The sequence below is a fragment of the Littorina saxatilis genome, linkage group LG5, assembly GCF_037325665.1.
Source record: "Littorina saxatilis isolate snail1 linkage group LG5, US_GU_Lsax_2.0, whole genome shotgun sequence".
Taxonomy (NCBI): Eukaryota; Metazoa; Mollusca; class Gastropoda; order Littorinimorpha; family Littorinidae; genus Littorina; species Littorina saxatilis.
This window is the reverse complement of record NC_090249.1, coordinates 41,961,910-42,033,815: the sequence shown is the minus strand read 5'-3', so window position 1 is coordinate 42,033,815 and position 71,906 is coordinate 41,961,910. Positions and strand designations below refer to the sequence as shown.

The 71,906-nt window shown below is 42.8% G+C and overlaps 3 protein-coding genes and 1 long non-coding RNA gene across 9 annotated transcripts in view; all 4 read left to right on the top strand.

The window, feature by feature from the left end:
* Positions 1-1,360, top strand: part of LOC138967174 (uncharacterized) — a 3,044-nt gene extending 1,684 nt beyond the window's left edge. The window contains exon 4 of the long non-coding RNA XR_011455862.1: positions 972-1,360. This is a non-coding gene — a long non-coding RNA (uncharacterized lncRNA). The remainder of the gene's footprint in view (positions 1-971) is intronic.
* Positions 1,361-14,335: 12,975 nt separating this feature from the next.
* On the top strand, positions 14,336-30,714 carry LOC138967173 (excitatory amino acid transporter 3-like). Of its 4 annotated transcripts, none has more exons than XM_070339686.1 (9): positions 14,336-14,419; positions 15,464-16,006; positions 23,850-23,892; positions 24,757-24,901; positions 26,228-26,405; positions 27,563-27,796; positions 28,758-28,952; positions 29,662-29,796; positions 30,406-30,714. In XM_070339686.1, exons 2-9 carry the CDS (start codon positions 15,510-15,512, stop codon positions 30,629-30,631), a joined length of 1,653 nt encoding a protein of 550 aa, XP_070195787.1. In that variant the 5' UTR covers positions 14,336-14,419; positions 15,464-15,509; the 3' UTR covers positions 30,632-30,714. The 4 variants fall into 4 exon arrangements, with proteins under 4 accessions (XP_070195787.1, XP_070195785.1, XP_070195789.1 ...); XM_070339684.1 differs by having other exon boundaries at positions 15,460-16,006; XM_070339688.1 differs by lacking the exon at positions 14,336-14,419 and adding an exon at positions 14,448-14,625.
* Positions 30,715-35,172: 4,458 nt separating this feature from the next.
* On the top strand, positions 35,173-59,663 carry LOC138967172 (excitatory amino acid transporter 3-like). 3 transcript variants are annotated; one of them, XM_070339683.1, is made up of 10 exons: positions 35,173-35,305; positions 42,821-43,047; positions 45,015-45,262; positions 49,482-49,524; positions 49,656-49,725; positions 51,871-52,054; positions 52,292-52,525; positions 55,685-55,879; positions 57,058-57,192; positions 57,729-59,663. In XM_070339683.1, exons 2-10 carry the CDS (start codon positions 42,838-42,840, stop codon positions 57,970-57,972), a joined length of 1,563 nt encoding a protein of 520 aa, XP_070195784.1. In that variant the 5' UTR covers positions 35,173-35,305; positions 42,821-42,837; the 3' UTR covers positions 57,973-59,663. The 3 variants fall into 3 exon arrangements, with proteins under 3 accessions (XP_070195784.1, XP_070195783.1, XP_070195782.1); XM_070339682.1 differs by lacking the exon at positions 35,173-35,305 and adding an exon at positions 38,459-38,603; XM_070339681.1 differs by lacking the exon at positions 35,173-35,305 and adding an exon at positions 40,797-40,941.
* Positions 59,664-66,825: 7,162 nt separating this feature from the next.
* LOC138967169 (uncharacterized) overlaps positions 66,826-71,906 on the top strand; it is a 48,941-nt gene continuing 43,860 nt past the window's right edge. Inside the window, exon 1 of the mRNA XM_070339680.1 lies at positions 66,826-67,032. The gene's annotated coding sequence lies outside the window, so the exon portion shown is untranslated. The remainder of the gene's footprint in view (positions 67,033-71,906) is intronic.

Sequence of the window (71,906 nt, the reverse complement as noted above, 5' to 3'; positions counted from 1 at the left end):
CATCAAAAAATGTTTAAACTCATCCATTACATAGTTGATAATCGCTGTATAGGGTGACGGGCGCTGTGGCGGGGTGGTAAGACGTCGGTCTATTAACTCGGAAGGTCGAGGGTTCGAATCCCGGTCGCGGCCGCCTGGTGGGTTAAGTGTGGAGATGTTTCCGATCTCCCAGGTCAACTTATGTGCAGACCTGTTAGTGACTTATCCCCCTTCATGTGTACACGCAAGCACAAGACCAAATACGCACGAAAAAGGTCCTGTAATCCATGTCAGAGTTCGGTGGGTTTTAGAAACACAAAAATACCCCGCATGCTTCCTCCGAAAGCGGCGTATGGCTGCCTAAATGGCGGGGTAAAAACGGTCATACACATAAAATTCCACTTGTGCAAATAAATGAGTGCACGTGGGAGTTTCAGGCCACGAACGCAGAAGAAGAAGAAGCTGTATAGGGCGGATGCATGGATGGATGAAATTGTACCTGTAGTTCCCACACGTAATGATGGGAAACATATCCTGTTAGAGGCATGGTGTAACAAGAAACAATTAAGTGGCTCTATTCCCATCTCCCCCCCCCCCCCCCCCCCCCTTTCCCCGTCGCGATATAAGCTTCGTGGTTGAAAACGACGTTAAACACCAAATAAAGAAAGAAAGAGGCATGGTGTGTGAGGAGTTTACCTGGTACTGTTGTCCTAATCAATCAATCAATCAATCAATATAAAGCTTATATAGCGCGTATTCCGTGGGTACAGTTCTAATGGCCTCACCCATTCAGTACCAAACAAGGTCAATTCCATCATTGTTCCACATCGTATCCATAGTTGCTAATACACTTCATTTCTGGCCTGCCTTCCTACGCTATTGTTTATTTTCATTTTGTGATTGAATTACACATGTTTTAATTTCTTCCAGGTTGTAACTTGTTATGGTTATGTTATTTTATGTGTGTTTTGTGTGTGTGTTTTCTTTTTTAGATGACATTCAGGCGATCCTGGAGGACATAGGATGTAAAGCATCAAAGTCGTCATCCTCCCCATCCCCTCGTGAAGCGGAACTTCGGCAGAAGGTCAACAAACTGAGGAGCAAGGTTTTCCGATTAGAAAAGACAACGATGGAACCCCGTGTAAAACGAGCGAGTAAATTAGCCAAGCCTCCCAAGAAAGACTTTGTAATAGAACAGTTGTCTCATATATTATCAGGCGAGGCGAGCTATTTTGCCATTTATGCCTGTTACATATTTACCGGTTATCTGCTGCTGTATCCAATCCTGGCAGAGACGGAACGCATGTTACCAAGGAGCCGAAGGAGAGTCGATGAGATGAGAGAATGTGATTAACAATTGCCAACTCTCTCCGTACAAAGAGGGTCCAAAATTGTATCAAAATACAGATCGTAGGGAATTCAAAATAAAAAAAAGACAATAGACAAAACATGTACTTCGGCTCATAGAGCCTTCTTTAATTTTTGACTCAAAAGTCCATGCTCCGAGAGTCCTTTTTTTAATTTTGAATTGCCTACCATCTATATTTGTATACATTTTCAAAAAGATTCAACAGTCACCTTCCGTTATTCTTGAACTTGGCTATCCCAGCCTTACCTCAACATTCGATATTCCTGTGATATTTTTGACGTAAAATCAATTGTTACTGTAAAACACTTCGGCAAGAGGATTGGTCCAAGCAAACAAATAATAAACTTGTAAGATTTTTCCTGATATTTCCGATCAATTGCCTATGGTTTTATTTAGCTAAAAGATTCAAACGTCACACCTATGACTCATGGCTATTTTTAAGGGGAGAGTAGCATCCCTGGTGTGTTGTTTTTGATGTACCTTTTGGTCTGTTTACAGTAACATAGGCACACAAAAAGAGGGTCGGTAGGTCGGCTTTTCTTACTTTTTTTTTTATAACCATCTTTTTAAATTATTTTGCAAAAAAACAGGAACAAAATTGATTTTTTTTCTTTTTCTTTTTCTCCAAATCTAGGGTTGGCGGGGAAAAATAGGGTTGGTCGGGATACCGTAAACAGACTATTTTGCTTTGTTTTGCCTAAGCAATGACTAACAAACTTTCTTTAGGGTCTGACATTGTATATACTATACAATTTTTGGGGTATTAACTAAATACATGTATACAGTTTTTGATTCCTTTTATACTTTTTCACAAATTAGCCCCCCCCCCTTTTTTTTTGTAGTCTGCCCTGGGGGCGGGAGGTCTCCTAATTTCGGTTTCTAGGGTCATCTTATGCTTCCCCATGAGCTGAGAACTTAATTTAAAATGGGCCACGATTTTTTTATTTGTATTTTGTAATTGTGCCTTTGTCCAGTCACATGATTTCACTTTGTACTTAAAAACTTGGCACTGTCATCATTTATTGCTATTTATTGTTCAGTTGTTCAGTATTTATTGCTATTGGGCATCAGTTGTTCAGTTGCCCTCTTTCGAATGAGCCATGCATGCATTATGGATGTGTTTAGCGAATTGGGATACCTCAAGCAATGTAAAAGAAGAAACAATGTGAAGCAAACATATAGCACCAAATAAAATAACCGAATCAAAATGGAAACTTCTTCAGTGTATGTGTGTGTGTGTGTGTGTGTGTGTGTGTGTGTTTGCTGTTTTAAATACCGAAAATGTGAAAATAAAGCAAGTCACAACATGAGAAAGATCGACTGTACTAGTCATAACAAAGCAGGAAACAGCCTGATCAGCATGCAGCAAAGGGGAATAACTCATATTTAGCCATTCTCATTTCTAAGCATGCCCAATGAGGAAGTTATCCTTCTTCCCATTGTAGTTTCTTTGAACATATGTAAATAGTGTGAAGCAAAGGGAAGCTACCCCCGGGAGTTTTCACTTTCGGTATTAGTGAAGAACCGTTTGCCACTTCATTCAAAATGAGCAAAACGTTTCAGTCGACCAATGAAAATAATCATCGAATATCCTGTTATTAACCAATGAGCGCTGGTATGCATATTCGGTGCGGATGCATAATTAGCCGCCAAGTGGATATTAGCGGCTCGCAAACGAAGATTCGTCCAAATGATGGTTAAAAACAACCTGCAGCGAACGGAAGCTGAAAACTAAAGGTGCATATAGTTCAAACAATCATTCAACTGTATTTATTTGACCTTACACAGACTGTAGGAAGAGGCAAACCGTCTTGAACAATATTTTCCCCCAGGAAGCGACTCCAAGAACACAGAAGACTCGAAGGTGAGTGACGTACCTTGTAGTCTTTCTGTGATAGTAGTAGTCCAGTGGACGATACCTTCCGCCTGTGCTCTGACGCGAGACCGGTCGAACATCGCCTGGGACCAAATCAGCGGCAAAATGTACATATGCAAACATCATAGCATCAAATGAAACATAAGAATAAAGCATAAGGAATGAATAAAGCATTTAATTACTTACAGATTCTCCTCAGTGAGCACACTTGAAACGTAAACACAAAATCTGCTGCTGACGCCTAAGTCGCGAAACACAAAGAGCACAGGTCTCGGAATTTAAAACCACAAGTCGACCGCTTACAAACTTCGCGCCAAACTACACAGCTAGACCGGTTCACGACAAATTTGGTCAGAGCTTCGACACGTTCACGGCAACAACACAATAGGAGCACCACACAGCTCGCCCAGTGTCACTAATCGCGTTTGCTGATCTAGCCTAATGTTCATCCTTTTAAAGACAGTGGTCACTCCGACTCCCTGTGGTGACTGTGATAAGCCAATAGGGAGGCTACCCGGTCTAAGCCAACGGGGGGTGTTGTACTTAAAATTCCTGCCCAATGATAGGGATCGTTAAAGATGCAGAGATTACACACAGAATAAGGCTTATTACAAGCAGTTACAAAGCAGATACATAATACTCAAATACAAGCTAAACAGGGAAAGTTATGGGATCCTACCACCTAAATCTGGGATAAGATAGATTAGAAATGAATCCGATTAAGAGTCTACCCTACGATAGGCCTTGTAAAGCAATTCCGTGCACAACCCACACCTGGGTACACGTATGGCGGTACTGCTGTCAGAAAAAGCTCGACGCGAGTGAAGTACTTGAATAAGTATGATCAAGTAGGTGGAGAAAATATGACCCATTGAATAGACTACAAGAAGTCTCTGCGCTTGCTTGGTCGTGAGAAAAGTACATTCCCTTAAACTGAAGCTGTTTGGACAGTTGATGCAAAAAGGTTGACAGCAGTTCATTAAACGGTAAAACCAATACCAACGGGCAAGAACACATTTTGAAGAAAATAAACTACCGTCCGCAGTCTACTTGGGTATGTAATAGCAACAGAGAGAATATAAATGCCAATTGTGTATTTTTTTAAACGGAATTTTTTCCTCCACATTTTTATTTGTACAGATATGGAAGGAATCGACATTTTAGACCTACGATGCACAGCTTTGAAAGTAAATATTTGAAAAAATAAGTTGACTTGACTGCGTTTTTTGCATTCCCCGTTCGATTAGAGAGTGAGAGAGAGAGAGAGAGAGAGAGAGAGAGAGAGAGAGAGAGAGAGAGAGAGAGAGAGAGAGAGAGAGAGAGAGAGAGACAAATGACAATGACAATGACAAATCTTTATTTTTCGAGGGTGACAAGAATAAGCATAGGTATGCTTTTTTGCATCTGGCCCTCGCCCTAAAGAGGGACTAAACTATTTTACTATAACTATGACTAGGGAAAAAAAGGTTACATAAAAACATTAATGGTAGAACATATAAGTTTATGTACATGAAGCGCATTATGTAGAAGCATTGTAGATCATAAGGTAGTGTTCAAAATTGGGTGTAAAGCAATGAAGATAAACGGAAAGTAACCCAACAATACATTAGCTCAGAAAAACAATGTATTACAGAGCCAAATCTTCGTGATTTTGTCACAATAAACCATAATTCCGATAATGAACAACTGTATACAAAGAAAACATACCAATCAAGTTTATTTGTTCATAGAGTTCATTAAATGGAAAGAATATTTGGTTCTAAAAGAATCTGTGTTGGTGGATTGCCGCAGGGCGTCCGGAAGAGCGTTCCAGAGGCTGCTTCCTGAATAAACAAGACTTGATTTAAATAGGTCTATCCTAGGAAGAGGAGTGTTTAGTTTTATAAAGTGGTGCGAATTCTTCAAAGAGAACTTTGAGCAAATGGTTTCGGGTGCATTTTCTGTCATAATTTTATGCATCATTATTCCTTTGTTGTAATTCATTCTTGACTTCAGAGGTAGGACCCCTATGTTGATGTAGTCTGAGTCGGTGAGAGTAGTCTGTTTGAGTAATACTATTTTTAGCGCTCTTTTGTGTAATCTGCTGAGTAGCTTTAGGGAATTATCACTTGCAGAGTCCCATAGAGTGGATGCGTAATCAATAAGAGACTGAATATGAGCAGTGAAAAATAACTTCCTGGCTTGACAATTAAGGAAGTGTTTAATTCTAGATAAGAGGTACACTTTCTTTGACACTAATTTACTAAGTTGTTCAATGTGAGTTGACCAAGACAGGTTGTTATCGATGTGGACACCTAGAACTTTGTGATGGTCGACTTTTTCCACTATATTGCCGTCAATCATTAAATCGGGACCAGTTGAGGTAAAATTCTGTCGTTTTTGTCTAGTTGTAATTATCATATATTTGGTTTTCTTTGGGTTAAGAGACATGTGATTTAGGTCAGTCCATTCTGTCAGCTGGTTTAGACTTCCTTGGAGGGATTCTGATAAGCGAGTTAAATTTTTGTTACTGGAGTGAATTGTGGTATCATCTGCAAAAAGTTCACATAAATGTTGAATATAAAGGGGGAGGTCATTAACATATATTGAGAAGAGCAGAGGTCCTAATACCGATCCTTGTGGTACACCGTAATATACAGCTTGCATGTTCGATGCTCTAGCGTTTGTAAGAACTGTCTGTTGTCTGTCAGAGAGGAATGAACTAACAAGATTGATAGTATCATATCCGACGCCATACAAACCGAATTTTCTAAGCAATAATGTGTGATCAATTACGTCAAAGGCTTTTGCAAAGTCTACGAAAATGGCACCACAGAATTCATTATCGTTTATTTTGTCCAACCACTGATCAACAAGAGAGATTAAGGCAGTGTGGCAGGAATGCTTAGCTCTAAATCCTGATTGTTTAGGATGGAATAAGTTGTTTTGGTTGAAATGTGTTAGGATGTGTTTGTTGATATGCTTTTCCAGTGGTTTTGATAACACAGACAAAATGGAAATTGGCCTATAATTTGAGGGGTCTCTTTTGTCACCTGATTTAAACAGAGGAATGACTTTAGCCTGTTTCAGGGCGACTGGAAAATATTTTTTGTCTAAACAGAGATTGTAAATGTAGGTAAGTGTTTCAGAAATTACGGGGGCTGACAATTTAAGAATCCTACCATCAAGCCCATCGAGCCCCCGGGTGCCTGTTTGCTTGAGGTGTGTAAGTGCGTGAAAAACTTCAGGTACTGTAAGAAGGGGAATTTTTGCTTGACATGAAATTTGTTTTGATTTGCAAAATTCTTCTAAAACTTTCAAATCATTTAATTTGGACTTGTCATTTTTAATCACATTTTCAGCAATTTTGGAAAAATGTGTGTTTAAAGCATCGGGAGATATGTCCTTGATACAACTCGGATGACTGGCAGCCTTTTTATTCGTAAGTTCATTTATTGCCTTCCATATATTCTTTGAGTTTTGCTTTGAACTTGATGCTAGGTCACAAAAATATTTTATCTTTTTTGTTCGTTTAAGTGAATTTACCTTATTTCTCTGTTCTCTGTATTCCTCTTCCTTGCCAACCGACTTTAAAAAATCGCGATGGTCAATGGCATGTTGTAAATCATTATCAAACCATTTAGGTTTTACAATGTGCCTAACTCTCTTTATTCTCCACGGAGCATGTTTATCGTATATGTCATTGAAGGCACTAAGCCAATGTGTTAGGGCTTCGTCCGGATCCGTAAAATTGTAAGTATCAGATAGTGGGGAATTCCAAAGTTCATGTAGAAAGGTGTCTTCGTTAAATTGAGAAAAAGAGCGGTATTTTATTGTCTTGTGACCAACTTTAGGAATTTTGACACCCTTTCTTGACCATGTTAAACAGACAGGAAAATGATCGCTGCAACCATTGGCTGGAACACAACATTCGACAATATTATGGTGATCAGTAATATAGATATGATCTATCAGAGTACTGCTGGATGATGTGACTCTAGTGGGAGTGTTGACTATTTGTTTAAGATTATAGAGGTTAATCATATCAACCCACTGCTTGTTTTGTTTAAGCAAATCAACATTAAAGTCTCCCAACAGAATTGTTTCCTTTGACTCGAGCAGAACTGCATCTAACATCTGTGTAAAGTTATCTGACCAGTTTGCTCGCTCTGCGGGATTTCTATAACAAAATCCTATGAGGAGTGGAGGTGCTCCTCTCAACTTAACTTCAATCCACACAGATTCCACGAAGTTCTCAAGGTGTATTATTCGTGTATAACTAATTGATTCACTTATGTACAAAAGTATACCAGTTTCTCTACTTTGCTGAGGGTCTCTGCGTAACGTACTGTAACCTGGAATAACAACGTCAGAATCCGAAATCTGAGGTGTTAATCTTGATTCTGTGATCCCAAAAATGTGAAAACTTGTTCCAGTATTTAACAGCATTGTAGAAATATCATTGATTTTATTTATAGCATGGTTAATGTTCAGGTGCCCAACACGGAGACCCTGTTTTGTTGGCCATGTAGTAGGAGAGCTACTCATATTTAAGCTCAAGTAGCGTTTTGGGGCGTTTTTTGTTTGTTTGTTTGTTTAATTAAACAATATACTTATTGATACTGAATCAGCTAATTATCCAGTAAGCAAGACAACAAAATAATGAAGAGATACAAAACAGTGATGGAACCAAAATGATATATGACACTTTACGAAACACAACGTCAAGCGTAAATTAACTAGTAAAGAGACAAGGAACTGTTTCCGACGACAAACTAGGTAAACAGCGAAAACAAACAATAAGCAAGTAGAAAATCGAAAAGCAGACAAGCACAATTAGGAAACAGGAAAATAAAAATAAAACGGTACAGTTACCGTTTATAATGATAAAGAACCAAACTAAAACTACAGAACTAGTGTAATAGACTCTTAACAAGTCTGACACAAAGCAGTTGACACAAGAGTCAATGTTGACACACTTGTCGCTTAGAAACAGAAGTCACTTTCAATCCGATAGAAAAGGGCGAATCGCTTGACCGTCCGAACACACTGCTGTCACTAAAGCTTGTCCGATTAAAGGCGCACAATAAAGGAGCACGCACACATCGAGTCTCTGTCTCACGCAAGACAAAGAATGTGATTCTCGTCTCTTTGTGAAAGAGTTGCTGTGACAGCCTGAACCACAGCACAGTAAAAACGAAGGTAATATGAAGTTCAATCAGGAGGATAAAGGCCACGAAATCATGCTCACACCCTCACAAGGGTAAATTACTAAATGTTCGTGCAGTAGCACAGTCGTACATAAAAGTATGCAAAGTGTTACCATCATGGCAGATGACACCAATAATGCTGTATTGTCTCGCATTCTCTTACCGCACGCACACACAAACAAACACACACACACACACACTCATGTAAGAGTAATCCAAAAAATAAGTCGTCACACCTATGAAATACACTCCACGTGACATTACACCAGCGTACACATATCCGAGTTGTACTTGTAGTAGCCCTGGTAGCTGGAGGGTGGGGAACACTGTTGAAGATGTGGGAGCATGGGACCGTATGCACGGTGGGGTGGCACTGTGTTATGGTGTGTCTGGAGCGGGAATGATGAAGGAAGCATGTGGCGCGGGGGAGACCAAGGGGCTGCATATTGCCAGACATATGGAGGCACAGGGTAGGGCGGCCCCTCTCTGACTGCCTGATGGGACTGGCTGTAGTGCTGCTGATCGCTGGAGCGGCGCAGTCTGCAGACATCGTTGGTCTGTTTCGCAGAAGTCGTGGTTGTGTTGCCCGGCTGCTTTCGCTCCCCTAGGTGAGGGGGTGGGTGTGGGTAGGGCGTTGGACTGTTTCGCAACACAAGTTCCGGTCCCTGGTCGTGGTGGCGACTCGGCTGTCCGGTTCCGCGAGGGGTCTGCAGCAAAGGTCCCCGGCGCTGCGAAGTTGCAGCAGGCTGGCCGGTGTAGCGATGTGAGATTGGCCCCTCTGTCACCTTTCTCTCTCGGCCTCGTTGATCTTGTTCTTTGTCCACAATCTTTACATCGGCAAACTTGAGATTGCATGCCAGGCGTATGGTACCTTGCCGACTTGGGTGAAGGGCGTCCCGGTACAGGGCCTTGCGAGGGGCGCCACTGGCGGTGAGGAAGGTGTCAGTGTGGTCGGTAAACAAGACACACTCTCTGGCACAAACCCTTTCCAGGGAATGATTGGAGGTCGCTACAGTCTTGCTCAGAGCGTGCTCTCCCTTTGGTGGCACAAGAGAGGAAGCATGTAGACGTGCTGCAGGAAACACCTTCTTCATGAGCTTGAACAATCCGGACCATGCTGTCTCTGTGATGGTGTTGTGTCGGCAAGTGTTGACCCCGATGTGGACGATTACTAGTTGAACCTGTTTGGATTGTGGAATGTTGGTCAACCAGTGCGTTAAATCGTCCACACAGAGGCCCGACACACTGAGGTTTTGGGACGCTTTGCCGGGAAACATGAGTTCTTCTCTGACAGTTCTCATCACCGAGTCACCGAGCAGCACGCGAGTGGTTGAAGAAGCTACTCGGAGCTCTGCCAGCTGCTGCCGTGGATTTAAGTTGTCGGGAGACTGAAGTTTCGCAGCAGATAGACGCAGTTTGTTTTCTCGTGTGATATTGATAGACTCTTCATTTGTGTCAGCGCCATTCTGTAGTACAGGCTGAGTGACTCTCTTAGGTAGAGCTGAACTTGTTTCCACCTCATCGTTCAGCGCTTCAAACCTGTTGAACGTTTCGACACCCGCATCGACTTGAGCGGGTATAGCTTCTACAGCTGTTTGTGACTCTGTTGTTGTTGTTGTTGTTGTTTTTTCTTTCCTGTTTGCAGCCTCTTTCTCTAGCTTTTGGTTTTGCCTTTTCAAGTCACCAAGCTGAGACTTTAGTGTATGGTTTTGCTTGCTCAGCTCAGTCATCTCCTTCCTCATGGTTGCTAGTGTGTCGTTGAATTTATTGCATTTCGTGTTAATGTGGTGTTTAAGGTCGCTTTTTATTTGTGCCTTCGCTGTCTCGATGAGGGACATGAACTCATCACGAAGTTCAGGGTGGTCCACGAGCAGAGAAGAGGAGTGTTCAGCGTTTGTTCCGTCCGACACGATTGTGACTTCTTGCGTCGCCTTGACAAGGTCAGCCGATGGGGTCACACTCCCATGGAATGTGGGAGAAGAGGTCGAGCTCTGTTCAGTTTGGGGAAGAACAGGTGTCACTGTGCCTTCGGGGCTTATGTCACACTAGAATGAATACCCGCTTCGCCGGGTAGCCGGCTTCGCCGGGAAGAAATACTTAGAGCCGTACGCCGGCTTTGCCGGGTCCGAACAATGGACCCGCCAAGCTTAGGTCCCTCCCAGATTCGTGGAATGGGAACAGCACGAAAATGATTCAGTGGCCATAATGCCATTCCTGACCATATCGAGTCCCATCCTTGTCGACGAATGTAACCGTGTTAATCACCTTTGGAGGCGAACTCCACTCAAACAGGACTGAGCAAGTTATGGCTTCTCAAAGGAAGGCCAGTACATAAAATTACACAAAAGCCGCCAGACCACATCACAAACAGAACTGAAGAATGCACAGGTGTTGCTCATATAGAGACACACACACACACACACACACACACAAAAACACAGAGAAGCCGTATCTATAGAGAGATAGATGACAGTGTATTTTTCGCGTGGCTATAAATTGATTCGACCTTTGCACTTTTACAGTGAGGATAATTTACGGGTCCAATTTACGTTCTGTACACTGCGTTGACCTTCTAAAAATAGTAAGAGTAACAGAACGCCGGGAATATCCGAAGACGCTCCACTCACTATGAGTGCACCATACGAAGGAAGGGAGGTAAACGCTGAAAACCTGGAGAATATGAGAAGATAAGGAAGAGTTACTTATAATGGTGAAATGAACACAAAAACAAAAATCTGTTCAGCGCTGCGCGCTGAGAGCACGTGTTGAAATATCTCATCGATGATATTGTGTCCGGGGTGTAGCTGAATACGGTGTCCAAATTTGAAAAAGATCCACCGAGAACTTTGGCGTTGTGATGTGGTGTAGCGGCTATGGTGTGTCGGTATGGGGGCCCGGGTAGCTGAGGTGGAACCAAAATAGCTGAGGTGGAACCAAAATCGGTTCAGCGCTGCGCGCTGAGAGCACGTGTTGAAATATCTTATCGATGAGGTTGTGTCCGGGGTCTCTCTGAATAAGCCCACCAAATTTGAAGCAGATCCATCGAGAACTTTGGGCGTGCATGGCGAATACACAAATACACAAACACACAGATACACAAACACACAGACAGACACAAGTCGTATATATATATAGATGAGTCAGTGAGTGCTGCAGTAGAGGGGGGTGGAGTGTAAGAGTTGTCCAATGAAGGTGCAAGAGCGAGCTCAGAGTCTTCATTAATACTCTCGAGTGAGGCATTGTCGGGACCGAGAGATTTCAGACGCCGAGACGCTCTTGTAGGTTTAGTGGTCGCGGTTTGACCTAAAGAGGCGTTGGAGGCGTGTGAAGTGGGTGGGAGGCGCATAGTTGACAGCTTCTCCGTCATCGACGCTTTTCTGTTGGCTGCATCGAGGGCAGACACAGCCTTGATGCAGGAAACAATGGCATCGAATTCCTCGTCTCGCCATACATTACACTTGGTCCCTTGCACCAGAACTGTGCCTGTCGTGTAATAGAGGGTGACGGTGATGCATTTAATGCCGTCACGCCTTACCTGTACTTTGGTCCGAAACAGCTCCGAAGGCAGTACACGTTGGTCTTCCAGATCAGAACTGTCTACAACACTTAGCTTACGGGTAGGGTTGTCGGCTTCGTCCACCCAGTCAACATAAAAACCAGGCTTGCTACGAATGTCATATCCATATCGTTTATATAAAATCTGTCTTGTGAGTGCGAGTAAGTCTAAAGGTACTGTAAAAGTTAGCTGATTTGGGTCCCTTTTGATGTCCACACTGGGGACCCAGTCCTGCAAGTTACAAGTGTGCAGGGCCATGGGACTAAGCTGCAGAGTTAAAATAACACAGTGCTCGTGGCCTTTGAGCGAGATAAAATCACATAATTGGTTAGGATTAAGAAAGCATGAAAGCTTGTGGGCGAGAGGCCCAAGATGTATCCGGCGGCGACTCACATAATTACACTGCCCATCCTCGAGATCATCTTATGACACCTCAAGATGAAGTTGAAGAGAAGAAAGAGTCTTGCAGACCGGACACACACGCCTCAGAGACCAGACCATGTTTACTATGCGCACACGGAAACGGCGTAGTCGAGGGGATGGTAAATAAGATGGGATACTGATAAGGCGCGGCTGAGCTGTCCAGAGCAGGTGGTGGCGCCGGTCAAGCGTGGCCAAGCGTGGCTGACCCAGCAGCCCGCTCACAAAGAGCACAGTGATGGCATAGTTGAAAAACACAATTCCACAAAAATCACCGCCATGTGTGAACAAAAGCTATAGAAAAGTTCACCATAGTGTAGTCCACATCGTCACAAAAAAGCACATATGAAAATGGGCGCTGACAGTGTACGATATCACTGTCAAAAACGCAAGAATAGCGGAGCACTTGTAAACACGTCTTCTCTCCAAGAGAGAGAGAGAGAGAGAGAGAGAAGGAGAGAGCGAGAGGGACAGAGACTGAGAGAGAGAGAGAGAGAGAGAGAGAGAGAGAGAGAGAGAGAGAGAGAGAGAGAGAGAGAGAAACTGAAACTGAAACTGAAACTGAAACTGAACTTTATTACCAAAGGATAGAGGTTTTAGGCAAAGCGAGAGAGAGAGAGAGAGAGAGAGAGAGAGAGAGAGAGAGAGAGAGAGAGAGAGAGAGAGAGAGAGAGAGAGAGAGAGAGAGAGAGAGAGAGAAAGAAAGAGTGAAAGTAGAGGGGGGGGGGGAGAGAGAACTTAAGCAGATATGGCTTTTTCAGTGGAAGACCCCTCAAAAATGGCCGCAAAACGTGCCTTTTTTGGCCTCTGAAACGGTTGACACCTACCGCCTTTGACAAAAGGCTACACAAATACTAAAGACGTAAGGTGCATGAAACAAAATGCTCTGAACAGGAAATTAAATGGCCTTTCCAATGGTAGTCAGAAGTGTTTGGTAAGTGCACATTCTGATTTTTTGCAGATTTTAAAATACGGCTCATTGGTTTTTGTCAGGTCGATGTTAGGGGTGACCTTGTTTGACAGGCTGCCACGGGATGCCTATACAAAGTACCACCGATCGAACAAATGATATGAACAGTAGACATAATTACCTTTTCCAGCATATGAAGTTCAATTAAAATGGATTGTGGTTTAACGCTTTTCTGAGCGTGCGAAAATTGTGGCAATACTTTTTTTGGCCAAGTTTATTTTGAAGAGACACTGTAGCGGAGAAATGTTTTATTTTGTTTATTACTTTATTTGACGTCTTGGGGTTCTTTTAACCACTCCTTTTAGCAAACGCATGACTTGACTCTGCAGAACTTCATCAGAAAATCTCATGAATGGCTAGAAAATCTCATGAATGGCTGGGGTAGGGGGTAAGGAGATACTGATAATCAAAACGGTTAGGTTTGATTGTGCCTTTGGCTGTTTGGCTGGGGTCACCGCTATGGCACATTATAAAGAACTCGGTCTTTTTTGCTAGAAGCGCAGGTGACACTTAAACATGCACAACATTGGTATACTCTAAATTTTACAACACATATAGCACGATTCTTATTGCTGCTAGCTTTCCGCTTTGAGCACACACAAAAATGGAGCATAATTATGTGGGATTCGAACAGAAGCCTGCCAAGATCATACCTAGACTAACTGTAGTAAATAACTCTGGTCTAAATTTTCTATTTCTGTCCTCAGTACTAGTGACTATTTTGGGACATGAAAAGTAAATAACTCCAATACTCCCAGTGATTTAATGAACTGTGTATGTACACAACCAACCCGTCTTCACACACAGCGTAAGCCTCGCCAAACTTTGTCTGACCCTGAACTGGGGGGGGGGGGGGGCAATAAAGGGTTTCTTCTGAAACACGAGTACTGATTGGCTGTTGGTTTCAAAAGCTCGTTTACCATTGGTTCCCTGAGCGTGGTATATAAAGCGGTGTTTACCACGGAGCCAAGAAGGGCCCAGTGCTTTTCTACCACACACGGGGTTGTAAACTTTTGGCGCTGTCATTGATTGATGAGACAGTGAGCTGAAGTTTTGCCAGGTAGGGCGGACTTGTGAGCTAGCGTGTGTGTGTGTGTCGGTGTTTATTTTGTGTGTTGGTTGGCGTCGCTTTCAAGGAGCTGAAGAAGACGGCTGTAGTTTGCGTAGGCAACACGTGGGTGAAGAGTTCTAAAGACAACACCAACAACAACAACAAGAGAAACAATCAGTTTTAATCAGTTGAGGACAACGTACGACGGACCAGCGGTGTGTGTTTGTCTTAAGGAAATACTCGTCGCTGGTAGATGGTTGTTCACCATGACAATTTTTACCTACCCCCCCCCCCCCCCCAACTCTTTTTAAAAAGTCGACGAGCAAACTCTGATAAACACAAATGAAACAACGTGTGTGTTTAGAAGAATACACCTGGGAACGAATCAAACAAGGCAGAATTAATTTAATTTCGTTATGACCGAGTCTCGTTCACTGTGAACTGGATAAGTCTTAGCTTCACTAAATGAGGTTACATATAGAACACGCAAGTCATCGTATTCAGGTATTCAGTCTGACAATCATTTTTTCATCTTCTGGAAAACGGAGCGCAAAACTGAAAGAATGGACTCGCCCATTGGACGTATAGAAAAGACTACATGATCGCGACTTGGTTGTAGCTATGCATTGATTTGATCGCCACAAATCATTCGTTCCGTGGGCAAACGAGCCATTTCTTTTTCAAATGCGGCAAGTCTGCTTGTCCTTCTTCCCATGTTAGGTGGTTGATGATGCTTTTTATCTGTTTGCATATGTGTCTGCCTTCCTGTCTGTTTATCTGTCTGTTTGTTTGTCTGTCTGTCTGTCTGATTTCTTTTCTTTTCTTTTGCTCGCACTTTGCTTTCTTTTATTCTGTCGTTCTTTCTGTCGTTCTTTAATTCTTTGGTTCTTTCTTTCTTTATGTCTCTCTTTTTCCCCTTCCTTCTTTTTTGCATGTCCATCCCTTCTTGCCTCAAATCTCTCTCTCTCCTCTTTTTTTTCCCAGACCTCACTAAACAAAAAAATCCTGTCTACTTCCCCTACTCAAGCACTTTTTCAAATTGTGGGCAGCCAGAAGAACCATCGACCCTGAGGGTAACAAGAGGGACCATAAGAACAAGATGGCATCAGACGCGGAAACGGGCAAGAAATCCTCCTCCTCGGTAAATGGAGCCGCAGACTCCACCCCGAAAACCTCAGGGCAGAGGGTCCTGGCCGTCCTCAAGAGCAACCTCCTCGTCCTCCTGCTCATCATCGCCCTCATCCTTGGCATCGTCATCGGCATCTGCCTGAGACTGCGGGACGAGCCGTACTCAGCCCGCGAGCTCATGTACCTCAAGTTCCCGGGAGAGCTGCTGATGAACATGCTCAAGCTGCTGATCCTCCCTCTCATCGTGTCCAGTCTGGTGTCCGGGATGACCTCGCTGGACTCCAGAGCGTCGGGCAAGATGGGTCTGAGGGCCGTGGTGTACTACCTGACCACCACCCTGCTGGCGGTCATCCTGGGCATCATTCTGGTGGTCAGTATCCAGCCAGGCAAGCGAGGGGACAAGCCCGTGACGGAGGGCAAAAACTTCCGTGAGGTGGACCCCGCTGATACGTTCTTGGATTTGATCAGGTGAGAGGATTTTTTTAATTTTTAAATTTTTATTTTAGGCGTACAATTTCTGGCATGTTTTGAGCGTGGTTTCTTTTGTTGTTGTTGTTGTTGTTGTTGTTGTTGTTGTTGTTGTTGTTGTTGTTGTTGTTGTTGTTGTTGTTGTTGTGAGTTTAGCTCTATCTCTTTCTGTATTTTGTTTTTTCTGTCTTCCGTGATACTTTCTCAGGGTATTTTTTTTATCATGGGCGAGAACATTTCTGTTTGTTTTGAGCACAGTTTCTTTTCTTCTTGTTGCTCTGTCTGTCTTTATCTGTGAGTCAGTCTGTCTCTGTCTATTGAACGGCAGGTAGGAAGATTGGGCTCCAATGTCTCAAACCTTTTAATAACATTACAAACTTAAGTTCCGTCAACATCCTTGTAATCTGTATCTGCCTCTGCATATGTCTCACTCTCTGTATAACTTAATCTATTCATATTTCTTATTCCCTCTAATTGTTTGTCTAACATGGTTTGGTTTGGTATTTTCTTTTTTGTTGACACCGACGTTGTTATTATTATTATTATCATCATTATTATTTGTTGTTGCTTTTGTTGTTGTTGATGTTGTTTGGTGGTGGTGGTGGTGCTGCTGCTGTTGTTGCTACTGCAGCTGTTGTTGCTGCTGCTGTTGTTGCTGCTGTTGTTGTGGGTGTTATTGTTGTTTCGGAATGTTATAACTATAACTGTTTTTGTGTAAGATGTAACTTCACATGAAGATATATATAAACATGTGAGTTTAGTTTATATAACTAACTCCGAGTGTGCCTGCGAGGGTGCACTTACACGAATGAAGGCACATACTTGGCGTATATATATGTGTGTGTGTGATATCTTGTTCAAAAAACACTTTCTTTCTTTCTTTATTTGGTGTTAACGTCGTTTTCAACCGTTCAAGGTTATATCGCGACGGGGAAAGGGGGGAGATGGGATAGAGCCACTAAGTCTTGTTAATTGTTTCTTGTTCACAAAAGCACTAATCAAAAAATTGCTCCAGGGGCTTGCAACGTAGTGCAATATATGACCTTCAAAAAACACTCTAGTAGAGAAGAACGCGCGAAGAAGATCAAGTTTACCATTCACGCTGAATAAAATATGCATGCACATACTCGCAGTCGTTCATCTCATGGATATTCATGAGTATGAATTGACAAGGAAAACAGGCCTTAGTTAAACCAAAGGCGTTACGTTGTTCAAGCGTTGATAATGTCAGTCGACGCCATGAAGTGTGTGTGTGTGTGTGTGTGTGTGTGTGTGTGTGTGTGTGTGTGTGTGTGTTTATGCGTGCGTGTGTGTGTATGTGTGTGTGTGTGTGTTTGTGCGTGCGTGCGTGCGTGTGTTTGTGCGTGCGTATGCGCGAGCGTGTGCGTGTGTGTAAATGTATGCATGTGATACATCTTCATTTAAGGTGTCATTGTAGACCATTGGCGGTAAAGTATATATTAAATGAGGACCGTGAGAGTGCGGGTACAAAGTTGTATGTTAACAGCAAACATAATGCAAGTTCATTTAAAGAATTATGAATAGCCTCCCTGAAGTCGGCACATGACGTATGCACAACTACGACTTTCAAAGATATTCTTAGAAATGAATTCACGAGAGCTCTGAATACCTGACCTTCACGCTTGTATGATGATTTTGTGCATGGCGCGGGTCAAAGAAAAAGGGAAGGAGTGGCGTGGAGGGTGGGGAAGGCATTGGCAAGGTTCTCGAGATTATTAATTCTTGTCACTGCAACACGCAATGCTTCACCCTTCCCTTGAATGTGAAAGGCACAGTCCTTCTCGGCTGACTCGCCATTATGTCAGCCATTCACAGATCTGTTCAAGTTTGAATTGATTGTCTCTGAAATTGCGCTGTACGGTGGAGTCAAGGTTCTTTCTGAGCAGCGACATCGTTCGAAGTTAAGAACCGCAATTTGTCAACTTGCCATTTCCCAAAGTTCTCTAGTGTAGATGGAGGTGAGAGAGAGAGAGAGAGAGAGAGAGAGAGAGAGAGAGAGAGAGAGAGAGAGAGAGAGAGAGAGAGAGAGAGAGAGAGAGAGAGAGAGAGAGAGAGAGAAGAAAAATGCATAAACAAACACACCCAACATTTCCCATTTCCTTTATTTACCATTGTGTCGAACAAGCAATGTAAACATGATTGGTAAAGGTACAGTCCTCATCGCGAACACGAGTATGCTCGCAGCCGCAGATCTGTGTGAATAAGAGCATCCTACTTGGACAAATGCCATTAATCAATGTCGTACATGAATCCGGGACAGAGTAGGATTTGTTTCTGACTTATTTTGCAGATTGACTAGGCGTAAGCAGGGATATAGGTCTATGGCGTAAGTCACGAAATTAATTGAACAGAAAAGATCTCATTCTGAACAGAGAGTACCCTGGCTGTACACTGTCTTGTGTGTCCTGGTCTTAAAATGGCCTTATCTCATGTAAGAACATAAAAACAGCTCTGCCGATGGACACTGATGAAAAATGTACATGACAAGGACCGCATCCTTAACCCATTTTGGATGGCAGCGAGCTAGCTGCTGCTGTGCTGACGCTAAACTAAATACGCACATATTTGTACACACACAAAATGGTAGTGTCACAAATAGCCACACTCCGTCATAATTTGGGCATATCAGTTTAACATTTTGCACGATGATTGTAGAAATGTTGATGTCCAATAGATCATGTTTGGAAGTAAGCAGACACTGCCAAAAATGCATTGTCCGCTCGATGTGCCTTGTGTTTTCTCTCGAAAACATTCATACCGCAGCTCATTGTTGACTATGACGCGATCGGCGTGTTTATAACTTGACTCATCATATTCAAGGAACACCAAGTCTTCCCCCCCCCCACCCACCCCACCCCCTCTCAGTGTTGTTTCCGGACACCTTCTATTGACTCAAATCAAGCATACAGAAAATACCAACCAGTATGAACATTGTTATAACACACAGTCAAAACTGGTTGCAGGTTGACGTAGTTGTGTAAGGGAATATTTAAGGAACCGAGCTGAATGAGCTAAATCTCTGCACGGTTTGCCTACTTACATTCTGTACATACAGGGTGGACGCCAAATACAAAGTTAACAATCCAGTCAACTTCAAACTGAAGTAGCCGAAAATCCTTCAAACGCGGCTGGTGAGCGTGCTTTGAAAGCAACCACGTACGTTGCCACAATGGCAGTAAGAATTACGAGGATAGGGATTTTGTTGTGATTTGTTTTCTTCGGCAAATTTGCCAAGATGACCATACAAGATTTTGATATTTGTGGAAGGTTAAGGCAGTCATATTATATTTTCGTTATAACTTTAAAAAAAATCATTTTGTGTGGGTTTTACAATATATACGCATGAACATCACACAAAACATCCACAAGGTTTACAATCATGAAATGAGACTACAAATTGACTTCACACACACAGATGTACACACAGATAAAGGCAGTCATAAACGTCACCTGAGGTGCAACTGTTTTCCATGGGTTAAAAAAATAATGGATGTCTGTTTTATATGCCTCTCTTAGGCCAAAAAAAAAAATTGTCTGTTTAGGGTAACATGACCAAAAAAAGTAGGGTCGGTAGGTAGGAAGGGTTTTTTTTTTTTTTTTTTGTTTTTTTTTTTTTTTTTTTTTTGTGTAAATGCTATGTTGGCTGAACATTCACTTCTTATATTTGATGAATACATGTTTCAAAACTAACGTATAAATAAAACAGAGAGAAAGGGAGAGAAAGAAACGCCAAATGTCTCTTTTTAGCATTTTTACCTTTTTTTTTTTTTTTTTTTTTGAAATCAAAAAAAAGTTTTTGGGTCGGCGCCAAATCGATAGGGTCGGTCGGGTTACCCTAAACAGACAATTTTTTTTTTGGCCTTATATAAGATCGTTTAACAGGACTGTTTAAGTCAGGTAAAAATATGTTTGCGATGCACTCCATTCACAAATTTATGGCTGTTATTACTGTTTTACGGCCACTCTGACTTAGGGAAAGAAACGTGTTTACTCGAAGAAAAACAACATGTCAACGAGCGATAGACTTGCGGGAGGTGGGGGTGGGGGGGGGGGGGGGGGGGGGAGTTAGTGGTGAAAAGGGCTGTACTGTGTGTGTCAGTATTTGTGGGGGGTTCAGACAGATGGACGAACACACGGATGGATTGACCGACAGAGAAATGATCAGATAGAAATTATAACCGGCTGATTGGCATACGAAAGACAGAAGACTAATTTATTCAACCCCGTTTTTTTCCCCTGCGTGTGAGATCTGAGAGAAAAAAAAGACTAGAACAATGAAACAAATTCAGCATTTTTTTCAGTGGGTTTTGACGTGACAAGAACAACAACAAAACACAAAAAATATCAAAGTAGAAGGAGGAAAAGAAAAAGGCGAAAAGTCATTGGTCACATGTCTTGATTTAGGAAAAAGAGAACATCCCACACACATTCACACACACACACACACACACACACACACACACACACACACACACACACACACACACACACGTGACAACTGTTAGACATATTATACCAGGAGACTCTCTAAAATGTGACGCCTTGGCCCAGATTCAAATGTATTCACTCTAAAAGCACTTTCGACCAATACAAAATTTATTCGATAGCAGTCTTCTATTCACTCAAACGCATTTCTGCATTTTAATCACACACTCTCACAACGCTGTAAGAACTGAGAAGTTTGAAACCCGTTCTTGATCAAACATGGTTGTGCGTCATATAATACTGACTATGTTTGCTGAGAAAACTCTTCGTAACAAAACCTTCGTCAATATTGAGTCACTTAAAACGTCGTCTACTTTTTCTCCGCTGACAGAAAACGGCATGCTTGGTGTGAGAGGCGCAGATACACATACAAGGACACATACCTTTACTAGCTTTCACGAATACTAAACAAGTCGCGTAAGGCGAAATTACTACATTTAGTCAAGTTGTGGAACTCACAGAATGAAACTGAACGCACTGCATTTTTTCACAATGACCGTAGTCCGCCGCTAGTGCAAAAGGCAGTGAAAGTGACGAGCCTGTTCAGCGCAGTAGCGGTTGCGCTGTGCTGCATAGCACGCTTTACTGTACCTCTCTTCGTTTTAACTTTCTGAGCGTGTTTTAAATCCAAACATATCATATCTATATGTTTTTGGAATCAGGAACCGACAAGGAATAAGATGAAATTGGTTTTAAAACGATTTCGGAAATTTAATTTTAATCATAATTTGTATATTTTTTATTTTCAGAGCTTCTTTTTAATCCGAATATAACATATTTATATGTTTTTGGAATCAGAACATGATGAAGAATAAAATAAAAGTAATTTTGGATCGTTTTATAAAAACATAATTTTAATCACAATTTTCAGATTTTTAATGACCAAAGTCCTTAATTAATTTTTAAGCCTCCATGCTGAAATGCAATACCGAAGTCCGGCCTTCGTCGAAGATTGCTTGGCCAAAATTTCAATCAATTTGATTGAAAAATGAAGGTGTGACAGTGCCGCCTCAACTTTTACAAAAAGCCGGATATGACGTCATAAAAGACATTTATCGAAAAAATGAAAAAAACGTCTGGGGATTTTATACCCAGGAACTCTCATGTAAAATTTCATAAAGATCGGTCTAGTAGTTTAGTCTGAATCGCTCTACACACACACCCGCACAGACACACACACACACACACACACACACACATACACCACGACCCTCGTCTCGATTCCCCCTCTATGTTAAAACATTTAGTCAAAACTTGACTAAATGTAAAAACACACTCAGAGAGGTATGCAGACAAACAGACCGACAGACAGACAGACAGGCAGGCGGGCGGACCCAGGGGTTTGGGGAGGGAGGGACCGACAGAAAAAGTGAACGAAGGAAGGAGACAGAGGGACAGACAGACAGACACAGACAGACAGACAGACAAACCAGAAAACAGACAGAAACGTACACATGCGTGAAGACACAGACACACATACATAGACTCTGAACTGACTTTCTTCGTGCCATTTTCAACAGCATAGCCCTTCAAAACGACATTTTTTATAAACTGCATCTGAAGAGATTTCAACTTTTCATTCCACTGTGGGTGATGGTGCTGAATGTGTACATAACATGACACTGAACGGGGCATTTAAAAAGGAAAGAAATACCCACACGTGAAAGTTTGACGAGAAAACATCTGTCAAGTGCACAGAGTGTATTTCAAAATGACATCTCCCTGATATAAAAAGTGCCTCTACTGAACGGAAATTCTATGGGTTTTTTTTTGTTATACTTAGGCCTAACATGTTAATTTCTCACTTTCTGTCTAGTTGATTTCGGTCTCAAAATGTGTCACGATTTCTATTCTGCTATAAATCTCAGGTAATGATTCATTGCTGCAGGTGGGTTCGCCGCATTTTGACATGTGATAATTTCAGTACATCTGTTGTACTTGCTGAAAGAAAGACAAACTCTATCAACATGTGAACAATGACGTGCGTGTTTATTTTTCATCAGACTGTCAGCGAGGCTGATTCTAATATCAGGTGTTTTTTTTACCGTGTTAACTTGTTATGTCTTTTACGGAATATGTTTTAGTTTAGAACCAAGCACGTACGAAAGCACGCGCCAGCGCGTACAAGCCTACTCACACTGACACACACATACACACACACACACGCTTACACAAATACACACACACACACACACACACACGCGCGCACGCACGCACAAACAAAGTACACACACACACACAAAGTACAAACATACACACAGGCACACATAGCCTACAACGTTTATCCGCCCAGTTTGTTGGTTGGACACAGCAACAAATCTGCCAGGGAAAGGATAGGGCAGTGAAAGAGTGCTATCAACAGATTCGCTATATGAAACCTGAAGCATTCTGACAAGCGAAGAGGACACAATTTACCCAAATGTTGATTTACCCCTCCCCCTCCTCTCTCTCTCTCTCTCTCTTGCTTTCAACACATTGTCTCTCGTTCTCTTCTCAATCTCCTCTATGTCCCTCTCTTTCTATGTTTCTCCATCTTTTTCCTCTCCCGCTTTTCTTCTCTCTTCTGTGTCCCTGTCTCTCTATTCTCTGTTTATGTTTCTATTTTGCCTTTCTCTCTTTCTCTCTCGCCTGTCTGTCTCTCTCTTTCTCTTTCTGTCTCTGATTGTCTCTGTCTGTCTCTGATTGTCTCTGTCTGTCTGTGACGGGTATTGATTCGATTTGTTTTTTGAGGCTTTATTACACCCCCGGTATAGGGGTGTGTATAGGATTCGGTCGATGTGTTTGTTTGTTTGTTTGTTTGTGTGTTTGTGTGTTTGTGTTCGCATATAGATCTCAAGAATGAACGGACCGATCGTCACCAAACTTGGTGAACAGGTTCTATACATTCCGGAGACGGTCCTTACAAAAATTGGGACCAGTCAAACACACGGTTAGGGAGTTATTGGTGGATTAAGATTCTACAAGGACTTATAGAGGGACATATTAATGGTCAAAGGGAAATAACCTTCTCAGTTGGTGGCAGTGAGAATGGTTATTTCCCTTTGACCAACGGGGGTGTTTTTCCTACCTCGGAGGAATTTCTTGTTTGAATGGCATCCGTATGAATCCGAATGGTAACTTTCTAAAGTGACGATCGACTTCGAATACGACCAACTAACCAGCCAAGCAAGCAACCCCAGTTCATCAAAGACTGCCAAGAAACTAACGTGCCTAGAAACATCTTTCGTTATGTTTTATACTCAGATTTGTAAAGCTATGTTTTAATATATTTTTTCATTGCATCCTTTGCAAGTAAAAATAGAAAGAACAGTGCTGTTACCATATTTTCTCCTTACAGGCAAATGTTCCCTGACAACATCGTTGAGGCCACCTTTCAGAAGGTAAGATTCTGATGTCTTCGCGCGCGCGCATGTGTGTGTGTGTGTGTGTTCATTCAGTTGGTTGTTTACTTCGGATTTTGGTTTTTCTCCTCGAATGTTGAATATAAAAGTCTTCAAATATTTACAATTTCTTAGAGTAAGGGCTTGAGGATATTTTTTCTTCTTACAGGGTGACACGAAAAAAACAGATCCCACCAAAAGTTTAATATTTTCTGAAATAATCAGCCGATTCTTTTATTTTTTCAGGTGAGCCAAGCTGAAATGATGTTCTAACAGCCCACCAAGTTTGAGCTTCAAGATGTCATGGACAACGGAGCATAAGACATTTATAGTCGAGGCCTATTTTCGCCGGCGAACAGATTTGCTCGGGCTGCGCACAACAGACTCTCTGACTGAATCAATATTCCTCGGTGTCCTTGCTGATTTAGGTCGACCAGAGTGGGATCCCCTGTTAGGGTTTTTACTATTGAGGTTATTGACAGTCCCATGGTCTCTGAACTTATCCCTAAATCAGCAAGGACACCGAGGAATATTGATTCAGTCAGAGAGTCTGTTGTGCGCAGCCCGAGCAAATCTGTTCGCCGGCGAAAATAGGCCTCGACTATAAATGTCTTATGCTCCGTTGTCCATGACATCTTGAAGCTCAAACTTGGTGGGCTGTTAGAACATCATTTCAGCTTGGCTCACCTGAAAAAATAAAAGAATCGGCTGATTATTTCAGAAAATATTAAACTTTTGGTGGGATCTGTTTTTTTCGTGTCACCCTGTATAACAGTGAAGAGACGATCGAAAGTATTCGCTGAAAAAAATATGTTATGATTTTGTGTGTACTTTATTGTTATTATTTTATTGAACTCTTCTCAGACTCTGACGACACTGGAAGAAGTAGAGGGTACACCGACAGGAAATGACACGACAAACGCTACGCTCGCGGCGGCCACCGCAGCGGCCTTTCTGTCGATGAACACCACCTTGGCTCCGATGAACACCACCTTGGCTCCCCCTCCTAGTAAGCAAACGACTCTAAAAGTGACATGTCATTTGACTCTTAGATAGCCCCAGTGGCCTCGTGGTTACATCACGTGCCTGCTTCTCAAGCTGGTTGACCGCGTTCGATCCCTGCACGGGGCGTTTACAAACTGGCACACCTCGTCTCTCAGACGCAGATGTGACCACAGACAAACACTCGGACACATGCAGACACAGGCACGGTTTCAAATTTAACGTTGTATTGTAACTCATCACAATGGGCCCACTTGGAGCATGTTGATAAACCGGCACGGTTGGCCTAGTGGTAAGGCGTCCGCCCCGTGATCGGGAGGTCGTGGGTTCGAACCCCGGCCGGGTCATACCTAAGGCTTTAAAATTGGCAATCTAGTGGCTGCTCCGCCTGGCGTCTGGCATTATGGGGTTAGTGCAAGGACTGGTTGGTCCGGTGTCAGAATAATGTGACTGGGTGAGACATGAAGCCTGTGCTGCGACTTCTGTCTTGTGTGTGGCGCACGTTAAATGTCAAAGCAGCACCGCCCTGATATGGCCCTTCGTGGTCGGCTGGGCGTTAAGCAAACAAACAAACAAACAAACAAAAAAGCATGTTGATGTGGAATAGGAGGAACATGTACGGCAATTACAAAAAAAGGCAGATAGACACAGATAGATGGACACACACGAATGCACGCATGTACGCGATCACAGAAAGCACGCTGAGACTCACATTTGTTTTATAATCCTTCATGTATCGGCTAATATTTTTGAATTCAATGACACTTTGCGTATAACCTCGACGTTAATTCACGAGTTTACAAATACAATCGAACCTGTCCTTGTGACCATCTCTCGAAAGTAACTACCACAACGACCACTCCCAATGATCCTAGACCAGTTTTTCTTCTCTATAATTCATCTGTCCATAGCGACCACCTGACTCTAAAGACACCGGCACGGTTGGCCTAGTGGTAAGGCGTCCGCCCCGTGATCGGGAGGTCGTGGGTTCGAACCCCGGCCGGGTCATACCTAAGACTTTAAAATTGGCAATCTAGTGGCTGCTCCGCCTGGCGTCTGGCATTATGGGGTTAGTGCTAGGACTGGTTGGTCCGGTGTCAGAATAATGTGACTGGGTGAGACATGAAGCCTGTGCTGCGACTTCTGTCTTGTGTGTGGCGCACGTTATATGTCAAAGCAGCACCGCCCTGATATGGCCCTTCGTGGTCGGCTGGGCGTTAAGCAAACAAACAAACTAACAAAAAAACTCTAAAGACACATTTTGGTCGGTCCCTTGGCTGGTCGTTAGAGACGGGTCTGACTGTAACACAACATGCAATGTTTTGTGTTGCAGAGAAAGTGCTGGAGCCCGTTCTGGAGGACGTGAAGGGCATCAACATGCTGGGGCTGGTGGTGTTCTCCATCGCCATGGGAATCGCCATCAACCACCTCGGCGAGAGGGGGCAGCCCCTCAAGGCGCTCTTCGAGTCCCTGGCTGACGTCACGCTCGTCCTCGTCAATGTCGTCATCTGGTGAGTCGCGTGTGTTGTACTATAATAATAATAATAAAGTGTATTTATATTGCGCCTATCCCTTACAAAAAACAAAAATATTTGGCTCTAAGCGCATTACAACATGTGTAGGGACTTGGTACAATCAAGTCTGACAAATACAATAACACAATATACAGTCGGTCTCTTAGGTAAAACTGGGAAAAGCAGCTTCGACATTTGAACACTGCTACTAGAAGATCCTCTAACAATGCATACTGCTTTACAATATGCATTTATGTATAAATATAGTTAAAGAACATTCTTTCTTTCTTTCTTTATTTGGTGTTTAACGTCGTTTTCAACCATTCAAGGTTATATCGCGACGGGTTAAAGAACATCGAGTTAATAGGAATCAGAAAGGGTTCTTATAATAAAACTATCTAGCGAACGACGAAGAAGAAGAAGAAAACTATCAATGTCGATGTGTAACAAGTCATTCAACGATTTTGTTGTGTTCTGTCTGTTGGCAGAAGTGGTGTCCATGAGCAAACATTCGAGCAGCTGTCCATCTATTGCGGCCTCAACTTTCCATGCTCATCTAACACGTTCTCTATCTCCTTTTGCCGCCGACAGGCGTCCAGTTTTTCGTGACTAATGATGGGAGAGGTGGTTCCTTTAACCCTCAACAGACGTTCGAGCAGCAGCCCTTTTATTTTATTCTCAACTTTCCACAAAATGTTAATGTTCTCTCTTTCTTTCTTCCCGCTCGCATGAGTCCGGTTTCTTGTCTATTTCATCCTCAACTTTCTATTCTGTTTTACAGATTTTTTCCCCGCTGACAGGTATTCCCCGATCGGTGTGCTGTTTAAAAGTTCTCTCTCTATCTTTTCCCGGCTGACAGGTACTCCCCCATCGGTGTGCTGTTGAAAAGTTCTCTCTCTATCTTTTCCCAGCTGACAAGTATTCCCCGATCGGTGTGCTGTTGAAAAGTTCTCTCTCTATCTTTTCCCGGCTGACAGGTACTCCCCCATCGGTGTGATGTTTAAAAGTTCTCTCTCTGTCTTTTCCCCGCTGACAGGTACTCCCCCGTCGGTGTGCTGTTTAAAAGTTCTCTCTCTATCTTTTCCCGGCTGACAGGTATTCCCCCATCGGTGTGCTGTTTAAAAGTTCTCTCTCTATCTTTTCCCCGCTGGCAGGTACTCCCCCATCGGCGTGCTGTTCCTGGTGACGGAGGAGGTGGTCTCCATGCAGGACCCCCAGCAGACGTTCGAGCAGCTGTCGTTCTACTTCATCACGGTGATGGCCGGGCTGGCGGTGCACGGCTTCGTCACGCTGCCCCTCATCTACTTCGTCATCTGCAGGAAGAACCCCTTCAAGTTCATGTACGGCGTCCTGCAGGCTCTCGTCACCGCCCTCGGCACTTCTTCCAGGTGAGGCACCTCTTAGAATAATTGACGGGTTCGAGTGTGATTTCTACGTTCACCTTGAATCAAAAAAGCACTCTTCTGACAAAAAGAACAACATCCTCGCTGAACTACGGCGTAGCTTCGCATGTCAAAACTTGCGAAGCGAAGTAGGGAACAAAGTAGTTCTCCGTAGCTGCGGGTTTTCGGTATGAAGACTTTAAGAAGCATCGCGAAGTCGACTTCGGTCTCAATTAAGGACGGGCTTAAAGCCTGTCCTTAACTGGGCCAAGTCTACTACGCGAAGTGTACTTTGCGAAGGTGGCCGCACGAAGCTTTAGCACTGAGTTTTCGGTATAAAGACTTCGCGAAGTCGACTTCGGGCTCAATTAAGTACAAGCTTTACAAAGAGGCATGATGGTTTTTAACACTTGAGTGGGTCAGAGATACCGCTTCTACAACTTGGATCTTGGTTCGTTTTCAATATCGAACCTCAAAGGGGCCAAGTGAAAATATGCGATCAACGGATGCAGAGTTTGAGCTATCATTTGTGCTTGCATTTTGACCAATTTACAAAAGAATGAATGAAGGAAGGATAGAAGTAGGCCGAAGACCGACAAAGTGTCCAGGTGAAATTAGATCAACGGATGCAGAGTTTGAACTATCATTTGTGTTTGCATTTTGGCCTTTTGACAAAAGAATGAGGGAACGAAGGAAGGAAAGAAGAAAGACCGACAAGCTGAAATATCATGCGGAGAGCTGATCAATATGACACCGTTACGATCGGGACTGTTTCAGAGTTAGGTCGGCCATTAGCGAAAGCCTGCGTCTGGCTTGAACACTGCAACTTATATTAAAGTATTGTTCGTGTTGGTATTTGTCGTCAATTTGTGCATGGTTTTTGTTCAAAATATATATATATTTTTTTTAAATGGAACATCTGCGAGGCAACATTTACAACTTGTTATTTCTTCCCTCACCTTGACAGCTCTGCCACGCTACCCGTGACGATGCGGAACCTGGAGGAAAACAACGGGGTGGATCCCCGCGTGACTGGCTTCGTGGCGCCTGTGGGGGCTACCATCAACATGGACGGTACCGCACTGTACGAGGCTGTTGCCGTCATCTTCATCGGACAGATTGAAAATTTCGACCTCGACATCGGTACCATCATCGTCATCTGGTCAGTGTCGTGTCACTCTGAATAATAATAATAATAATAATAATAATAATAATAATAATAATAATAATAATAATAATAATAATAATAATAATAAATAACTTTTCTATAGCGCGAGTCCCATCAAATGGCTCCAGGCTTTGGATTGCAGATACAGTATATAAAACGCCATTTTGGTGAAGTTTTCTGGAGAAAGTAACCTTAAGTAATCCAAAGTACATTCGCTGGGCTGTGATTTAGACACACCTGCAACGATAGACTGCAATTTGGTGTTTTGAGATCGTGTAACTTATGCATGTTGTAAATTAAAGAACTTTTGAAATAAGACGCTTATTTTGTTTATAAACGAAGTTCACCACTTTAGGAGCCGAGATCTCGAGAAAAAAAATTCAAGACGTTGGCCGTGCCTTGATCAACTGATACAATCTGAAAGAACTTATTGGATAGGAAATTGTGGTTTGCTCACAGAAAAGAGTAGTTTACTATCTGCTTGAAGATTGCAGCGGCCATATTTATCTGCAATTTGTGTTGTTGTGTAATTGTAGCCAAACCGAACGTCTGATTTAAAAACTTTTTTTTACAGTTTTTGTCTTCATTAAAATGTACATGTTTCATTGACTCCATAATAAGCTAGCTTTTAAGGTTTTTTTCTTCAAAAACATGATGCTCAATGCTAACTAACCAACATTAATTGTCCTTGTCCTCCGTTCAGTCTGACGGCCACAGCAGCGGCTATAGGGGCAGCAGGAGTTCCACAGGCCGGTCTGGTAACCATGGTGATCGTGCTGACGGCTGTTGGCTTTCCCGCTGACCGAGTTGGTCTCATTCTGGCCATCGACTGGCTGTTGTGAGTAACAGTTGTGGAAATGTTGCTTTGTGTGTGTGTGTGTGTGTGTGTGTGCCGGTGTGTGTGAGTGTGTGTGAGTGTGTGTGTGTGTGTGTGTGTGTGTGTGTGTGTGTGTGTGTGTGTGTGTGTGCGCAGCCTGTAATTCTTTTTCTCTTGCACACACATACTCACAAACACACATAAGCACACACACACACACACACACACACACACACACACACACACACACACACACACACACACACACACACGCACACACACACACACTGACTTGCGTACAGAGGTACAGTTAGAGATGGATGCAGACAGACAGCAACAAAACATCGATTAATACCAAAGCCTTTTTGCTTGTATCCTGTCACCTCTATTAAAACAAAACCCACCACAAACCCACATGAATAGGTTCTCTATAGCGCAAGTCCCGCAAACACACAAATCGCTGTACAAATACAATACTAAAGTATAAAATCAACAAGCATTCAAAAGCATACAAATCACTCAATAAAATAAAGCAGAGCTCTCATAGAACCCAAACCATTAACACCAAAGACCCACGACAATAAATCATTAATACCCAACACTAAACAACTTTTTTAATCTTCATTTCAGGGATCGGTTCCGAACCTCAGTGAACGTTCTGGGCGATGCTTACGGAGCCGGCATAGTCCACCACCTGTCCCGCGCCGACATTGAGCGCATGGACGAAGAGGACAGAGAAGCTGCCCTGGCGGAGGTTAAAGCCGCTGAGGAGAACGGCAAGTCTGCTGACGTCAAAGACATTACATTGGACACTTCCAACGGACACGCGAACTACGCTTTCAACGAGAAACTGTGAGATCGGACAACGCTTCGGTAAATACTCGTTTTCTTCGCACAAAAGTCTGCAACGTCGTCTGCACAATGTCATCAACAGACCCCAACAGACATTTCTTTTCTTGGAAAGCAATCTCATGGGGCAATTTGCTGGTCTTGAGGGAAACTCGTCTCATAGGTTTGGTGGTTTGGTGTGAATCTGGCTTCGGATTAGGGTGGGGTTGGGGGATGGGGGGGGGGGGGGGGTGGGGGGGGGGGGGGTGGGGGGAGGAAGAAAACCTACACTTGTATTTTCAAGTAGAAGCAAGTTCATTGACGATGGGACTTTATTCGCTTTAAAGCACTTTCAGCAATTTCCAGGGAAGAGATCACACGTAGGAGTTCACGACACGTTGAATAGCGGTGTTAACAAAAATAGCAGGAAGTGAATGCTTTCTGGTAAGGTAATATATTGCACTACGTTGCAAGCCCCTGGAGCAATGTTTTGATGAGTGCTTTTGTGAACAAGAAACAATTGACAAGTGGCTCTATTCCATCTCCCCCTTTCCCCGTCGCGATATAACCTTCGTGGTTGAAAACGACGTCAAACACCAAATAAAGAAAGAAAGAAAGAATGCTTTCTGGCCCTTTACTTATCCCTTTTATTGGCACAGAAAGGTGCACACACACACACACACACACACACACACACACACACACACACACACACACACACACACACACACACACACACAACACAGTGTGGAATAACAACGACACTAACAAACAACTTATTTGTCATGAAAATGGGTACATTAAATGGGACAATAATCTTTTGAACTATATTTAAGCAAACTTGCATTCAACTTCAAGACACAGGAGTTACGCTGATTTATGTTGAGTAGAACGAAAGTTTCATTTAGAAAACAGTCTGTTCAGCGGATGGTGCATTGTAAAATATTAAGAGAATAGTACTGTTGTTGTGTGTTTTTGCTAATCTGGAGAAAAGATCAAACATTTTGATTACACAGAAAACACAAAACGGGTCAAATGAAAGTCGAAATCCATGGCGCTTTGTCAACAAGACTGGTTTTGTGGTAGAAGCAAGCAATATTTTAACGGAAAAAAAGTTCCGTTCAAAACAAATCCAAAAGTGCCTTTATATTGGAGCATATTTATTCATTATAACTTTTTCATTTCTTGGAGCAGATTGTTTCGGTGATCATCAGTCTCTTAACTATGCAACGACCCAACCCGTCTTCAACTTTTAGTAAGCTATCATCTGTTCTTTTCTCTGGAAAAGCATGTCAAGCAAAGGATACATTAACTCTGCAACGAATAGACTCTTCTTCGTCTTGGGAAATAACTCGCTACCCGTTGGAATCAACGCGACACGAGACTTTATCGGATGACTCGAAGACGGTATCCCGTGTCATCCACCGAGGCACACAAAAGACTTCGGTCTTTTTTGCCAATAAAAGTGCATGTCCCGGAATACACCTAAACCCCATAGACAGCGCGACTCTCGTTGCTGCCAGCTTTCCATCGGAGATAGGCTGGGGAGGAGGGGGGGGGAGGGGGGAGAAGGCGTAGCCACCCTTATTTTTTTAGTAACGGGATAATAAAGTTCAGACTTGTTTACCAGTACGATTTGGGCGTATTTTGTACGCCAAATTATTATCGGTACGACAATACGCGACACACGCACAAAATACGACTAAGAAAAAGTCTAGAATACGTTTTCCGGTGTTGGTGTGCTGATTACGGGATGGTACAACTGATACCGGTTTCGGTCTAAGGGAGATAACCCTGACAGCGAGTCTTCAGCTGTGGAAACCTCGTTCAGTTGTTGGCACGTGCGATCGTCTGGACAATCGTGACAAAATGAAGCAGAAAATGTTGCCAGTTTCGGGTGACTGTACCATGTCTAAACAGCAAAAGCAGCACATTTTCTTGGAGAAATATAAGAAAGAGCCAGGAATTGTGGAGTCTACTGTGGGAAACAGTCATGCACACTGCAAGTATTGTAGGCCTAAATCAGATTTCAACTTCCGTTGCCTATGCCGGGAAATATGACATCGAACGACTGACACTGCAGTTCCAAAACTCACCTGGACAAGGTTGCTACAAAGAAATCCGCTGAAAGCTGCCAAGGAATTATAAAGTTCATTCCCGCAAAGCTAATCCTGCCAGAAGAAAAGGCTGTAGTCCGTGCTGAAGCAATGTTTTGTGAGATGATTGTAAAAATGAACTTGCCACTGTCAACCGCAGATGTTATTTCACGAAGTTCATCTTTTCATTATTAATCTGTTTGGAAGACACTGGTTATAATGCTACAAACTGACAGGTAAATAAAATTGTTTTATCCCTGTTGTATTGGAAGGAGTTAAATTCTGAAGGTGTTCACAAGACATGCTATTCTTACACAAACACGTTTGCACCCTCGCGTACATTTTCCCTAGCCCATATGGCTTTGCTTGCAAAGTACACTAACCTTTTGAAAAATACACTCAACTGTTTGGGAAAGTACTCTTGCTTCGGGTTTAAAGTAAACAGGTCTGAAAGTTCTACAAATGAATTTAAACAAAAGGAGAGTTGGAATCGTCATGTGATCATGTTCTGATCAGGAAGATGCATTGCAAGCAAAACTCTCTGTCGTGATGTTTGTTATGTTGACTTTACTGTCATTGTATAGTGTACATACACTCTATTTTTATACATGTACAGGCTTTAGTTTTTAAATTCCTAAATATACAATCGTCAGCTGTCGCCAATATATTGGGATACAAACTTAATTGATTAAAACTTAAAAAACCTGTTTGAGAATTTGCAATACTGACTTCACTGTCAAAGGAACATATGAATGCTATTGGTTAGGGTGGGCCGTTCTTGTTTTGTAAACAACAACAAAACAAAACCAAAAAACCCAACAGAAATGTGTACAAATCCCTTTTTGGGTCTCAATGTTCCCAGAGTGCACATAACTTCATTTAGAAATGCAAAGATGTGTAGAACAAGACAATACTTTCAAGACTATTTATGTGATCTACGTAAGATTTGTTTTTTTGTTTTGTATGAATAAAATGTCACTGAAAGGAATCAATTTGTTTTTGTTTGTATATTCCTGTTACAGTTTTACACAATCATCTTTTGTCGCTGATAGCCTTTTAAAAAAACCCACATGTAAGCGTTTTGTACTGATTTTCACGTCTGAGATGATGCTATTTTTTCCTATTTGTTAATAAAACCATTCGTCATTAACAAGTCTTGTAATGTTAACATAAGGATTTGTTTTCACACAAACGCTTTGAACAATCATCATACTAGTTAATTTCATTATGTATAATATATATGTAACATTCCCAAAATGGCTGAATGTCCACTGTGCTCCTGCGTATGTACTCGTGCGCGCGTGTGTGTGTGTGTGTTGTACATCTGTATACTTTTCTCGGCTATTCCGCAGTTTTAGAAGATTACAAATAATCTTTTGCACCCAAATAAAATAAAATAAAAGTAATCAATACACACCTGTACTTAGTGTGTGACTAGGTATATCATTGTGTTTTTTAAACATTTATCAACAGTAGACTTATTTTATACAACTGTGAATATGTCGCCATGAACACAGAGGCATTAACTACTAGGGGAAGTTACTCGTCGCATTTGTATGTGAACTATACTCCTTGATATAATCAACTTCAACCACAAGTCTCAGCATTATATTGTCAGATTTGTAGTGCTCGCACTCGCGATTTTTCCAAACCGGTATACAAACCCTGACTCTGTAACACCAAACCGGTATACAAACCCTGACTCTGTAACACCAAACCGGTAAACCAAGTTTGATACACAGTGATTTTACGATATTTTTCCAAAAGAAACCAGACAAACGATTCATCCACCGGTAGGTCTAACCGTGACCGCTAACCGATTTGTACCGGTTAAGTATAAAACATTTCTGGTAAACGTGATCCTTGGGATTGTGTGAACGAGATAGTGCCCAACTGTTTGGGACCCAAGTTCGTGTTTCAGGTTGGTTGAAATCTCAAACACGTCCATCTCAATTAGTCAACCAATAAAACCAAACTCTTGATTCCCACCCAGTTTGACGCTTGTTCGTGCACAACCTATCTGGTCTTTGTGATAGTTATTCTATGCTTATTGTAACATTCATACACTTGGAGCAAGCATACTCTTACACTTCAAGCACACTCGTACAAGCACGTTAGCCGGCATATGGAGAGCTGGAGTGCATGCACATGATTGTAATGACTACATGTAATCAGACGAATGTAGGATTAGGCAGAAGATGGATCATGAGCTACACACACACACACAAACACACACACAAACACACGCGCGCAGACAAAGAGATAGAGAAAGAGCAAATGAAAAATGAAACACACACACACACACACACACACACACACGAGCGCGCGAAAGCACGCACACACTCATCCACACAGGCTCTCACGTACTCACACACACCGTGACTGTGACACACACACATACACACACACAAACACATTGAATGTTACCCTTGATTATTCTAAGCGTGAAAAAAAATTTCCGCAAACAGTGTCGTGATAACACGGAAGCTCGACAGGATTCGTCTTTGTTTTCAGAGTAGGGTCTGTCTTTTCCACTTTTTCCTTGACGTCAATCACCTAATACGAACGCAAGGAGGAGAGACAATCGTCGTGTTTTGGTAAAGCAGGTGAGGAACTTGTATTGTTTTACCTTGATTTGTCTTAGTTTTTTTGGGTCACATTTACTTGTTTTATTATTACTATTCACGGTGTCACTATGTTTGTGTTCCTTTTTATATTTAGTCAAGTTTTGACTAAATATTTTAACATCGAGGGGGAATCGAAACGAGGGTGTGGTGTATGTGTGTGTGTCTGTGCGTGTGTGTGTGTGTGTGTGTGTGTGTGTGTGTGTGTGTGTGTGTAGAGCGATTCAGACTAAACTACTGGACCGATCTTTATGAAATTTGACATGAGAGTTCCTGGGTATGAAATCCCCGAACGTTTTTTTCATTTTTTTGATAAATGTCTTTGATGACGTCATATCCGGCTTTTCGTGAAAGTTGAGGCGGCACTGTCACGCCCTCATTTTTCAACCAAATTGGTTGAAATTTTGGTCAAGTAATCTTCGACGAAGCCCGGACTTCGGTATTGCATTTCAGCTTGGTGGCTTAAAAATTAATTAATGACTTTGGTCATTAAAAATCTGAAAATTGTAAAAAAAAATAAAAATTTATAAAACGATCCAAATTTACGTTTATCTTATTTTCCATCATTTGCTGATTCCAAAAACATATAAATATGTTATATTCGGATTAAAAACAAGCTCTGAAAATTAAATATATAAAAATTATTATCAAAATTAAATTGTCCAAATCAATTTAAAAACACTTTCATCTTATTCCTTGTCGGTTCCTGATTCCAAAAACATATACATATGATATGTTTACATTAAAAACACGCTCAGAAAGTTAAAACAAAGAGAGGTACAGAAAAGCGTGCTATCCTTCTTAGCGCAACTACTACCCCGCTCTTCTTGTCAATTTCACTGCCTTTGCCATGAGCGGTGGACTGACGATGCTACGAGTATACGGTCTTGCTGAAAAATGGCATTGCGTTCAGTTTCATTCTGTGAGTTCGACAGCTACTTGACTAAATATTGTATTTTCGCCTTACGCGACTTGTTTTCTCTCGTGTACTTTTGTAATTTATGAGCATACGTGTCGGTTGAATGGCTTTGTGTTCCATGTCCTGTTTTGTTCCTGTCATATTGACTGCAGTATGTAGGCTATGTCAGTAGACCTACCGACCGACATTCCGACACGAGGTTCATGCTGTTTAGAAAGTCTCTATTTACATTCATTAAAAGGTACAGACGTACCCGATCCTACAGTCTTCAGCCTACAAAAGGGATTAAAAAAAAATCGACCAAGGTACATTTTGGGTGGCAAGGAGGTGGGGCATGTATTCTATATCATCTTTTCTGACTACCTTCTGTAGGTTGTCCACTCAATACCTGGTGGCGGCTGGTCTCAGTTGCGGTCGGTAAGGTATACTGTCCTACACAGTCATTTGATTCAGTTCACGCAGACAGACACAGAAGCTCACAGACACAATCGAATGCAATTACGTAAACACACACACACACGCGCGCGCGCACACACAAAAACCGTGAACACACACACACACACACACACACGCACACACACACACACACACACACACACACACACACACACACACACACACACACACACACACACACACACACAGAAATAAAGACACATAAACGCTTAAACATACTGACGAACACTCAGACTATGACACAGAAACAGAGACAGACACAAAACTAAACACAGACACTGAGTGACACAGACATACACACCAAAACACCCTTCCTGCCCACCCCTGAACACACACACACATAGGCAACTCATTCGTTTCGTATATTTACAACGCTCCAGTGATTTTCAAAACGACGCAACGTCTATATATACTCTCCCAAAAAATAAACTTGACACAGGTAAACATTGATTTTTTTTCAAATATGTTTGAGGAAAGCACCAAAATTCAGTTTGAAGTTTGTGAGTTACATTGTTGCTAACCACTAAACCACAAAAAGAACATCTTTGAACCAAGACTTTACTGGGTGGTCGCCCTTTTATTGAATAGCAAAAATATTGTCTACACAAAAACCATCTGCATGGCGCCATGATGTTTCTTTTTTTAAGTTTCTTTTTTGGGAGAGGCATCCCCGGAGTCTGCGTAGCAGTATTGTGAAACGTTCACGGAGCTGTCGCACCCCGATATACCGATCCTGAGCCCGTGTGGTGACTCTATGACGGACTGACCTTGGTCTGTCCTGTACACTTTACGTGGCAATTAAAGGTACTGAACTTGTCAAATCCAGGTGCACGGAGCCCCTGGGGCTTTTAGTCATACCTCAGGCAGCTATCCGTTAGAAGAACTACCAAGTTTCATTGACTTGCACCCAAAGAGTCAAGAACTGCGATTTTTTTACGAATTAATTTCGTACTCGGACCCGGCTGGTCTTGACCTATTTTTGGATCTAAATTTAGATCAGGTAGATCACCACATCATGCACAAAAAGGCAGTCACTAGCAAACTATGTCAGACGTCATCATGAGTTTGTGTAAAACAAAATGGAGGCTGGAATCACTCAGTTGAATCGAACTCCGACCAAACACCACGTAATAACTAGGTTGATTTATGCACTCGCGTGAACAAGAAACTGTCGAGCTTCACAGATGTCGTCGTTGGGTAGTTTTGGGTTTGTTTTACTACCATAGGAGGATTTTTGAACTGTAAATGCACTCAGCTGCAACAAAAACGCAAAACGAAGGCTGTGAGCTGCACTGTGCCTTTAAGCGGTTCCATAGTGCACATACAGTTTGTTGGGACATACCAACATGCCTTGCAACATCGTCATTAGTTGCACCTGCTTGCAACCGGAGAATAGCATTATGGCACTGGGCTTCAGTCAGTCGTGGCATTTTCCGCACTTTAATTGCAGGCGCAGGGAGTGTCACAGAATTGCGGTTGATATGGCTTTCTCATCTCTGCCACTTGCAGCACTTGAGGCTCAGACAGAGGCAAACACATCACGGCGCCATGCACGTGATTTTCGTGCAGACAAGATTTTTACAATTCAATAAAAGGGCGACCACCCAGTAAAGTCTCGGTTCAATTATGTTCTTTTTGTGGTTTAGTGGTTAGCAACAATGTAACTGACAAACTTCAAACTGAATGTTGGTGCTTTCCTCTAACATATTTGAAAAAAATCAATGTTTACCTGTGTCAAGTTTCTTTTTTGGGAGAGTATAGGTTAACCGCAAAATGTGCACACCAAAAAAATAAAAAGTATTCTGCCACCCCTCCCATGCTTTTGCGGCAGGGAGATATTCAAAACGTACACCGTACGGAGATTATTCTTTCGGCAACTGATCACTCACACACAGACCGAGCTGGGTGAGTATCTGGGAGGTATAATTTGTAAACTTCTCTGCTGGGGAGAAAAGAAGGAAGTGAACTTGACCTCCACGACTTTATCTTTACATAACAGTTAAGGAAATTCGATGTTTTTGTTCTGTTTTGTTGAATTTGACTGATGTCAAGTTTGTAATGTTCCGTGAGAATAATTGTATGTGGAAACAATGCGGTCTGCGTGTAATTTACCCAATGAACTTCGAAAGGCTTGTTGTTGTTGTTGTTGCTGTTGTTGTTATAGTTGTTGTTGCAGTCTGTGTTATTATTGTTCCTGTTGTTTCCGTTGTTGTTATTGTTTACTGCACTAGTTGTGTAACACATACTTCTGGACGACAAGTAAAAATTACTGACAGCGTTTGTGCATGTATTTTTTTTAATTTTATTTGTTACCTTGTTTTTTGTTTTAAATTTGCGTTACAGTAATTATACTTATAACAGAATACATGCTGACGCAAATGTGCAGACACACAAATAAGCTTAGGTTGCTGCTTTCCATCGCTACAATTAAACCCATGCAGCATTGCCTTTTGCAAAATATTGGAATAAATCGTTCAAACCACGATGTAGGCCAACAGAAGGACCTTTGCTCTGAAGGAGGAGAAAAAATTAGCTAAAAAACAACAACCACGGGAGTCAACTGTTATAATGTTTTTTACTGCGAGATTTATGGGGTGGCTTTATTATAGTTACCAGGGTTAACGTCTTGTTTTGTGAATGGAATTGCATTTTCGAGGGTGCGATTGTAGCATTTACAAAGATAGGCCGTTGAAAATTGTTTCGTGTTCCTGGCACACATTATCACAATCCATCTTTTTACTAGAACTTATAATTCAACTAAACTGTTGGCAAGATAGCACTGCTAACTTTAGAAACGGATTACAATGAGGTTTATGCTTACTTGAAGGCAAACACTTTTTTTTTAACTGTGCCTTCTTTTCATGTCTGTTCCTCCTCAAGAAGCAGCCAAAGTCAATACCTTGCAAATTTAAATCTCGCACAATATGTATACTCACTATCATTTTCGTTTATGAACATGAAATTCTGCCACTGAGGTATATGTGTGTGTGTATGTGTGTGTGTGTGTGTGTGTGTGTGTGTGTGTGTGGCTGTTTACATACGTCTGTCTGTCTGTCTTTCTGCGCGTCTATTCATATGCTTGTATTTGTTTCTGTACTGTCTGTTTATTATCACCACCCCCCTTACCCAAACGACCACAAATTTGTTTTGTTTGTTTGTTGCGCCCAGCCGACCACGAAGGGCCATATCAGGGCGGTGCTGCTTTGGCATATAACGTGCGCCACAAACAAGACAGAAGTCGCAGCACAGGCTTCATGTCTCACCCAGTCACATTATTCTGACACCGGACCAACCAGTCCTAGCACTAACCCCATAATGCCAGACGCCAAGCGGAGCAGCCACTAGATTGCCAATTTTAAAGTCTTAGGTATGACCCGGCCGGGGTTCGAACCCACGACCTCCCGATCACGGGGCGGACGCCTTACAACTAGGCCAACCGTGCCGGTAAACGACCACAAAAGCCACCAAAGATCTGCCCCACTTGTTCATGGTGATAAGCGCCTCAATGTGGACACGCAATGGTCGAGTTTCATTGGCGACCCTATAGTCACTAGGGTCGGACTAAAATTCGCTGAAACGGGGTCTGGTCGAACCTGATGACGTCACTCTGGTTGCTCTAGTCGGCCGAACACAGCCGAAGGTTTGTTTGGTTCCAAAAAGGCGTCGAATGTGCGATCTGTCAAGTGATGTTTCACTTACGAGACACATTTTAGACGGTGCTGTTCATTTCAAAGCACATTCTACACTGACAACTAGTCTGATATAGTGTTGGCTATCTTTGCGAAGAAGATTTGGTGGATATTGAGTTTGTTTACGTGAGTTTGTTTGATCGTTAAGAAACTCCAAGAACATCCATCTAGCGACGGCCATTTTGGATGAGTATGGTTCGACAAGACCACGTTTCAGCGAAGCGACCCAATGATATGCGCAGTAGACTAACCAGACTAGACTAGAGTCGACCATTGAAACTCGGCCAAGGTTTCGCTGCCTCGATAGCCGTCTTGTTGCACTTCCTTCTTCGCTGAAAATCCCCCTTTTTTCCTCACTATTATTAACCCGCCCCTCCACTCAACCGCCCCCCCCCCCCCAATCCCCGTCGATCCGTTAACGCCGTCTCCTTTTCAAGAGTGAAAGACAAAGTAGTTAAGACGGAATTCTGGAGACGTTTTGTGGTGAAGTTAACCTTGACGTTTTCTGGGGTCCTGTTTACATACACCTGCAATGCAACGCTCGGAAATTACCCGTAACTATACTAATTTAATCGATTATTATATAGTTATATTTAATACACTAATCAATGTAAATATGGAAACCGTTTTGGTAAGTAAACTCTTCTGCGTTAGAGTCCGATTGTGTTCATCGACTTTCTTTCAGTGCTGGAAATGATTCATAACAATCACAGTCGAAACCCGTGCAAAATTAGCTATCCCAATCTGTAATCCAGCAAAAGCGTGGAAGATTACCTTCATCTGAAGACGTCAGTCTGCACAGATTACCCAAACACAGCGCATAGAGTTTAATAATTGAACGTCCACTCACTGGTTTTGTGGTATTCTTGGTGTGTGGTGCCACAATTCCAAACCGCAGACTGAACTGTGTAGCTCTTGGGGCGATTTGGGATCGTGTCCCCCCCCCCCCCTCCCGCAAATGTCCATTTAAGAAGCAATAAGTGTCCTTCTTTCACCCACACAACGCTACTCCATCATTGTTTTCCTAATGCTTAGGTCTCTCTGGATTGTGTGTTCTTTGGAAAGTACTAATGAGTCCTCTGAGTTTTAGACAAACAAAAAGTACCCTTCTTACAGCCGTGCACGCTTTATATTCTTTTTTTCTAATGATAAGTCTGTGAATTGTGCAATGACTTGAAACTACCCACCAATTATTCCTCTCGGTTTAAACGTCACTTACAAAGTCAAATGTCTCGGGTTACCTTTGAGCACTTGTTAAACGTAACACTAGATACACAAACATGTATGTAAATGTTGTTGTACTTTGCTTGTGCAAGAGCATGTTGTGTGTTAAATCCCGCTGTTTAAACATTTGTAAACATTTTATTCAGTTTTATTTAACGGCAAAAAAGCAGAAGTTGTGTTTGTATCAAATAAAGCCAACATATGTGTATTTTGTTTACTTATTTAGTTCCAAAAAAGGATTATTGTAAGTTTTTCCAAACGGCAACGATAGGAAGGGGCCCCGTTTGGTCGTTTATTTGCTTGTTGGTTTTGTTTTGTTTCTGTTTTTGTTTGTTGATGTAAAGATTCCATTCTGTGACCATTCCAGCACAGCTAAACATAATAACCAAACGTTATTCAAAGTAGCAACAAAAAAGGCGCACATTTTGTCCATTCAAGTTTAATTCTTGAATCATTCAAATGTGAACGCAGCTGGAATAATAATAATGACGTTCATGTTCTTGGAAGAGAAGCGACTTTGAGTCTCAGAGAAAAGAAAAACCCCACAAAAAACAACACACACACAAAACACACCAAGAAATGGAAGTTAATGGGATGGGTTTTTTGACAAACCGAAACATTTGGTCATTTTGTTCATGCCAGTGGAAAAGCCAACAACCAAAAATAATATTTATTTGTTTAATGTATATCTTGTTCGTTTGTTTGTTTGTTTGTTTGTTTGCTTAACGCCCAGCCGACCACGAAGGGCCATATCAGGGCGGTGCTGCTTTGACATATAACGTGCTCCACACACAAGACAGAAGTCGCAGCACAGGCTTCATGTCTCACCCAGTCACATTATTCTGACATCGAACCAACCAGTCCTAGCACAAACCCCATAATGCCAGACGCCAGGCGGAGCAGCCACTAGATTGCCAATTTTAAAATCTTAGGTATGACCCGGCCGGGGTTCGAACCCACGACCTCCCGATCACGGGGCGGACGCCTTACCACTAGGCCAACCGTGCTGGTTATCTTGTTCGTCCATAATAAAGATGAATAGATCGACGTTGAAGTAAACGCTTCGTTCTGTCAATTTAACGTTCCACAAACTTGTTTCTTGATGTTGTAACGTTACCCGGTTTTGGATATCTCAGACTAAAAGCGAAGATCAGTGACATGCATTACTCGTAAAAGGGAGGTATTAAACTTGAACGTGAAACTCTCCAGCAACCACAGCAGCCAACATGGACATTCACGAGCACGGGGACATGGAGAACCGCAAGAAGAGGAGGAGGGCTGTCCTCGAGGACGTCATCCTCGTCGTCGCTCTTGTCATCGCCGTCATCATCGGCATTGGCCTTGGCGTAGGCCTGCGAGAGATCTGGACGCCCGAGGACAAGCGTAAGATCTTCTACCTCAAGTTCCCTGGGCAGGTTCTTCTCAACATGCTCAAGGTGAGATAGCACTTATTGCTATACGGTGCATTGCATTCTGGCTGTTAGTTATATCTGGTTGCTTTCAAGATCTCGCTTCTAACCCAAGTTCCCTGGGCGGCTCCTGCTCAACGTGCTCAAAGTAACATATATGGTATGTGGTTCAATAAATTCTAGCCGTTAGTTATGTCATCTTGCATGCAAGATCCAGCTTCTACCTCAAGTTCCCTGGACAGGTTCTGCTCAACATGCTAAAGGTAAAACAACACTTGCCGTTTATTGAATTATGGCTGTTACCTATGTCTTCTTGCATTCAAGATATAGCTTCTACATCGAATTCCCTGGGCAGTTCCTGCTTAACGTGTTCAAATTACCATAACACCTCTTCGTATGTGCTGCATTGAATTCTGGCTGTTAAATACGTCTTGTTGCATGCAAGATCCAACGTCTAACCCAAATTCCCTGGGTAGATTCTGCTCAACGTGCTCAAGGTGTATTTAGTCAACACTTCTTTGTATGCGGTGCATTACACTGTGGTTGTTAAATATGTCTTCTTACATTCATGATCTAGCTTCTACCTCAAGTTCCCTGGACAGACTCTGCTAAACGTGTTCAAGGTGAAATAACACTTCTTGCTAATTGTTTGTTATCAATTAGTATATGATGCAATAAAGTATGGCTTTTATTTGACTGTCTACCTTAAGTTCCCCGGGCAGCATGCACACTTACTTCAATGTATTGGTGGCCTTGTTTATTCAAATTCATGAAACTCCGCTACGCACTACTTATTCTCTATTACAAAAGACTTGTGAATTCACTGTCTTTTGTGGCTGCAAATGTTCGCCCACAAACGAGTTTTCTTATATATCCCCCTGCCTTTGGAAAAATTCTGTACAAGACACGCCTGTAAATAAACCTTTACTTTGCAGCTGCTTATCTCTGTACACCAATCCAACCCCAGCCTCCACAACTTGCTATGGTCTTCACTATAATGTCATACCTCTTGCCAAATGTGTGTCATTCTCTGTCTTCGTCTGATCTATCTTTTCCATCTTTCTGATGCCCCCCGCTCCCCTCCATTTTTCATCACTCGTGCGACATGTGTGTGTGTGTGTGAGTGTTTGAGTTTGTGTGTGAAATTGTCAATGTCTTTCCAGTATCATACACACCCAAACATCGTGTTCAGTATGAGTACGGTTAGGGCAGCCTTGGACTAGAAGGCCTGGGCCCACGTTGGTCTCGGAGTCTTCAACTTTACATATATCTATACGATCATACTCTTTCGTATTAAATGATGGTTCCGATGGTTTGTTATTTGCGCTTTCATTCTCTTGCAAGTAATTTAAGTTTGTTTTGCTGTCTTGTGTGTGTTTGTTTGCTGTTCCTGTGTCTTCTTGGAAAAGATGGCGTAGTGCTGTCTAGAAATGGGAGACTTGATACACCAGGTACCAAACAACACGACACTCATATTCCATTGATTTCCAATTCTCTCCATTGCTGGAGGGGCTCACGCTGATTTTCCCAGGGCAGCATGTACATTTACTTCAATGTATTGGTGGCCTTGTTTGTGCAGTTTAATGTGACTCCGTTACGCACAATTCCATTGTTTTCCACTGCTGGAGGGGCTCACGCTCGCCACGGCCTTCAAAGGCAGCACAGAGTACAAAGTGCCTTTCTTAACACAAGATTGTACTTATTTATAAACCAACAACTACAACAATTAGCAATAGAGAAATTCAAGTTTTACGCCCTCACGACAACGCCATTAGAGGCATGTTCCTGGGTTTTAGATGAGAAGTGTATGCGTGTTAATGTGGTGTCAGCCATCTGCACTTATGGCAGAATGACCGAGGTCTTTTACGTGCCACTGTGGTGACACGGGGTTGGGGCATGGAGACCGTTTGTGGGTCTGCACATAAAATCGACCCGTTTCCGGCCCGGCCCGGATTCGACAACATTACTTTCATAACAAATATCCTATTTCCCAGTGTCTCATCCTGCCTCTCATCGTGTCCAGTCTGATCACGGCCACGGCCGCGCTGGACAAGAAGGCCTCGGGCCGCCTGGGTCTGGGGGCCATCATCTATTACATGACCACCACTCTCATCGCCGTCATCATCGGCATCGTCCTCGTCCTCGCCATCCACCCTGGAGACCCCGACGACCTGGGTAAGATCGAGCGCAAAGGCTCCTCCAAGGACACCAAGCCTCTGGACGCTCTGCTCGATCTGATCAGGTTGGTTTTTAGTGCGCTAATGATTTCTTTCGCAATTCCTCTTTTTCTTCTTCGTCCTTTCATAATTCAAGGAATAATTAGCAAGTTTGCCACATCTCTTTATAGAAGACTAGTATGAGGACATTTTGCTGCCTGGTTAGCAGGCTTATTTATTTTTATAATTGAATACAGAGACCTGAGTGTTGTTTTCTGCTGAACATCGGTCATAGAAAATGTGTTTGAAATTAAAGGTTTAAGTCCAAGAGGAATTTCAAAGCATATCTAACTTCATGCGAACAAAATCTTGATGAAAAGCATCGCTCATATGGAAGGGTGGTTTTCAGAATGAAGGAAGAAGAAACAATGTTTTGTTTTTGCTACGACCATCTTGGGGACATTCTAAGATAAGCCACAGCATCATTTCTTTATCAGTATTTTATGTTGTGTCTTTTGTTTGTCCACTTTAATGGCCGGTAGATCGCGGTTCTTGTGAATGTTTTGTTTTGTCCTGAATTAAACGTTCCAAAATGTCATCTTTCTTGGTTTTTAAAATTTTATTATAGAAGAAGAAGAAGAAGAAGAAGAAGAAGAAGAAGAAGAAGAAGAAGAAGAAGAAGAAGAAGAAGAAGAAGAAGATAAATGTGTCATGTAATTTGGTTTCACCTCCTCCCCATAGACCTGTACTTAGCTGTCTGTTTGGGTCTGTCGTTCTCTCCTTTCTCCCCCTCCCCCCCCCCCCCTCTCTCTCTCTTCATAGCTCATCCACTCTTTTCATATCTACTTTCTTTTCAAGCGCGGTTAATTCAACTGTATAATATACTGCGTATGCGTGCACATTGAAATCTCACAGCAGACATTACCACCCTCAGTTCCATTCAAACGTTTACTTACTTTTCTATGTGACGGTGTCAATTTGTATGACACCACACGAAGCTTCTGTCACTCCTGTGTTCTGAAAGACGAGTGTGCAGCGATCATTCACTGAAAGGTGTATAGAGAAGCAACTCAAAATGACCGTTCTTTGAATGCGCTATTCTTTTGAGTACCAGCACGGTTGGCCTAGTGGTAAGGCGTCCGCCCTGTGATCGGAAGGTCGTGGGTTCGAACCCCGGCCGGGTCATACCTAAGACTTTAAAATTGGCAATCTAGTGGCTGCTCCGCTTGGCGTCTGGCATTATGGGGTTAGTGCTAGGACTGGTTGGTCCGGTGTCAGAATAATGTGACTGGGTGAGACATGAAGCCTGTGCTGCGACTTCTGTCTTGTGTGTGGCGCACGTTATATGTCAAAGCAGCACCGCCCTGATATGGCCCTTCGTGGTCGGCTGGGCGTTAAGCAAACAAACAAACAAACAAATATTCTTTTGAGTGAAAGGGACAGATTTGTTCTGTAAAATTAACGTGCCGCTCGCATTCTTCGTCGCCCTTTTAAGTGTGGTGGCTTCAGGGTGAGAAAAATGCTAAAGCTTCCACGACATGTCTGCATATGAAGATAAAGATCTTGTTTTTGCGTAGGCTGCATAAGAGTGCACCAGTTAGGCCGCATTCTTTCTTTATTTGGTGTTTAACGTCGTTTTCAACCACGAAGGTTATATAGTTAGGCCGCATGACAACACGTCAATTAAAGGGGTATGCATGCACCCGTCAGTGAAATATTTCAAATGACCAGAAAAGTATGGTATAAATCCAATAATTACGGATTAATTGGCCTATGATGCAGCGAACTGAAAACATCATTCACGTTGAATTAAGACAGGCACATAATGTCGACTTCATTCTGAACATCTTTTCAAATGCAAATCAAGACTTCAAAAACCAAACAAACACCCAACAAGTAAGCTAGTGACGGAAACATTCTTTGAGCTTATTATCTACTGTGAACAAAATGTCACAAAACAATTCCTGAATTAATGGAAGCCATCACAACATTAGGTTTGAATCTGCAGTCCGAGTGGAAAATGCAAGAATAATGTCCTTTGGCTAACGCGTATGTTTACTTATGGCTCAAAAGAGCCGTTTCCATCTTTCAACAAACAATCAGCAGACTTTTCAACAGTTAGTGTCCGAACATAAACACCAGAAAGTTGTCATACTTTGAACAGTTTATGTGGCTCGCGGATTTTAGCCCCCCAACTAACAACCACGTCAGGATAAGTTAATTCAAAATGGAAAGAAAATGGACCGAAAATTGAACAGTGCTGAACTTGGGTTAAGAGGCAAATAAGGGTCGGTTGAAAATGTAGAGGATTGCTGTACAAATACCCAACTAATTACTCATTTTCCTCGTCAACTTCTTAGGGTCTTACAACACACGTTCATTGAAAGTTGGTTAAAACGGCTTTTGTGAGCGGCACCTAATAAACGAATTCTGGAAATAACTGTAATAACTCGGGTTGTATGGGTTGTGAAAGAGTGAACGCCCTTGATTTTACTAGGACAAACATTGGAGGGGCCAATCACCAGCGAGGGGTGTGTCGGAAACACGTGGACAGGAGCATGTGTGAATTTATTGGTCAGAGAAAAAGCAAGGGTATTCTCTCTTTCACAACCCATACAAACACGACGGAGTTGTTTCCGAACATCGTCTACGCTAACTTCTTTTTTGGTAGCTGTGATATGGCTCAGTTTTCTCCCCCCCCCCCCCCCCCCCCCCCCCCCCCGTCTTCACTATCATCTGCGTGAAGACTTGCGTGCTTTCTATCCATTGCAGACGTGTCGTGTCGTGTCGTGTAACGCTTGAAGGGACATTGTTCACGTAGCAACAACAGGGATCCCAAACCATTCTTATCGCCTTGTAACGGATACAAGTTACTGCGACGATTTAGAGTTAAATGGATAGGGCCTACCACGTTATTCCGAGGCTTGTTTTTAAATCGGAAGAAATGACGGCACAAAATCAACGCTTGTCCGAAGAAGCCCACCCTAATCGCGGAGTCCTTCTTTTGTAACACTGACTTACATACCAAAGGCGTGGCAATCTAACTAAGATTAAAATCAGTAATATAATTATCCCGGAGCTGAGACCTACTCCTGGGAAGACACGCATTGACGAGCACCGACGTGGCCTAGTTTCCAACCATAAGAGTACATAAAAACACTTTCCACGAACTATACAATTTTACCCACACACAACATTTGCCCATAGCTCTATTTACTTTTTAAATTGCAATAAACATTCACGCCCGTAAGTCTATTCGGTTATGAAGCGTTCGCATCTTTCGGTCAGCTCGGTTGTGCTCAACTTTCAGCTTACGAGTCTGCCCAAAAGATGCGAACGCTTATGGACTTCCAGGCGTAAAAGTTTATATCCAGATATCCCTGTGCAAAATTAAAAAAACAAGAAAGGTAGGTTGTTGCAACGTTTGTTATTGACAAAATAATACATTCACAAATATATGAACTGTGAACGTGAACGTTGGCAGTCTCTTTGTTTTGGGATTTGCTCATCCCTGTGCAAAGTTTCTACTAAATGGTGTACCTCCTGGCTTGAATTCGCAGACACCAGGGCTGAGTTTTGTTTGTTTGTTTGTTTGCTTAACGCCCAGCCGACCACGAAGGGCCATATCAGGGCGGTGCTGCTTTGACATATAACGTGCGCCACACACAAGACAGAAGTCGCCGCACAGGCTTCATGTCTCACCCAGTCACATTATTCTGACACCGGACCAACCAGTCCTACCACTAACCCCATAATGCCAGACGCAGGACTGAGGGGCACGAACCGAAAGTTGGTGCCAACCAAACAAAAAACGGGAGAGAACAAACCGCGGAGACTGATTCGTTGAAATGACAACAAATCTCAATTTCAACCAATCCAGCACGTGCTAGGTCCCTGCGCATGCAGAACCTAGACATTTCTAAAATAAGACAGATAGAATTGAATCTGTTTGGGTTTTGGGTTTTTTGTATGCTCCAGTTCATAACATTAAAATCTGTCTGTGAAAACCGTTCTATAGTCCCCTTTCCCATGCACTGTCACAGTTGTGCACTTTTAAAATTTCTTTCAGCTTTGCTGTACCTTGTATTAACCGAAGCAAAAGATAATTTGACACTCTTAGAATACCACCAACAAATTCCGGACCAAAAGGAAAATACCAGTACTACTTAAACTTCTATAAGGCAGACTCGGGTTGTTTGAGAATGTGACTACATGACCCTCCCCTCCCCCCGCACACACGCACACACACACACACACACACACTTATAATTGAAGTTATTTTGTTCTCTCGCATATTTGTTGCAGAAACTGTTTTCCGAACAACTTGGTAACAGCAGGATTCAAACGGGTGCGTACAAGTTCATGTGGTGTGTGTGTGTGTGTGTGTGTGTGTGTAAACGTATGAGAACCACTTGTTACTCTCGTCCAGTACGGAAAACTAAACTGCTGCGATTATTATTCTTGTTTTCTTATTCACAGGAAATCACCCAAATTGCAATCGAGGAAAAGTCCAGAACGTTTGTGAACAGCAGCGGACTAAATGAAACAGGTAGGCCTTGACGTTACACAACATTTCGGAGTCGCTTTCAGTCAATTTGTCTTTTTAAAAAACGCATTTAAAGGCATATTCCTTCCCGTATTTCTTTCTTTCTTTCTTTCTTTATTTGGTGTTTAACGTCGTTTTCAACCGTTCAAGGTTATATCGCGACGGGCCTTCCCGTGTTAATGATTCGACTCACCATATCAGATCTATCCAGGCGTGTACATTGGATAAGAACATTCCTCCACTTGAACACACACCAAAGATCAACATTCTGCCTGCTTCCTGTAGAGAGTGCGACTGTTTTGATGAGTTAATTTCACAGATTGCCACTTGTGTACGCTAAGAATTTCGTTCATAACAAATGTCGCACTCTGCTAAAAAAAAATCCAGGTAAATGTTAGTTAGATACTTAGTTAGTTGTTGCTTTTTGGGTCCAGCGGACCATATAGGCCAAATCAGGACCCCACAAGTTTAACATTACACATATTTAAATTAAACCAATTTTACTAAACAAAATTAGGAACGTCACCCGAAGGGAACATAAAAGCTAAATCGAAACCCTACGTGTCAAGGATTTTTAAAATTCAAATCTTAAAATAAAAGCCAGACTCCTTTAAAAATCCAAAGAGAGCTGCAAGGCTGATAAAGGTTGGTGGTTTGTTTGTTTGTTTGTTTGCTTAACGCCCAGTCCACCACGAAGGGCCATATCAGGGCGGTGCTGCTTTGACATTTAACGTGCGCCACACACAAGACAGAAGTCGCAGTACAGGCTTCATGTCTCACCCAGTCACATCATTCTGACACCGGACCAACCAGTCCTAGCACTAACCCCATAATGCCAGACGCCAGGCAACTAGATTGCCAATTTTAAAGTCTTAGGTATGACCCGGCCGGGGTTCGAACCCACGACCTCCCGCTCACTGGGCGGACGCCTTACCACTAGGCCACCGTGTTGCGGTATCCACAGGCTGATAAATGTTGGTGCGTGTCCAAGTGGAAGAATGTTGTAACCTCGCGCAAAAGCCTGGACAGATCTGTCATAGTATACACGCGGGAAAGAAGGTATGTTTCAACTATCCATTCAAACTGTCATATTACGCTAGTGGTGCTGTCTCGAAAGGCTTGACACATCAGATAAACAGGGATCAGCGAAGAAACCTATTGTATTGATATATTTTCATACCCTCCCACTCTCGTAAACATGATAAAGGTAAAGGATCTCAGCTTTTTCTTCATGTTAGCTTCATGAAGAGAATATATCGGGTACAGGGGCGGATTAGGGGGGGAGGTTACAGGGGTTCCGGAACACCCCCCCCCCCCTCCCGGCTGTCAAAAAAAAAGATTTAATACTAACTTTAAAATAAATAATGAGTGGCTGCTGACACCAGTGGATCTTGTTTAAAATCAAGGATAAGCCATAAATTGTTCATAAAATAGCTAAAACTCTTCAGCTTCAGGGGGGCTTCGCCCCCCATACCCCCCCAACGGGGCCTTGCCCCTGTACCCCACAAGGGGTCTACCCCTGGACCCCAGGTTGTAACCCCCCCCCCTCTCGGGCTTAACTGCTCCGCCCCTGGGGGTAACTCTTTCCAACTGGGTAGACCGGAAAGCGATCTATAAATTCGGATATTTTGTATACGTCAGCAGTGGGGATCGAGACACACGCTCTAACGCCATGCAACTCATCAAGTTAGTGAAGGAACTTTCACATTTTACGGCTTATTACCAGATTACGCAGTCCAAGCACCGTACCGTACCTTGACGATGGCTCGGGTGTGAGCGTGTCGACCCGGTTGTATTCAACTCGTCTTTGTCGCGTATCTCCAGATTCAAACAATATATCGTTCACAGTTTACAGTGCACAACGAAATCCAAGTACATTTCCTTGACCTCGGCTCTGCGATAAACGTGCTGGTCTGGTTGTATTCAACTTTTTAGTGTCGCGTATCTGCAGACTCAACCCATAAATCTGTTAGTTTACTGTGTACAACGAAAGCATAACCTCGTTGACGGGCCTGCTATACACGTGCTAGGCCGGTTGTATTCAAAACCTCAACAGAAACCATGCCCCTCATTATGGCCAAATTTTCAAAAAGCAAACGAACAAAACAATACTATTCTCATGCTCTTTCACATCACATTTCCCCCCAGAGCACTTCGAAATCGAAGCGCCCTACCTTGACGACGGGTCCGGGATGAACGTGCTTGGAGTGGTGGTGTTTTCCGTGGCCTTGGGCTGTGTCATCAACCATCTGGAGGAGCGAGGCAGGCCTCTCATGCTCTTCTTCGAGGCGCTAAATGACGCCACCATGGTCCTCATCAAACTCGTCATTTGGTGAGCGCTTCTTTACACATTCGGTTGGGAGAGGGGGGTTTGGTGTGGGTAGTCGTAACCTTTAGCGTTGTAAATTTAAAGATCGAATGATGCGGTACAGTTATTTCCTTTTGCAAAATACGTATACATATCTAATAGAAGTCACTTTCTTCAATGCAGAGAGTGACATCAACTACTGTTCCTCCCCCCCCCTCCCCCAAACCAATGTGTTCAACACACCCTAACCAACGTTTTCAGGTACTCTCCTTTTGGTATCATTTTCCTGATTGCCTCAAAGTTCGTGGAGACAGACGATATCGGCGAGATCGCCGCCAAGCTTGGGATGTACATGGTGACCGTGCTGGCAGGACTGGCCATCCACGCCATCATCGTCTTACCCCTCATCTACTTCATCGCCACGCGCAAGAATCCTGCCAAGTTCGCCTTCAACATGCTCAAGGCCATCCTCACTGCCTGGGGCACGGCCTCTAGGTAAGACAATTCTGATTCATTTCTTATCAACTTCGTAGTACCGTAAACTACATTGTAAGCGCCAACCCGACTTATACGTAGAATTCTCTCCTTTCCAAACGCACAGCCGTAGCTAAGTCTGACATAGTAAACTGTGTTTTTTACATTTAGTCAAGTTTTGACTAAATGTTTTAACATAGAGGGGGAATCGAGACGAGGGTCGTGGTTTATTTGTTTGCTTAAAAGACAGAAGTCGCAGCACAGGCTTCATGTCTCACCCAGTCACATTATTCTGACACCGGACCAACCAGTCCTAGCACTAACCCCATAATGCCAGACGTCAGGCGGAGCAGCCACTAGATTGCCAAGTCTTAGGTATGACCCGGCCGGGGTTCGAACCCACGACCTCTCGATCACGAGGCGGCCGCCTTACCACCAGGTCAACCGTGCCGGTGAGGGTCGTGGTGTATGTGTGTGTTTGTTTGTTTGTTTGTTTGCTTAACGCCCAGCCGACCACGAAGGGCCATATCAGGGCGGTTATGTGTGTGTGTGTGTGTGTGTGTGTGTGTGTGTGTTTGTGTGTGTGTGTGTGTGTGTGTGTGTGTGTGTGTGTGTCTGTGCGTGTGTGTGTCTGTGTAGAGCGATTCAGACCAAACTGCTGGACCGATCTTTATGAAATTTGACATGAGAGTTCCTGGGAATGATATCCCCAGATATTTTTTTTTTCGATAAATACTTTTGATGACGTCATATCCGGCTTTTTGTAAAAGTTGAGGCGGCACTGTCACACCCTCATTTTTCAATCAAATTGATTGAAATTTTTGTAAAGCAATCTTCGACAAAGGCCGGACTTCAGTATAGCATTTCAGCTTGGTGGCTTAAAAATTAATTAATGACTTTGGTCATTAAAAATCTGATTATTATATTTTTATTTTTTTTATATAAAACGATCCAAATTTACGTTCATCTTATTTTACATCATTTCCTGATTCCAAAAACATATAAATACGTTATATTTGGATTAAAAACAAGCTCTGAAAATTAAAAATATAAAAATTATGATCAAAATTAAATTTCCGAAATCGATTTAAAAACAATTTCATCTTATTCCTTGTCGGTTCCTGATTCCAAAAACATATAGATATGATATGTTTAGATTAAAAACACGCTCAGAAAGTTAAAACGAAGAGAGGTACAGAAAAGCGTGCTATGCAGCACAGCGAAACCACTACCGCGCTGAACAGGCTCGTCAGTTTCACTCCGTTATGCACAAGCGGCGGACTACGGTCATTGTGAAAAAATGCAGTGCGTTCAGTTTCATTCTGTGAGTTCCACAGCTTGACTAAATGTAGTAATTTCGCCTTACGCGACTTGTTTATTTGTTATGGCAGAAGCAAAGTTGAGAATGTTTGTAAGAGCATCTAGAAACGTCACATATAAACACTCAGACAGTTCTTATCTTGTTCCTTCTATATTTTGCTTTGTTGTCAATAAAATGTCAATTGTATAACTACTGACCTACAAACTCTACTGGGGAAATATTTTGTTTGAAAAAATGTCCCCTGTGCTGAACGTCTGGGTGGCACCGTCACATTTTCCGTTGGTGGTTTGTATACGTGTCAAACACTGCGTATTCAGCGTATAGTCCGTTCACTCGATCTATTTCAATCTCCCAAGGTCGACCTCTTAAACCTTAAAGTGAGTCTCTAAAATCTACGTCCACTTTTTGGAATGGCTATCCAGAGACTGCAGTGGCAAAAGTATGAACTCAACGGTATGACTGCATTGCCGCACCTTGTCATTATTCACTCGAATTATATCTCTGTATTTTGTGAAGAGGTTTAGAAACAACTAAAATAAGACCTGTGTTTTGGACACTTTTTGTAAACATGTGGGTGGTGGGCGTTAACAAGGTACTATATACACGTTTTTTGACCCGAAGTTGGGGTTTGGTGTTTGCTCGATACTGGGCGCTTACAATGTAGTTTACGGTACCATAGAGGTTAAGGGGGAACGACCGTACTGTTCAGCCGTTCACCCCCGCAACTTCTATTATGTCTTGCCTTGACCCTCCTCATTGTAATGTTCTCCGCTTCGTCGCCACGCGCAAGAATCCGGCCATGTGTCGTCTTCAATATGCTGAAGGCCAACCTGACTGCCTGGGGCACTGCCTCTAGGTAAGATTTTTGTCTTGCCTCCTATCAAGTTCGTTGCGTTTTTTCTTGACTTGGCGCTACTCAATGGTTATGTTCTCCACTTCGTCGCCACGCCAATTTCGGCTCCAACATGCTAAATGACATCCAAATTGCCTGGGGCGCTACTCCAAGGTTAGACGACTCAAGAGTCTGGTGAATCCATTCTTCTCTCTAGTCTTATACACGACTTGTCCAGGCAGATGCATTTTGAGGCTTCCGAAAGAATTACCCCTACACTGCCATAGCATTTAGCGGTGTTGCTTGACGGGATAGGCTAACCAAATCCACTGATTCAGGGCAGAGAATTGAGTAATCTTTCAATCTCTCTTCTTTTGGTAGTGCAATAGCGTTAATTATGGATTGTTGTTATCATCATTTACATAAAAACTTATCTGTTAATCCAAACAATGATATAATTACTGTGATGTTCTTAACTACACTTTAACATGGAATGTATGTATGTATGTATGTATGTATGTATGTATGTATGTATGTATGTATGTATGTATGTATGTATGTATGTATGTATGTAGGTATGTATGTAGGTATGTATGCATGTGTGTTGGTGTGTCGGTGTGTCAAGTGTGCAAGTAAAAAGGGTATTGTAGTTGTACATATATTACTTTAGATATTTTTTTGTTATCATGGGTTTTATAAATTTTCTTCTCTTCTTCTTTTATAATTATTAATTAATGACCTATATGTGCTGATGACCAATTTAATTTCCTTTGTTGGATCAATAAAATGTTATGAGTTATGAGTTATGAGTTATGAACCGACACGCAAAAGTTGTTTAGTTTCTGCACAGGAAGAAATCATGATATTGATTTTTGGTATGCGCGCCCGGCCAAGTGGATAGATGATCTCATCCCATGTGCAGATCTGACACGATGAGCAGAACGACTTTCAATGGAAGGACTGTGCTTTTAAATCCAAAAGACACGCCAAAGTTAGTTCCATACTGGTATTCCTTTCTCTCACACAGCTCTGCCACCCTGCCAGTGACGATGGAATGCCTGACGATGAAGAACAAGGTGAACGAACGCGTGGTGCGTTTCGTGGCTCCCATTGGGGCCACCATCAACATGGATGGGACAGCGCTGTACGAAGCTGTGGCCAGCATCTTTATTGCACAGGTCAACGGTATCACGCTGAGCGTCGCTAGTGTCATCATTATCAGGTATATATATGTACTTGTGTCTTTATATTGGGGGGGGGGGGGGGGGTTCGATATGGGGATGTTGTGAGATGGAAGTCGCAGTAAATGCGTTGCCTTGAGATGTGTTCCCCTTTCTCTGTCTCTCTAAATGTGCATGTGTGTGTGTTTTGCTGGAAGTATTGAAGAGTTCGCACGGGAAGACTGGATGATTGAATAGCTTTGTGCACGTATATCTGTGTGCGCGTATGCCGATCTGCGTTTGTTTGTTTGTTTGTTTGCTTAACGCCCAGCCGACCACGAAGGGCCCTATCAGGGCGGTGCTGCTTTGACATATAACGTGCGCCACACACAAGACAGAAGTCGCCCGATCTGCGTTGTTAAAATGAAGAATTTATTCTAAAAATGAACCATTACATCACTCTTTTGCCGGCATTTATAACCCAAATGTTGTGCTTCATGTGTAGAAGCACAGGTATAAAATCTTACAATTGACTACTTCATTCCTGGTCACTAAACAGGGACAATTGGCAAAATGATGCAATTGAAAAATTCAGCATGTGTTCCGGCATTTTTAGATCTTTTAACGTCGTTTTCAACCACGAAGGTTATATCGCGACGGCATTTTTAGATGTCCTTTGCATGCCTATTAAGAATTCAGTATAGAAAAAATGTAAATTCAACGTTATTTCTACAGAAAAGGAGCATAAACTATTAAACATAAAATAAAGAATTAAAAATGATAATACAAGCGTGTTTCAAATACACAGGGCCTGATTTTCAGAAAAATACTCTGCAAAGTGGGGCAGAAAGTTCAGAAAACTGTTGCATCTTTGTTAGTCGCACATCACGAGAGCCTCAGCCTTGACCAAAAGTTGAGATCGAAAGGATTTCACTACCCAGAATTCCAAACTGTTTTTGCGATTTTGAAGAATTCGTTCGGGGCGCCGATGACGCCCTAAAGCCGGTTAGTTATAAAAAGGGAAGCAAGCGTTTAAAAACGGGCGTCGACATAGCCAATCAAGAGGGAAACTAACTTATAAGATCATACATATATAGTGCTACACATATGTATGTGTAAAGGATAAGGCTAGAAGATCATGCAGAGATCAGTTTAAATTTGTTCATTTGTTTCTGATGTGCAATTTCTAAATTGAGTGATGGCATTATTCTCTAGGGGTCTGTGCTTCTTTTTCTTTTAGTCTGACGGCCACGGCAGCAGCTATCGGTGCTGCAGGAGTTCCACAGGCCGGTCTGGTAACCATGGTGATCGTGCTGACGGCTGTAAATCTACCCACTGAGGACGTCACACTCATTCTGGCCATTGATTGGTTCCTGTAAGTCGCGTGACGCATGGTTGTTTCAGAGCCGCTCAAGCAGCTCATCAAAATGTTCATTGCAAGATTCTCTTAAAATTGTAACAGAGAGAGAGAGAGAGAGAGAGAGAGAGAGAGAGAGAGAGAGAGAGAGAGAGAGAGAGAGAGAGAGAGCGAGAGAGAGAGAGAGAGAGATAGATTGATTGATTGATTGATTAAACTTTATTACAGAAGGATGGAGATTTAGGCGTTGCCTAGTCTTACAATCTGTCCTTGCTAACTAACATGAATACAAAACAGAACATGAAAACAGTCATTATAAGAGCAAAAAAGGTTGACGGCAAAAATAGTCATACATATGATAATAAGAGAGAGAGAGAGAGAGAGAGAGAGAGAGAGAGAGAGAGAGAGAGAGAGAGAGAGAGAGAGAGAGAGAGAGAGAGAGAGAGAGCGCTGGTAGAAGGAAAATGAAGAACAACAAAAATCACACACAATGAAGAAATGGAGATAAAAAAAATGTGAATAAATCGATATAAAGATAACCCTTTTCTGTCCAGGGACCGCTTCAGAACTGCAGTCAACGTGTGGGGAGATTCCATCGGGGCGGGAATTCTTGACCACGTCTTCCGTGACCTCTTCAGAAACGAGAGCGAAGCCACCCTTGTGGATTCCGACAACTCTGGCTCTTCAATCAAGAAGGAAAAATTGGAGAACGGAAATGACACACTGGGCCGTTACGGACAGGACAACGCAGGAATCGACGAAGACGATGGGACAAAAATGGCTTATACAAAGCTGTAAAAATGTTGCTTGTGATGTATTAATCGATGTCGGTGGCATAAAGCGTCTCAGATAATTTATTCTGATTGATGTTCAGATTGAAATGCACCTTCGTTCTCATTTATAAACCATCACGTACACCCAAAATGATAAGTCCAGACTTGTGCATGGGGTAAGCTCATTATTTCACGTGGACATATACTAAAAATCAACAGCCTGGCTGCTTTGTCTCCTTGGTATCAATTACAAAAGCAAGTGGTCGGTGAACCCCGTTTTATTCCTTGAAGTTTGTTTGTTTGTTTGCTTTACGATTGATTACGTCTAGATCATATGGGTCTCTGTTAGTGCAAATATGTGCAGCAAAATAGCCGGTGCTTAGATTGTTCCAGCTCTGAGGCGATTTGAAAAAGAGGAAAAATAAGGCCCGTATAGATGAAATAATTGCTCCTGCTGATAAAAGAATGTACTTTGAACACTTCTATTCAAGGGATGTCAAGAAAGTGGTGAAATATGCATAGTTGCAAGTTTGTTTAGTTTGAGTTCAGTTTTACAGATTGACGCAAAGATGTCACGTTTATCACAAGCAGAGAGAGTTGGGTGTTGCTCATCTTTCAGGCAGACTGGTGTATAACGTTGTAATGAGACTTGAGCGAATAGGACTCGTTCAAAATGGCCAACGTCCAGGTCGATCTCTGATAACAACACCTCAGGAGGACCTCCGACTAGAGATTGCAATTCTGCGAGATCGGTTCCGGAAAGCGTCTGCCATTGCCGCTTACGCCGATCTTGCAGAAGCCATTAGCGACTCCAAAGTTCGGCGGCGTCTGAAGGCATTCGATGACAGAGACCCAGTCCGCCCAGAACTACGTCCAAGGCGTCTCGAGCAACGCCTGCGATGGGCACGGAATCATCTGTGAAGTACCCGACGGGAATGGTCGACTATCCTTTTCTCAGACGAGTCTCGACTTATGCTAAAGCGTTTAAATGACGGTAGACTGAATCAGGGTGTACCGACGAAGCGGTGAAAGATATTCTCCGTGCTGTGTGCAGGAACTTGAACAGTATGGACATGGTGCCTTCTTTGTTTGGGGAGCAATCACTGCAGATTTAAGATTAGAACTTCTTCGGATACACGGGAAACACTTTAGCTGAATAAGCATTTGCTTGTAGTGGGTACTGGCACATTAGTGAGATACAATAGCACACGGCGCACAGGGCCAGACACCCCGTCTCCAAATATGTTTTGGTCGTAGGTCTAAGGTCCTGAGCGAAAAGAAGGTGCTGAATAATGGGGATGGCTTAGGGAGGCTAGAGAACAAATAAAACGCTTTTCCATAGACGACCGACGCAGCAGGAAGAAAAAGTACAGCTAGTACATTAGTGTAGAATAGTAGAGTGTGCAGGATTGGTTTGTTATTGTTTATCGTCTCTTCAGCATTTTAATGGTATTCGAGACCGAGAGTTTAGAGGAAACAGTTTTGTACGAAAGCAGAGTAAAACAACTTCCAGAAACAGTAGAACAACAGTTGGTAGAGAATAGTGGAAGGAATAGAATTGTGTAGTTAGTTTGCGAGCAGGAATAGACATGAACAAAAAATAAGGTGTGCATTGTGAAACAGTGAGCACGTTTCGGTCCTCCAGAAAGTGTGCAACTGTTTGTTTCCCTTGTTTTTTGCCTCCCATAATTATTGAATAAAGAAAATAACACCTTTGCTCGTTGCTTCGTCTCCATTTTAAAAGATCTGTTCTTCGTATCCATTTTAAAGATATGTCATTGTGTGTGTATGTGTATGTGTGTGTGTGTGTGTGTGTGTGTGTGTGTGTGTGTGTGTGTGTGTGTGTGTGTGTGTGTGAAAAACAAACATTCTGAAGCATTATTGTTAGTGTGTGTGTGAGCGTGAGCGTGTGTGTGTGTGTGTGACACAAACAACCAATGTGAATTTCGTATGAAAAGACCAAACACAAAAACATGGGTCATTTAGGGCGAACGGTTTATAATAAAACTCCTTCAAACCTATGCAGGTTATTCAGAACAAACAGCATATAAGAAACCTCCATTAAACCTATGAAGGTCATTAAGGGCAAGCAGGTTAAAAGAAAGCACCTTAATTCACCCCTATGTCTGTAAAGGTCTTCGGGGCAAGCAACCCGTAAGAGAGCTTCATGAAATTGAAACCAATGAAGATCATCTAGAGAAAACAGAACAAAGCTCCATCAGATCTATGAAGGTCATTCAGGGCAAATCGACTTTTTTTAAGCTCCACGAAACCTATGAAGTGATTCAGGGCAAGCAACCTGTAAGAGAGCTTCATCAAATTGAAACCAATGAAAATCATCTAGAGAAAACAGAACAAAGCTCCATCAGACCTATGAAGTGATTCAGGGCAGACTATTATAAAGCTCCATCAAACCTATGAAGGTTTTTCAGGGCAAACAGACTTATAAAGCTCCATTTTTCTGCAGATCGGGCCAGGAAAGGCACAGTGACGGACATCCCGTCAAGTCTACTAGCAGCAGAAGGCGATGGTCCACAAGGCTGGGTGGACGTGCAATGGGATGATAGAGGTGAAGGCTGGCACTGTATGGGATATGGTGGCCAAGTATCACTAGGACCTGCTGTGACAGCCGTCCTCACCCTCCATCGCTTCTCGCGCACATTAGTTTACTGTTATTTGTCATTCTACGTGTATAAAACAAGTACTTGTGTTAAAAAAAAACTCAACAAAACCAACTCCATAAGACCTATAAAGGTCATTCGGGGCAAACAGATTATTATAAAGCTCGATGAAACATATGAAGGTCATTCCGGGCAAACAGACCATTATAAAGCTCCATGAAACCTATGAAGGTCATTCAGGGCAAACAGACCATTATAAAGCTCTATGAAACCTATGAAGGTCATTCAGGGCAAACAGACCATTATAAAGCTCCATGAAACCTATGAAGGTCATTCAGGGCAAACAGACCATTATAAAGCTCTATGAAACCTATGAAGGTCATTCAGGGCAAACAGACCATTATAAAGCTCCATGAAACCTATGAAGGTCATTCAGGGCAAACAGACCATTATAAAGCTCGATGAAACCTATGAAGGTCATTCAGGGCAAACAGACCATTATAAAGCTCTATGAAACCTATGAAGGTCATTCAGGGCAAACAGACCATTATAAAGCTCCATGAAACCTATGAAGGTCATTCAGGGCAAACAGACCATTATACTGACAGGTAGAAGTTCCGCACACCTTTTGTTGTGTTGATCTGAAAATTGATGGGAGATAATTTGATATGCTGCCAGGTCAGTGTTGACGTGGTGTTTGACCGACTTGTTCATTGTGACATTTTCTGTGCAGCACGACTCGCTCCGTGGCAAACACCGATTGTGAAAACCAGAAAAGGGTCCGTAACTCTCGTTCACAATAGAGATATAGTGTCGGTCTTTTCACGTGACAACTGGCATTTGTATGGAAAGCCGTTTGGCTCATAACCATTACACGTGTAAAAAAATGATTAGTACACGTGTAATAAATAATTAATACACGTGTAATTAATGATTAATACACGTGTAATAAAAATGTCATACACGTGTACGAAATGATTAAATACACGCGTAATAAACATTTCTTACACGTGCATGAAATATTTATTACACGTGTATTTAATCATTTCTTACACGTGTATGAAATATTTATTACACGTGTATTTAATCATTATGCTATTCCATAGCATCAGAAAAAAGATAAATTGCACGGGCAATAAGAAATAAATACACGATGCGCTCAACACAAAGATTTTGTCACACTGTCAGAATACATTCTGGGTTGGGGAGCGCACTTAGACCATCACACAGCCCCAGGCCAGTGGACTCCGTCTCAAGTTCACTTGCACATAAACATACTCGAACTCGAGGCTGTCACTCAGGGCCTGCTAAGGTTCCTACCTTACATTCAAGGCAAACATGTCCGGCTTCACACGGACAATACGACAGTGGCCGCATACATCATCAAACAGGGCGGTTTCCGCTCCCCCTCCTTGTCAGTCAGGACATGTCAAATTTTGATCATTCTGTCGGCAAAATATCTGCCAGGGAAGTTAAACGTACTGGCAGATTCCCTCAGCCGATCCTCACGTGTACTTCACACGGAATGGACCATTGCGCACCATGCTCTTCAACGCGTGTGGTCGCAAGTCGGCAAGCCTCGTGTAGACCTGTTTGCTACACGATTCTCAAAAAGGCTCCCGATCTTCATCTCCCCCCTCCCACATCCCGAAGCATGGCAGGTAAACGAGCTGGAAGTGAGCCGTACACCTTTCCTCCGTTCCCATTCCTCGGCAAGGTTCTGAGAAAAGCCGAAATAGAGCGACCCTCACTCATTCTGGTCGCCCCCATGTGGCCAAGTGAACACTGGTACCCAGATTTGCTGAGGCTCTCGCACGGTCCTCCCATTCCGCTCAACCTCGTAAAGCTACCACGGACAGGCATCCCCCACGAGGATCCCCAGTCTCGACGCCTTCACGGCTGGAGACTGCCAGGAGGGCCTTGCGCCGCTCCGGCGCTTCGGACATGACTTTAGATCTCGTACAAAAAGCACACAGAGACTCAACGAGCTCAGTGTATGCTTCTCATTGGGCTGCCTGTGCTAAATGGTGTGCAGAGAACGATGTCAACCCCGTCTCACCACGTCCCGTTCAAGTTTGTTTGTTTGTTTGCTTAACGCCCAGCCGACCACGAAGGGCCATATCAGGGCGGTGCTGCTTTGACATATAACGTGCGCCACACACAAGACAGAAGTCGCAGCACAGGCTTCATGTCTCACCCAGTCACATTATTCTGACACCGGACCAACCAGTCCTAGCACTAACCCCATAATGCCAGACACCAGGCGGAGCAGCCACTAGATTGCCAATTTTAAAATCTTAGGTATGACCCGGCCGGGGTTCGAACCCACGACCTCCCGATCACGGGGCGGACGCCTTACCACTAGGCCAACCGTGCCGGTGTCCCCCCGTTCAAGTAGCTAACCACCTTTCTTGATTAGCTTCCCAAGGCCGCACTCCTTCTTCGCTTAGAGTTAGACGCTCAGCAATCTCGGCTACGCTAAAACAAATAGCTGGCATGCTAGCGAAGTTGCTCGCACTACCATTTATCGCCTGAACAGACGTGTAGCACAAACAGGAAGAGTCGCTGATCGTCGCCGATCAGGCGCACCGACTATAACAACTCCAAGACAAGATCGGGCCATACGCTCTCCAACCGTTGCAATCCATTCCTGACAGCCGCTGACACCGCGAGAGCAACCTTGGGGCAACATGGAAGACAAGTTAGCAGCCGTACAGTAAGACTAAGACGACCGAGGTCTTGTGATGTCCATGCCTCGCCGTCTGCGACCATGCCTTGCTGCCAAAGGCGGACACACCACATACTGAAAAAAGCATTTTCCAAAAAGACTTCTTGCTTCGAAATGGCAATGTTTAACAGTCACGTAGCGTTTCGCTTTTAATTTCAAAGCAAAATATCGCGTATATCTTTGAATGAAATGTGCGTTTATGCAATTGATTGTTTTACGTTTGTGCACAATTTTGTTGAATTTTCATAAAATAAAAACAAATGGCGATTCTTTTCCTAACTTCTTTCCGTCTGCGGGTGTGGACGGATGCATGTTTCACTTCAACCAGTGCATATGGCGCAAGACGTGCAGACTTCAGGTACCACAGTCGTTTTGGTGCCGCAGGTTGTCCAGCTCGTCGCAGACGTAGAAGACCTTCCGTGTTCTCCTGTTCCTGTTTCAGAAGTTTAAAGACGTTGGGGTGTGTTGCTCCGGTCGTTTTGTTCAGCGAACAATGGAAACATTCCAGTGAGTTGTTTGTCCTTATACTGTCAATGTCCATGTTGTGCTGGTGGTTTCATAAATGCATATGCATACCAGCGCTCATTGGTCTAAAACATATGTAAATATTGTGCAGCAAAGGGAAGCTACCCACGGGAAAATAATCATCGAATATTCTGTTTTCAACCAACGAGCGCTGGTATGCATATTCGGTGCGGATACATGATTTGTCCCCAAAGTGGATTAGCGGCTCGCAAACGAAGATTCGTCCAAATGATGGTTAAAAACAACCTGCAGCGGACGGAAGCTGGAAACTAAAGGCACATAATAGTTCAAACATTCATTCAACTGTATTTATTTGACCTTACACAGACTGTAGGAAGAGGCAGACCGTCTTGAACAATATTTTTCCCCAGGAAGCGACTCCAAGAACACAGAAGACTCGAAGGTGAGTGACAGACCTTGTAGTCTTTCTGTGATAGTAGTAGTCCAGTGGACGATACCTTCCGCCTGTGGTCACACCGAAAACGTGTTCTGGGGGTGACGCGCCAGTCCAGCCGATGCAGCACGGAATCCTCGTGCAGCATGCGATGTCTTCCATGTCTGGGGGAGAGAGAGGTCTGGAGGGTAATGTTCACTCAGTCTCCTCATAGACCATTTATCCTGGACCGCCAACTATCTCTCTCCGCTCTTTCTCTCTATTACGAGGTAGCGGCCTCTCGCATTTAGGAACCTACGCTTACATGGCCGTTCAGAAATCAGGGGGATGTCATATCCGGTGTCGATTGTAAACATGGACGAAGTTGCCGAGGTAAGTTCTGAAAATGCTAAAATAAACTCAGCTAAAGTGCATATAGAACATGTTTTTCGATGAGTTTTGTTAAGTTTAGTTTGGAGTTTTGGAAAATCCAGTTCATTGTCACCTCCCATTGTCACAAATAACTGGAGCGTCCTTTCTTTTCACTGTCTTCGAATCGCTGGCCTTTCAAACCGGACGCTAAGCGCCCCTGAAAGTCGAGCGTCGTAACCTCGAAGGGTCACGTGACGAGTTAGCGGTCCAGGCTATTTGGTCTATGGTCTCTCAGTGTATGAACTTGTCCGACCGGCTTTGTCGGGGTGGACGCACTCGATGACACGGAGAGTGGTGGTTTTTACATTTAGTCAAGTTTTGACTAAATGTTTTAACATAGAGGGGCAATCGAGACGAGGGTCGTGGTGTATGTGTGTCTGTGTGTGTGTGTGTGTGTGTGTAAAGCAATTCAGACTAAACTACTGGACCGATCTTTATGAAATTTGACAGGAGAGTTCCTGGGAATGATATCCCCGGATGCTTTTTTTTCTCGATAATTTGGTCATTAAAAATCGGAAACTTGTCATTAAAATGTGTGTTTTTTTAAACGATCCAAAAACAATTTCATCTTATTCTTCGTCATTTTCTGATTCCAAAAACATATACATATGTTATATTTGGATTACAAACAAGCTCTGAAAATTAAAAATATGAAAATTATGAGTAAACTTAATTGTCCGAAATCGATTTAGAAACAATTTCATCTTAATCCTTGTCGGTCCCTGATTCCAAAAACATATAGATAGGATATGTTTGGATTAAAAACAAACTCAGTACGCTAAAAAGAATAGAGATACAGAAAAGCGTGTTATCCTGCTCAGCGCGACCATTACCGCACTATTCTGACTTGTCGATTTCACTGCCTTTGCCACGAGTGGTGGACTGACGAAACTACGAGTATGCGGTCTTGGTGAAAAAATGCAGTGCGTTCAGTTTTATTCTGTGAGTTGGACAGCTTGACTAAATGTTGTCATTTCGCCTTACGCGACTTGTTTTAAATGACTTTATTTTTATGTGTGTGTGTGTGTGTGTGTGTGTGTGTGTGTGTGTGTGTGTGTGTGTGTGTGTGTGTGTGTGTGTGTGTGTTTTCCCCTGGGATACACACCACAATCTAAACTCACTTTACCATACTATCAGCTAAGGATCCGTAAACAAAGCCTGTCTCAACGCGACTTTAGCAGGCAACCGCGCCTGCTTTGTCATCCAGTTCATCTAATTAATAAATCACATTCTTACAAATCACTGATCTTCTCAAAGAGACACAGTCATGACTCCACAGAAAGTTCCAGTCCACAGGCGTTTCATGTGCATCCAAAAAACCGGCACTGCAACTGAGGACCCTCTCGTTGATGACGTTATGATAATATACTGTTATTGTCGCATTGATTTGTGTGTGTGCCGTGTATGCATACGAAGACAAATGTGCTTTACTCAGTCAACAGTTATATAAATCCGACGTGTGTATGTGTGCAGATTGGCGTAAAGGTGCGACTAACTTAATGTGTTTGTCCGTTGCTCTCTCTCTCTCTCTCTCTCTCTCTCTCTCTCTCTCTCTCTCTCTCTCTCTCTCTCTCTCTCTCTCTCTCTCTCTCTCTCTCTCTCTCTCCTCCATCTACACTAGAGAACTTTGGGAAATGGCAAGTTGACAAATTGCGGTTCTTAACTTCGAACGATGTCGCTGCTCAGAAAGAACCTTGACTCCACCGTACAGCGCAATTTCTCTCTCTATCATCAGCAGCAGCAGCAGCAGCAGCAGCATCATGACCGCAAAGAACCGCAAGAGCTCCAAGGTAGACAGATATCCATAAAGCTGGTGCCACGAAAGACAACTGACTCCAATGATGACTAGATGTATATAGTGTTAATCACAGACATTGTTATCTCCCTTGCATTGCGGAGACTCACGATTGTCTTGGCAAAGCGCACAGTCGCCTCAGATTCCAATACGTATTTATATATATACAGGTATGTATACCAGTAGTGAGCTTTATCTGGGAGATCTTATCTCAAAGCAAACTCAATTTGCACCCAAAGATACCTAGACGATAAATAAATGTGGAACATACCTAATCCACAGTTCATGCGCCTGTCACAGTACCTCACCTTCAGTCATACGATGACACGATAACAAGAGACCGAATTTCACAGGGGGACTAATCACCGAAGCACCGCCAGGACAGTCGAGTTCCTGAGGAGGTAAAATCTAATGGGATTTCTTAGCACCTGTATAAGTGCAGTGGTGTTAGCGGCACACGACAGAACACACGCTGTTTCGCTGAGCGTGTTTAATACACAAGTTTGGCTCAGTATTTAGGACTGGTTATATACAAACGCCTCTGGATTTGTGTGTGTATATCATTCTGTGGCAGAGATCATGTAACTGTGAGAGAGAATTCCGTGTTTTTTGTAAGTATACCTGTTTATTTTATCAGAGGATTGTGTGCCGTTTGTCACTTTGTGGTGTCTTGTGATCATGTCCACCGTTTAATTTCGTTGCTATTATGTTTTTACGCTCGTTCTTCTACTATCAACAAACCTTGTTATGTTGTTAGATTTACCTCCTACGTTGGCTGCAACGTGCAACCGTGAGAGCGTGTGCCGTTGCCGGTTAGGTTTGATCGACCCCGTTGTTGTTATCAAGAAATGGGACGTTTGAGTCGTTTCGTTTCAATAAACCAACACATTCGCGGCTTCAGCATTATAAGTCTTACAACGTGTCCTGTATCTTTCTGTTGATCAAAGAGCTTGTTCGATCGGCGATCGTTCACTCTGTCTGTCACAAACCTGAATATTTTAACTTAGGTCTTGATGATCCAAGATTTCGCTACCGATACACAGAGTGGTTTTTTTGGTGTTTTTGTGTGTGTGACAGTGATGTTCTGTCACACTCACGGTCTTTGGACACGGAATTCCACGGTAAATCAGTCAGCCGTGTCAACGCGCCAGACCTGTCAGGGTCGGGTCTTTGTCACTGTCAACTTACGGAATGATAATTATTGTAAAGAATGGATCGACTGTGGTGTGTTGTGGGGTTATATTATGTGGCAGGGTAGCTGATGCTTTTGCTCTATAATTGCTGTCTTTGAGTAAAATGCTTGGGTTTGAGAGGGAGGTGTGTGTGTGTGTGTGTGTGTGTGTGTGTGTGTGTGTGTGTGTGTGTGTGCGTGTGCCCCGGTGTGTGTGTGTGCCCAGTGTGCGCGTGTGTGTGTGTGTGAATTAGTGTGTGTGTATGTAGTGTGTGTGTGTGTGTGCCCCGGTGTGGGTGTGTCAGTGTGTGTGCGCGCGCGCGTGTGTGAATTAGTGTGTATGTAGTGACGGTGTGTGTGTGTGTGTGTGTGTGTGTGTATGTAGTGTATGTGTTTGTGTGTGTGTGTGTGTGAGAGAGAGAGAGAGAGAGAGAGAGAGAGAGAGAGAGAGAGAGAGAGAGAGAGAGAGAGAGATCCGCTTTGTGGGAAACGGATGTTTCAGAGACACACAATTATTGTTGTTGCATATATACCTGGCCTATTGTAGTGTGCATGCCTGCACTAACGACCCAAAAGATAACAACGGAGCCTAACTACACAGGCAGAATACAGCACACGTTATCTTAAAACTTGCTGGGAATTTATTTATTGTTCTCCTCTGTTGCAGGTGCGTCATTTGAAAGCAAATTGTATGATCCATTAATTTGATTGCATTTTGTCTTATTACCCAGTGAACCAAGCCTGCTTTAGCAACTTCAAGTTAAGCCACAAGCGTCTCACAAAAATCATCAAAGAGGGGGGAGGTGGATTCATGCAATAATTGTAAAGGTGTTACAAAGGACCCACTTAGCATAGTTCTGATACTTTGACGTATTTCGTTCATCTTACTGAACACTATATTGTATGCTTATTCATGACCAACCTAAAATGTCTGCATAACTGACTGGTTGACGTCATTGTAGACGAAAGACCTCAGTGCACGGCCAATGCCTGAATGAAAGTCTTTGAATGCGTTTTATTGTGAAGAGACGGGTTTTGAACGCTGCAGAATGAAGAAAGCGGTGCGCGGGTCAATATGCTAGATAGGTTAAAATTGCGACTTTGAATATCAACGGTAACGGTCTGACGTCAAAGCGTGTGTATGGTGGGGGTGGGGGGTGGGGGGGTGGGGGGGGGGGGTGTAGGAGATGGGGGGACAATCCGAATCATGATCTTACAGCTCTTAAAAGCAGCACCTCTGCAGATATTTTTGACCGCATATTTTTATGTTGTTGTTGTTGTTGTTATTGTTGTTGTTGTTGTTGTTAGTGTTGCTGGCGGTGGGGGTGGGGGTGTTTGATGTGGAGGTGGCGTGCATATATATGCGTATGTGCTAGTATGCATACTAGCGTTCGTATGTGTGTGTGTGTGTGTGTGTGTGTGTGTGTGTGTGTGTGTGTGTGTGTGTGTGTGTGTGTGCGTGCGTGTGCGTGACTGTCAGTCTGTCTGTCTGTCTGTCGGTGTTGATGTCTGTGTGTGTTCTTTCTTTCTTTTTCTTTCCTTTCTTCAATCTTTCTGCCTCTCATTCTTTATATATTAGTCGAAGAAGATAAGCACCCACAGCACGTCGTCCTATAATCGGTTACTGTCAGGAGTTTTCGTTCGTGATGTGGCACGATTTTATCGTCCCTGGTCATCTGCACGCGCTTCCTGTGGCGGAAGCGTCAACACTTGGATCAATCAGAGAGTGTTGACAAGAGAAAGAAGAGAAAATGCCCCACACATTCTTGGAGGCATTGATCTGTTTCTCGCCACACTTGTACAGGGGACCCCCCCCCCCCCCCCCCTTTAAGACCTCAACAAATCTGAGAAAATCGGGTCTTAAAAACTGAGGAGGGAGTCTTAAAATGGCTGTAATTTGACAGAGGTTATGAACAGAATGTCTGAGAAAACAAGGTCTTAAAAGGGAGGGAGTCTTAAATTGCGGGGGGGGGGGGGAGTCTTTAAAGGGAGGTTCCACTATACATGCTTTGTTGCAGCGTTGGTCGTATGGTGTTGTGGGGATGTTAGGTTAGAGACAGAGCGTCACAAACTATTGGCTGGAGGTATCGTAAATCATAGTTTTCTTTGACAATTTGTAATCAGTTAAAGTGTGTTTGTGAGAGGAGAGAATTCCACAAGCTCTTGGAGGCATTGATCAATCTCTGCACTGGTCGTGTCCATCCTGAACTCAGGTCAAAATGAGTTCGGCTCATTATTCTCTCCCTGACAGGATGCCTTGAGTTTCCTTGTCTGGCAAGGAAACCGATTTTTACACCCCCGGTATAGGGGTGTGTATAGGTTTCACTCGATGTTTTTGTTTGTTTGTGTGTTTGTTTGTGTGTTTGTTTGTGTTCGCAAGTAGATCTCAAGAATGAACGGACCGATCGTCACCAAACTTGGTGAACAGGTTCTATACATTCCTGAGACGGTCCTTACAAAAATTGGGACCAGTCAAACACACGGTTAGGGAGTTATTGGTGGATTTTGGGTTTTTTTTGGGATCAACTACGGCATAACTCTTCCTTATCTTCTCCATGTTTTCAGCGTTTACCTCCCTTCCTTCGTATGGTGCACTGTAGCATGAGGGGGGGCATCTTCGGATATTCCCGGCGTTCTGTTACTATTTTTAGAAGGTCACCGCAGTGTCCAGAACGTAAATTGGACCCGTAAATTATCCTCACTGTAAAAGTGCAAAGGTCGAATCAATTTATAGCCACGCGAAAAATACACTCTCATCTATCTCTATATATTTATACAATAGATATAGATATATATATACGGCTTCTCTGTGTGTGTGTGTTTGAGTGTGTCTGTAGAAAACACCTGTGTATTGCACAGTTCTGTTTGTGATGTGGTACCTAGGGCGTCGTCGACAAGTATGGGACTCGACATGATATGATCAGGAATGGCATTATGGCCCCTGAATCATGTTCGTGCTGTTCCCATTCCACGAGTCTGGAAGGGACCGAAGCTTGACGGGTCCATGGTTCGAAGCCGGCGTACAGTGCGCCACTCAAGCCGGGTATTCGGCTCTACTTGCTACCCGGCGAAGCGGCAGATACACCCCGGACAAAATCTGGTCGATGAGATATTTCAATACCTGCTCTCAGCGCGCAGCGCAAACAGATTTTTTTTCGGGATCTTTTGTTTTCTGCATGCGGTCAGTAGGTGTTACAGAAAGAGTTATATTGATTTGTCTTTTTCTCCGCCTGTCTCTTTGTCCACTCAATCAACTTATTTTAACCACACTTGTTAGCAGTGCCTTCTCAGTTGGTGGCAGTGAGAATGGTAAGGACGGGGGTGTTTTTCCTACCTCGGAGGAATTTCTTGTTGTACATATTTAGAGCTTTTTACATTTAGTCAAGTTTTGACTAAATGTTTTGACATAGAGGGGGAATCGAGACGAGGGTCGTGGTGTATGTGTGTGTGTGTGTGTGTGTGTGTGTGTGTATGTGTGTGTGTGTGTGTGTGTGTGTGTGTGTGTGTGTGTCTGTTTGTGTGTGTGTGTAGAGCGATTCAAACTAAACTACTGGACCGATCTTTATGAAATTTGACAGGAGAGTTCCTGGGAATGATATCCCCGGAGTTTTTTTTCTTTTTTCGATAAATATCTTTGATGACGTCATGTCCGGCTTTTTGTAAAAGTTGAGGCGGCACTGTCACACCCTCATTTTTCAATCAAATTGATTGAAATTTTGGCAAAGCAATCTTCGACAAAGGTCGGACTTTGGTATTGCATTTCAGCTTGGTGGCTTAAAAAATAATTAATGAATTTGGTCATTAAAAATCGGAAACTTGTCATTAAAATTTTTTTTTTTAAACGATCCAAATACAATTGCATTTTATTCTTCGTCATTTTCTGATTCCAAAAACATATACATATGTTATATTTGAATTACAAACAAGCTCTGAAAATTAAAAATATGAAAATTATGATTAAAATTAATTGTCCGAAATCGATTTAGAAACAATTTCATCTTATTCCTTGTCGGTCCCTGATTCCAAAAACATATACATATGATATGTTTGGATTAAAAACAAACTCAGTACGCTAAAAAGAATAGAGATACAGAAAAGCGTGTTATCCTACTTAGCGCGACCATTACCGCACTATTTGGCTTGTCGATTTCACTGCCTTTGCCACAAGCGGTGGACTGACGAAACTACGAGTATGCGGTCATGGTGAAAAAATGCAGTGCGTTCAGTTTCATTCTGTGAGTTGGACAGCTTGACTAAATGTTGTTATTTCGCCTTACGCGACTTGTTGTAATGTATTATTGATATAAGCAGATT

Bases quoted from the DNA above. Each gene is read 5' to 3' on its own strand.
- LOC138967172 (XM_070339681.1), top strand. From the start codon at position 40,920: ATGCAACGCTCGGAAATTACCC. The intron at 49,525-49,655 runs GTGCGTACAAGT...TCTTATTCACAG, and splicing joins TAACAGCAGGATTCAAACGG to GAAATCACCCAAATTGCAAT. The intron at 52,055-52,291 runs GTGAGCGCTTCT...CAACGTTTTCAG, and splicing joins CTCATCAAACTCGTCATTTG to GTACTCTCCTTTTGGTATCA.
- LOC138967173 (XM_070339686.1), top strand. From the start codon at position 15,510: ATGGCATCAGACGCGGAAACGGGCAAGAAATCCTCCTCCTCGGTAAAT. The intron at 27,797-28,757 runs GTGAGGCACCTC...TCACCTTGACAG, and splicing joins GCCCTCGGCACTTCTTCCAG to CTCTGCCACGCTACCCGTGA. The intron at 29,797-30,405 runs GTGAGTAACAGT...TCTTCATTTCAG, and splicing joins CTGGCCATCGACTGGCTGTT to GGATCGGTTCCGAACCTCAG.